Source organism: Lepus europaeus, chromosome 10, assembly GCF_033115175.1.
Source record: "Lepus europaeus isolate LE1 chromosome 10, mLepTim1.pri, whole genome shotgun sequence".
NCBI classification, from domain to species: Eukaryota; Metazoa; Chordata; class Mammalia; order Lagomorpha; family Leporidae; genus Lepus; species Lepus europaeus.
The window spans coordinates 27,236,365-27,296,309 of record NC_084836.1 but is presented as its reverse complement, the minus strand read 5'-3'; the positions used below and the strand labels follow the sequence as shown (position 1 = coordinate 27,296,309).

The window sequence follows — 59,945 nt, the reverse complement described above, 5'->3', positions numbered from 1 at the left end:
GCTTAGCACATTGTGCAACTTGGGCAGGGCTTAGCAGGAAAGGCACGTCTCCGCTGTGAGCTGCGATGGCCCAAGAAGCTTTACTGGGGCCAGAAGATGCACTTCCAAGGTAGCTCACAAGGATGGCAAGTTGGTGCTGGCTGTTGGTTCCTCTCAAAGTGCACCTCTCCCTGAGGCACCTTGGGTTCCCCACTGCTTGGTGGCTGGGTTCCAGGAGGGAGTGTGCTAGTAAGCAGAGGGGAAGCTGAACTGCCTTTTTTGACCTACCTGTAGAAGTCACACAGCATTACAGTCACATGATGTATGGGTCAACCAACCACAAAAGCCAGCCCAGTTTCAAGGGGAGAGAACATAGAATCTGTTCCTTGAAAGGAGAGTCGCAGGATTCAGGAGACTAGCAAACTATGCATGTTGGAAAGTATGCTGTGGCCAACTTTGGAAAACAAACTACCACGGGTATGCAATTCATCAGACATGATTACCAACCACCTGCCTTAGAATCATCTGTGGTGCTGGTAAAAAATAAGCACTCCTGAAGATTGAATTCTCTAGAAAAGTACAGAGAACTGGGACTCTATTTAAATATGGGTAATTTTGATGGCTCTTAACTTTTTTTAAAAAAAAGGTTTTGGGGCCAGCGCTGTGGCAGAGCAGGTAAATCTGCTGACTGCAGTGCCAGTATCCACCTGGGTACTGGTTTGAGACCCAGCTACTCTGCTTCTGATCCAGCTCTCTGCTATGGCCTGGGAAAGCAGAAGAAGATGGCCCAAGTCCTTGGGCAGCTGTACCCACATGGGAGACCTGGAAAAAGCTCCTGGCTCCTGGCTTCAGATTGGTGCAGCTCTGGCCACTGCGGCCAACTGGGGAGTGAACCAGTGAACAGAAGACCTCTCTCTTTCTCTGCCTCTCCTACTCTTTGTGTGTAATTCTAACTTTCAAATAAATCTTAAAAAAAGTTTTAAAGATTTACTGATTTATTTGAGAGTTACAGACACACAGGGAGACACAGAGAGAGAAATCTGGTTCACTACCCAGATGGCCACAACAGCCAGAGCTGAGCCAGGCTAGAGCCAGGAGCTTCATCCAGGTCTCCTATGTAGGTGGCAGGGCCCCAGGTACTCGGGCCATCTTCTGCTGCTCTTCCAGGACATTAGCAGGGAGCTAGATCAGAAGTGAAACCCTGGGACATGAACTGGCACCCATATAGGATGCTAGTGTTGCGGGTGGCAGCTTTACCTGCAATACCAGAATTCCAGTCCTAGATGTTAACATTTGGGGCCAGCGCTGCAGTATAGTAGGTTAGCCTTTCTCCTGTAGCACTGGCATTCCATATGGTGCTGGTTTGTGCCCATATGGGCACCAATTCATGTCCCAGCTGCTCTACTTCCTATCTAGCTTTCTGCTAATGGTCTGGGAAAGCAATAAAGGGCTGCCCAAGTGCTTGGGGCCCAGCACCCACGTGGGAGACCTGAAAGAAGCTCCTGGCTCCTGTCTTTGAATCGGCCTAACTCCAGCCATTGACAGCCATTTGGGGAGTGAACCAGTAGATGGAACCAGTGAACCAGTAGATCTCTCTCTCTCTCTCTCTCTCTCTCTCTCTCTCCCTCCCTCCCTCCCTCCCTCTCTCCCTCCCTCCCTATCTGTAACTCTGCAAAAAGATTCTATCAAAAAACTAATCAAATTGATCCCTTCAAAGGAGGGCTTTCGGGCTGCCAGATAAATGAGGTAAGAGAGAAGCTCCATACTCTTAACTTTTGAACGTTGAACCATGTGAAGGTGTTACTCTTTCAAGATGTAAAATATGGGGCTGGCATTGTGGTACAGTTAAGTCATTGACTGCAATGCCAGCATCCCATGTAGGCCTTGGTTCAAATCCCAGCTGTTCCACTTCCAATCTGGCTCCCTGCACCTGGGATAGCAATAGATGGTAGCTTGGGTCTATACCACCCACATAGGAAACCTGGATGGAGTCCCAGTCTCCTGGCTTCAGCCTGGCACAGTTGTGGCCTTTGAAGCCATCTGGGAAGTAAAACAGTTAATGGAAGATTGTGTGTGTGTGTGTGTTTTGTTTCCTTCTCTAACTCTGCTTTTCAAATAAATGAAAGTAAAGGGGACAGCGCTGTGGCCAGCGAGTTAACGCTCTGGCCTGAAGCGCCGGCATTCCGTATGGGGACAGGTTCAAGACCTGGCTGCTCCTCTTCCAATCCAGCTCTCTGCTATGGCCTGGGAAAGCAGTAGAAGATGGCCCAAGTCCTTGGGCCCCTGCACCCACGTGGGAGACCTGGAAGAAGATCCTGGCTCCTGGCTTTAGATCGGCTCAGCTCCAGCCATGGCAACCAATTGGGGAGTGAACCATCCAATGGAAGACCTCTCTCTCTCTCTCTGCCTCTCCTCTCTCTGTGTAACTCTGACTTTCAAATAAATAAATAAATAAAAGTAAAATATGTGCTGGAGTCTAGCTCCAGCTAGTCCAGGGGTCCCAAAGTGTGAGAGGTGTCAGCACAGGAAGAAATGAAAGACACACTAACAACAAAGCTGATGGCATGGCTCTGGCTCTCAAGCATCAGACTTTATATCATGTTACATAATGATTCTTTCTTACAATAATAAGTTTGTAGTCCATTTTCTTAGAACCATTGACCTTGTATTTTATGTTGCCTCTAGACTCTATGTCTACATCTAGTTACAATTTCTTTGACTTTCAAGGGCATACTCAGAGCATGGGTTAGAATCATAGACAGGCGTGAGATAACAGGCTGCCCACACAAGCCAAGGCCTGGAGTGCTGTCGAGCTATGCGGAAATTGGTTACAGAAGCTAGAATATTACCTTCCTAATTTAATCTTTACTAGATGCCCTAATGTTCAAAGCGGCCATTTTTTAAATGTATCCACTCTTTTCAGTTCTCTTTGTAATTCTTTAATTTCTTTATTGTGTTTATCCAAAGGTTCACTTAGATCTATTCCACAGTTGTTGTGGGTTTTTAAAAAAGATTTATTTATTTATTTGAAAGACAGAGTTACACAGAGAGAGGAGAGGCAGAGAGAGAGAGAGGTCTTCCATCAGATGGTTCACTCCCCAATTGGCTGCAATGGCCAGAGCTGCGCAAACTGAAGCCAGGAGCCAGGATCTTCTTCCAGGTCTCCCACACGGGTTCAGGGGCCCAAGGACTTGGGCCATCTTCTACTGCTTTCCCAGGCCATAGCAGAGAGCTGGATTGGAAGAGAAGCAGCTGGGACTAGAACTGGCGCACATATGGCCAGGGCATTAACTGCTATGCCACAGCACTGGCCCCTATTCCACAGTTTTGACATCCTTACCATTGATGTATTTGTAGCACATATTGAATTAAATCTTTAATAACACTTATCTTTATTCTAGTGGGAAGTATATCCCTGTTGCCTTTTAATTCTTTACCACAAACAGCTCAACCTTGCGTAAGGCATTAACCCCTTCTCCTATACTAACATTCTGCTTGATTAAAATTCTACAAAGCAATGGACATTTTTGGGATTATGAGACTAAGCGTTCTTCCCTAAAATTGGGAATACAGCAATCATTAGTGGGACCACCAGGAAGTTCCGGCAAAGTGTAGTTCCCAACAAACCTAAAACCATCAAGAGCACCTCAGCTGTCGTTCTCATGCCTTGCTGAGACAGACCTTCTGCTGCGATCTTGTCAGCCAGCCAAAGTTGCTTTGGCCTCACCAGATATGCATTTAATGCACTAATTTTGACTGTATAAGCAGTATTCAAAGCTCTTTCAATGCTGTTGAAGAATAAAACATCATACACTCAAAACAGGAAAAAGATACTGGTCCATGGTACTGAATAAGAGACTACAGTGGCCCAATAGTCTCACTGAGCTGAGCAGTGTGAGGCAGAACTCAGCTAATTAATCAGTATGAGCTTTCTGTCTGGCCTCACTTTCTGCTTTGCTTCTTTTCAGTCTCTTTTGGAACTCAAATCACAAGTGTTACAACAAGGAGGAAGAGCAAGCAGGAACTCTGTGTCAGAGGAATTAGAAGAGTCCCGTAAGAGTCTGTCACTGGTGAGAACACTATTTTACTGCCTCTTGTTCCTTCCATGTCCTCTGTGCCGAGATACTAGATTGCTGCTTTGGTCCTGTAACGATAGGTGCATAAGGACTATTTACCCTGCAGGCAATAACTTGGGATATTTATGCCTGAGTTCCTCACAGTTCAGAATCTCTATCTTGGTCACTTATACATACTTGGAGTCTACTATGGGGTCTGCTACACACCTACTGTCAAAAAATATTGTCAAGGGAATGAATCCATGAAGGCAGGTTGAAAACAAGCACTAGTTTTAAGGATGGTTGACATAGATTCATGATCCATAAGTGAGTGGCTTACAGAAAGTATGATATATTTATATTCACCCCTAAACTTTTCTACTTGACTTCCTGGAGGGTAATAGAGCTTGTCCATAAACTGTGTCATGCTTGGCAGAGACAAAATAGAGCAGATCAGTTTGGATATTGCTATATTAGTCATCTTTAATAGATGCTTTGCTTTGATTCATAAGCAAGAGTCATCAGGCAGAAGTATTTGTTTGCAAAACTTCTTATTGTTTCTCCCAGCATAGGGAAACTGTTTCGTGGGCGATCAAGACAGAAGTATGTGTAAGTAGAGGGTTCATGAACACTGACTCAGGCAATTAGTGTGTGGGGGAGGAAGAAAAGGCTGCACAATGATTTGTAAAAGGAGAGAAAAAATGAAAAATGCCTGTTGGCTTATGTACATGCCCTCATTGTAAGTAGCTAGGTGCTTAGAAACTGTTTGCCTTAGGATAAAGGCAGAGAGACATAGATCTTCCATCTACTGTGTCATACCACAGACCAGTGGGGCTGAGCCAGACCAAAGCCTGGAGTCTAGAACCCAATCCAGGTGTTCCATGTGGTGGCAGGGACCCAACTATTTGAGTCATCACCATTGCCTCCCAGGGTAAACATCAGCAGGAGGCTGGAAAGGGGAGTGGAGCTAGGATTCAAACTCAGGCAATCCAGTATGGGGTATGGGCCTCTGAACTGGCATTTTTACCATTGCCCCAAATGCCTACCCTCACTTACGAACTGTTAACCAACACAAGGCCAGCCTGTAAGAAGAATCTGAGTAGAGTTGTCTGGGGTTTTAGATAGCACCTAATGAGCATGGTCTCAAAGTGTAAGCCCCTGGGAAAGTAGAGACCTAGGAGAGTCACAGTAGCAAGGCTTACTTTTGCTCAGTGCTTTGTGCTTCATAAACCATCTTTGAATGTTTTTGCACCCAGGGTGAGCGTGCAGCACTGCTGCGATTCTGCAGAGCCCCTCATTGAGTCCAAGCTGTTCCTATCTCGGAAGACGGAGGAGATTTTCTACACATATTTGTCTCCTTTCTCCATGCCAGACTGGTGGAAGCAGCATTCCAGAGGATGGTGACTCAAGACATTTGTCTGGAAGACCAGTTGGAACAGGAACTCTGCAAAGCAAGGCTCTTTCCTGCCTCTCTGTGCCACCCTATCACGTTCCCAGGACTGTGTGCACTCCATGTTCTTGGACTGCCATGGCTCCTGCTCCTGTCTGTGATTGCATTCTTGATCTGCCAGCCTCACCTGGTCTCCCATTTCCTCCCACCTGGGGTGCCCCGCCCAAGTTTCTTTCCGGTACACTCCCATCACCTGTCTTCTTCCTTCATTATCACCTGTCTATCTGAGGTCCTATTTGTTTCTCATAGGCTTGTCGGTTGTGTTATTTGCTGTCAGTAGCAAACTGCCTACATGCTGCTAGCATGATTCAAAATGATTTTGAAATCTTTGTTTTTCTTCTGAGTATGGTGATTTGGTATCAGAGATATAATGGAGGCATTTTTCAAATTTTGGAGTGCTTTCTTGCCTCAGAGTTTGGTTAAACATAGAGGTGCAAGGCCCCACTCAAAGTATTTGGAGTTCAAGTGGAGGCTCTGTCTGTCTCTCTCTCTCTCTCTCTCTCTCTCTCTCTCTCTCTGTGTGTGTGTGTGTGTGTGTGTGATAAGATTCACTTATTTGTGGTAAGGCAGAGTGACAGAGTGATGGATGAGAGAGATCTTCCATCTGCTGGTTCACTTTCCAACAATGGGCACAACAGCTGGAGTCTGGAACTCCAGTCTGGTCTTCCACATGGCTGGCAGGAGGCCCAAGTATTTGAATCATCTTCTGCTGCCTTCCTAGTGCAATAGCAAGGAGCAGGATCAGAAGCAGAGCCAACTGGGAATCCAACCAACATTCCCATATGGTATGCTGCCATCATAAACCGTAGCTTAGATTGCTGTGCCACAATGCCGGCACTGCATCTGTGGGTGTGTTTTTCCCCCAATTATCTATCTATCTATCTATCTATCTATCTATCTATCTATCTTATTGAAAGGCAGAGTTACAGAGAGAGGGAGAGACAGAGAGATCTTCCTTTCACTAGTTTACTCCCCAAATCCCAACAGCAGCTGGGGCTGTGCCAGGCCAAAGCCAGGAGCCAGGAGCTTCTTCCGGGTCTCCCATATGGGACATGAACTGACACCCATACAGGGTACTGGCATTCCAGGCAGCAGCATAACCCACTATGCCACCGTGCTGGCCTCTGTGTCTGTATTTTTAACAAGCTCTCCAGAGACTACTAAATGGCCCAAATATTAATAGTCAATGTCAAATTGTCTTATCTGTTCAAGAACAAACAGTTCCAATGGCAATATGACTTACATGTCTTTTGTCTTATATGTCTTTTGTCCCTGTTTTCTAAACTCTCCAGAAGTTACATATTTACATTGTTTGGTGGGAGGTGGTAGGGGAGATAAATAATATTCCTTCCCTTCCTGAGATTATAACCAGTTGAAAAATATGTACAGGATTCAGCAGATGAAGATCAAAATATTGCCTTCCATTCCTTCTAAAGCTGGTCAGAAAACACAGCTCTAAATCTCAATCAGTTGGCTCACTCCCATCCACCATCTCCTGGCTGTGGGTGTGCCCACAGCCAGTCACCTGTGGACCCCTTAACCCAAGGACAGTGCAGAGGAGAGTGCATGAGGGCAGAAAGCGGGCCAGGAAGAGCATGGAGGAGAAGAAAAAGGAGGGGAAGGGAAGGGGAAATAAAAAAAGGAGGAAGAAGAAAGGAGTATATAGAGAAGAGGGAACCAGAGAGAAACAAGATGAGAGGGAAAAGCAAGGCTGAACAGACTCTTCACTACTTTTAAGCTCACCAAAGAGAAAAACTGCTGTTTTGGTCACATAATCACTTGACTCAGACTCTGGGTTTCAAAAAGATATGTTTTCTTCACCTACATTTTTCTTTTAAAGAATTATTTATTTGAAAGTCAGAGTTACACACAGAGAGAAGGAGAGGCAGAGAGAGAGACAGAGAGACAGAGAGAGGTCCTCCATCCACTGGTTCACTCCCCAATTGGTCGTAACAGCCGGAGCTGTGCTGACCCGAAGCCAGGAGCCAGGAACTTCCTCCGGGACTCCCACATGGGTGCAGGGGCCCAAGGGCTTGGGCATCTTCTACTGCTTTCCCAGGCCAAAGCAGAGAGTTGGATTGGAAGTGGAGCAGCTAAGACTCAAACCAATGCCCATATGGGATGCAGGCACTGTAGGTGGTGGCTTTACCGGCTATGCCACAGCACTGGCCCCTCTTCACCTACTTTTTAGTGTCTAACACAACTCCCTAAAGGCAAACCCTGACCACAGTCTGGATAATCTCAATGTTGAACAGCCTATGATGGGCCAAACCTTAACTCTGTCTCTAACACTGCAATTTTCACTTTTTGTTGCTTTTTCACTTGTGGTTCCCCACTCCCATCTGCCTGCTGGTTTCTCCTCCTTCCTCATGAAGTCTTTCTCAATCCTCTCCAAAACACCTTGCACATCTTGTTCTGACAGTCGCTTGCAGTAATCTGTTTACCTAGGTCCCTAACCACACAACACACTACTGCAGACAGCAGAGTATTCTTTGCTGTGTGTTCGGCGGTAAAAAAAAAAAAAATGGCTTAAATATATTACCTCCTGTCTTCATCCATACTCTAACTATGATGTATTAGACCTTTTCTAGGAAATTATATATTTAAAGTTTTACTTATTTGTTTATTTGAAAGGCAGGGTGACGGAAAGGGGTGGAGAGCAGAAAGATAGAGCTCCCATTGGCTGGTTCACACCACTAATGCCCACAGTAATCAGGGCTGGGCCAGGACAAAGCCAGGAGCTCCAGCCAGGTCTCTCGTGTGGGTAGCAGAGACTCAAGTACTTGGGCCATCATCTGGTGCCTCCCAGGCACATTAACAGGAAGTTCAATGGGAAGTGAAGACGGACTTGGTCCCAAGGACTCCAGTATGGGATATGAGCTTCCCGGATGGCCATTTAACTGCTGTATCAAATGCTTACCATTGGATGTGATTTCTGAGAAATGAGGGCAAAAACATCCACATGTAGCTCTATTTCAGTGTCTTTGAGATAGCTTTCCTACACAGGTAGATCATTCACAGATTAGTTTTTAATTAACATCAGATTAGATATAGTAAAGCCTAGTGTAATAGTCAACTTCTCATTACTTTAAGACACCCGAGAGTAGCCACTTAGGAAGGAAGCAGGTTTATTTCAGCTCACAGTTTGTAGGCTCACAGTCCTAAACTGGAGGATGGGGGGGAGGGCGCCCATTAGCCTGGTATCTTGCGGAGACTGCCAATGGCAGATGTATGTGGACAAACAATCACATGGTGAGCCAGGAAGAAGAGGGAGGACATGGAGCAAACTCTGCTTATTTAACCAACTGTTTCTCTCTCAAGAGTTACCTTCTGAAGGCATGCCCCCAGTGCCCTAAAGACCTGCCACTAGTCCCACCTCTCAGATACCATAATTAACTCATCTCCACCCTTAATCCATCAACCTTACAGTAATCCATTAACCAGTAGGACTTTGGGGCTTAAAGAGCTGCATGAGTCTGGGAAACCAAATCTTCTTCAAACCATAACATCAGTTTTCTTCAAGCTTTTAGGTTCAACTTATAAACCTTATTCTGCTTTTTAGATTAACAACTATAGTAACAATGGAATAAAGGAAATATATTCAAACATTTTATATTGCATTTATAAATTTAACTCATTCCATCTTCTTTTCTAGCCCTTCAGTCTTCTGATTGATAAATATTCTCAAGTAACTAAATAGTTCTTACAAATTAGAAAAAGATTTAGGGGCCAATGCTGTGGTGTAGCAAGTAAAGTCACTGCCTGCAGTGCCAGCATCCCATATGGGGCCTAGTTCAAGTCCTGGCTGCTCCACTTCCAATCCAGCTGTCTGCTACGGCCTGGGAAAGCAGCAGAAGATAGCCCAAGTCCTTGGGCCTCTGCACCTGTGTGGGAGACCTGGAAGAAACTCCTGGCTCTGGATTGATCCAACTCTGGCTGTTGCAACCATTTGGGGAGTGAATCAGTGAATGGAAGACATCTCTCTCTCTCTCTCTCTCTCTCTCTCTCTCTCTCTCTCTCTTTCTCTCTCTCTCTCTCTGCCTCTGCTTCTCTGTAACTCTGTCTTTCGAATAAATAAATAAATCTTTTTTAAAAAAGAAAAAGTAGATATAAAGATTTATTTATTTATTTGAGAGTCAGAGTCACACAGAGAGAGGAGAGGCAGAGAGAAAGAGAGAGGTCTTCCATCCGTGGGTTCACTTCCCAACTGGTCGCAATGGCCGGAGCTGCGCCCATCCAATGCCAGGAGCTTCTTCCAGGTCTCCTACGTGGGTGCAGGGGCCCAAGGACTTGGGCCGTGTTCTACTGCTATCCCAGGCCATAGCAGAGAGCTGGATTGGAAGTGAAGCAGCCAGGTCTCAAACTGGCACCCATATGGGATGCCGGCGCTTCAGGCCAGGGCATTAACCAGCTGAGCCACAGCGCTGGGTTCCGAAAAAGTAGATTTAGATATGCTGACTATCCTAAAAATATTCTAGTACTATTTCCAATCCTAATACAAATTTTTTAAAAAGAATTTATTTATTTATTTGAAGGGCAGAGTGAAAGAGAGAGGGAGAGAGATCTTCCATCCACTAGTTCACTCTCCCAAAAGATTGCAATAGCTATACCTGGGCCAGGCTGAAACCAGGAACCAGGAACTCCATCCAAGCCTCCCACATAGATGGCAGGGGCCCAACACTTGGAACATCTTTTCCTCTGCTTTCCTAGGTGCATAAGCAGGAAGCAGGTGCAGAAGCAGAATCAGAGCAGCTGGGACTTGAACCAGCGCTCCAAAATGGGATGCCCATGTTGCAAGCGGTAGCTTAACCTCACTGAGCCACAATACCAGCCCCTGATAAAATTCGTTTATATCTTGTAGCATAGAATCACAGGTCTAAATCAGTCACATCATGACAAGTTTAAATTAGAATCATTCTGCTCAAGAAATACAAAGGAACTAGGAACATGTTCAAGACTACCCTAAATGATGCCTTCTGCAAACTGTGGATTAAGGAAATCTCTTCAGGACAAACAACCTGGTTTCTTTAATAATAAATGCAAAGGAAAAAGGAGGGTCATCATTGTAGCACAGTGAATTAAACCACTGTTCACAATGCTGGCATCCCATATTGAAGTGCTATTTTGAGTCCTAGCTGCTCTGCTTCCCATATATGTACCTGCTAACATGCTTGGGAAAACAGTGGAAGATGGCCTAAAGTACTTGTGCCCCTGGCACCTACAGGGGAGACCCAGATGGAGTTGCTGGCTCCTGACTTTCATGGGGCCCACACCAGGCCATTTCAGCCATTTGTGGAGTGAACCAGAAGATAGAAGATCTCTCTCTCTCTCTCACACACACACACACTCTGCCTTTCAAATAAATAAATAAAATTCTTAAAACAATTCTTTTTAAGGTGACTTTTTAAAAAGATTTTTTATTTTATTTTTATTTGACAGGTAGAGTTACAGACAGTGAGAGAGAGAGACAGAGAGAAAGGTCTTCCTTCGGTTGGTTCACTCTCCAAATGGTCACAATGGCCGGAGCTGCACCAATCCAAAGCCAGGAGCTAGGTGCTTCCTCCTGGTCTCCCATGCAGGTGCAGGGGCCCAAGCACTTGCGCCATCCTCCACTGCCTTCCTGGGCCACAGCAGAGAGCTGGACAGGAAGTGGAGCAGCTGGGACTAGAACCATATGGGATGCCGTTGCCGCAGGCAGAGGATTAACCTAGTGCGCCATGGCACCAGCTCCTAAAGAGACTTTTTTAAAAATAAATTTATTTATCAGGCAGAGTTACAGAGAGGGAGAAGCAGAGGCAGAGACAGAGGGAGAGATCTTCCATCTGCTGATTCATTCCCCAAATGGCTGCAACATCCAGGGCTGGAGCAGTCCAAAGCCAGGACTGGGACAGGACGTCTTGAGAAATGGGAGTCTGATTGATGTCAGAGACTTTCTTTCTGGCCTGCTCCAAGACAGAAAAGCAGGAGGAAACTTAGTTTCTTTTCTTTCTTTCTTTTTTTTAAGATTTATTTTATTTATTTGAAAGACAGAGTTACAGAGAGAGGTAGAGACAGAGAGAGAGGTTTTCCATCTGCTGATTCACTCCCCAGATGGCCACAACGGCCAGAGCTGCGACGATCCGAAGCCAGGAGCCAGAAGTTTCTTTCAGGTCTCTTACGTGGGTGCAGGGGCCCAAGGACTTGGGCCATCTTCTACTGCTTTCCCAGGCCGTAGTAGAGAGCTGGATCAGAAGTGGGCGCCCCTATGAGATGTTGGAAATGTAGGCGGTGGCTTTACTCGCTATGCCCACAGCACTGACCCCTCACTTTCAATATTAATCACTTTAGGACTATGGATCCTGCCTCTCTGAGGGATTTATCAGCTCCCTTGAACACATGGTAAATGCAATGGATCCTTTCTCAGAAAAATGGTATAAAAGCACACAATTTTGAAAATCATGGCAGAAGGGAATTCCCAGATTAAACAGCTGCTTTAACAGTAGATCATCTACGATCTTGAACACTTCCTGCACTAATTGTTTCGTTCATTCAATAGATTACTGGAGACCTACAAGGAAGCCGAGCGCAGTTCTAGAGGTTGGGTTTAAACACCACCTAGAACAAGACCGCCTTCAAGGAATTTACATTCCAGCGTGAGACAGGCATTAAACAAGCAAACATAGGATAGAAGGAGACGCAAAGGATAGGATGAGTTACAGTTCAATGATGTGGTCCTCACCGAGGTGATTTTTGTGCGAGATCTGTATACAATGAAGCAAGATGGTTACGAAAAGACATGAGAGAAGATGATTGCCGTCATTGCGAACAGAAAAGTGCAAGGTTGTGTGTGTGTGTTTGTGCGGCAACTTTTTCTCTCTCCTAAGAGAGCAGGCAAGATCTAGTATTCTGCACATTCTCTTCCTCTCATGAAAAACACCATTCTGAGACCCTAGCGCTGGGGGCTGGGCTTGAAGAGCCTCTCCAGGTCCCCGTTTCAAACTTCCAAACCCTAAACCGCCACATTCAGCGCTTCTGTGAAACGCCTCTTTCCCTGGGAAACATTACTTCAACCACCTGGGAGTCACTTAGCATTTCTCTGAATGTTATATACATTTAAAAAACAGATAATACTGTGACTTTTCAGGAATGTGTGCTTGGGGCAGCGGTTTTGTTTTTCCGGGTCATACGGTGACGTCTTGTCCAAGCTAAGGCTACTTAAGAGCGGCAGCCAGCCTGCAGATGCTCCTCCCCCTGCCTTCGGGCCGCTTTCCCGCCGAGACTACATTTCCCAGAGTGCGTCGCTGGCCGGAAGGACGCGCAGGACGGTGTCTCGTAGGACCCGGATTAGGACAAGATGGCGTGCTAGCGGTGAGTAGCTGTCAGTATAGCTGTTCTCTTACAGTGGAGCAGTGAACTGGTTTATGATCAGGGGTCAAGGTCTCCTGCATGTCCTTCCTTGCAGGACAGGCTCTGTCTGTCCTGCGGAAGGGCCGGGGTGTGGCCTCGTGTTTCCCCCTCATCTAGGGCCCGGCTACATCTTGTAGCTGCCGGGACCCCTCCAGGTCAGTCTTCGGAATCTGTTCCTGGGTGCTAATCCCGGTGCTTTTATAGTCAGTTCCTCAGACCTCGGGCCTTCCGGGCCCTCTGCCTTCTCCTTCGAGGTGAATCCCGAGGCAAGGAATTTTCCCGTGGAATTTGTCTTCTTGGAGTGAAGAAGCTTTCCTCTGGGCGCGGGTCGAGGGGACGTGGTATTGGCCAAAACGTTCGTCTCTTGCGCTCCTGGTCATGGGTTTGCGTCTCACTCGTGCCACCTATTAGAGCAGAGGAAGAGTGGCCAAGGAAATCGTTTGACCTCTCCGAGCCTTTGTTCGTAATCTATAAAATGAAGATGCCAATTTCATAGACTAGTGAAAGTCAGAGTACATAATTATATGAAAGGGAGTTGTTAACTGGAAGAAGCGCCCTGTGAACGCAGGGTTGGCGGGGCTAATGCGCTGCCGCTGCAAGGAATCAGGCTGCCCTGTGTAGTCTAAAAGTTAGGAGGACTTGTTTCTTAATTGTTTCATCACTGTGGAGGAAGCGCTCTGATAGCCATGGAGACCAGTTAAAGACAAGGACTCAGCACTTAGGCACAACAGCCCTTGGATATTGTGGTTCTTTCCCCCATTATGCCTTTATGATACTGAGAGTCATTTAGTTAACGATTTGCTCAAAGTTTCCTAGTTTGTGACTGACACCAGAGCCCTTAGAAGCAAGTCATTTACATTTTGTACTTTAATTTGTTAATGAATCAAAGTAGATGCCTCACATGATTCATATGACAGTAAAACTGTGCGGGCTGGGCTGATTTCCTGTACGAGCAGCGCCTCAGCCCCATCAACCCTGCATTCACGATGTGCTTTTTCCAGTTTACAACCCATTTACATCTAATTGTGTACTCTGACTTCTACAAGTCGGTGAAATGGGCATCTCCATTTTATAGATTAGCTTACAGATTTTGCACAAAGGTCCAGAGAGGTCAAACAATGTGCTTTCAGCTTTGGATAGTTAAAAACCTTATACATAAAAGTTCTTGCAAAATGCAATTTTTTTTTTTTTTTGGACAGGCAGAGTGGACAGTGAGAGAGAGAGAGACAGAGAGAAAGGTCTTCCTTTGCCGTTGGTTCACCCTTCAATGGCCAGCACGGCCGGTGCACTGTGCCCAGCGCACCACGCTGATCCGAAGGCTTGTGGCGCCGGCACCCTGAGTTCTAGTCCCAATTGGGGTGCCGGATTCTGTCCCAGTCACTCCTCTTCCTGTCCAGCTCTATGCTGTGGCCTGGGAGTGCAGTGGAGGATGGCCCAAGTCCTTGGGCCCTGAACCCTCATGGGAGACCAGGAGAAGTACCTGGCTCCTGCCTTCGGATCAGCGCGGTGCGCCAGCCGCAGGACACCAGCCGCACATTGAGGGGTGAACCAACGGAAAAAGGAAGACCTTTCTCTCTGTCTCTCTCTCTCACTGTCCACTCTGCCTGTCAAAAAAAAGAAAAGAAAAATACATGGCTTTCCAAACATATTATTCATGAAAATAAACTTGTCATTTGATTCAGTTTTTCCATGAACTTTTTGATGAGCCCTCTTATAAATGGTGAAATTTTATCTGGGACTTTAATGAAGTCTTTAAAAAGTTCATGAAAAATGTGCATCATCATTTAATTGCATTTTCTCACAAGCTTTTTGAAGTCCCTTCCTACATCCTCCTAAATAACTATTTTTTAAAAAGATTTTATTTATTTGAGAGGTAGAATTACGGAGAGAGAATTTTCCATCTGCTGGTTCACTCCCTAAATGGCCACAATGGCCGGTGCTGGGCCTATCTGAAACCATCAGCCAGGAGCTTTGTCTGAGTCTCTGATGTGGGTGCAGGGGCCCAAGGACTTCGGTCATCTTCTACTGCTTTCCCAGGTGCATTAGCAGGGAGCTGGATCAGAAGAGGAGCAACCAAGACTAGAACCTGTGCACATATGGGACGCCAGCGCCACAGGTGGAGACTTAATCTAGTATGCTACAGTGCCAGCCCCCTAAATAAGCATTTAATAGGCTATGGATAGGCCTTTTCTAAGATACTTCATTTAATCAGAAACACAATACTACTATAATTGATGTAATAAGATCTTGTGTATGGCACCTGGGAGGTTGTACATGAGCATTATAAAAGCAGATCCTCTGTGTGTGAGTGACTGTTTCAAAGAGTAATTTCGTGTTCACTGAATATTCATGAAGTGAAAAGAGCTGCATTGGATGGTAAGAAGTTTGCACTTGTGAAAAAGTAGTGGACAAACTTCTGGCAGTTCTCATGATACGTTTTGATACTGTTTTGTTTTTTTTTTCCTGTAGCTAAGCTATGTGGAAATACAGTTGTGTTTTATTTGTTTTAAGATTTATTTATTTGGAAGGCAGAGCTGGGACCAGCGTTGTGACATAGAGTTAAGCTGCTGCCTATGGCACTGGCATACCATAGGGGTGCCAGTTGGAGTCCCAATATGTATACTAACTATAATAAGACTAAATTAGTAGACTGAAAAGAAAAAGACCATAAAAAATACAAGTCCCAATTTTTATTATCCTGTTTAATGCACATAAAATTAATTTTCAATGAATGGAATCAGAACAAGGAATAGAAAAAGATGGGCTGGTGCCACGGCTCAATAGGCTAATCCTCCACCTGTGGCGCCGGCACACCGGGTTCTAGTCCCTGTCAGGGTGCCGGATTCTGTCCCAGTTGCTCCTCTTCTAGTCGAGCTCTCTGCTGTGGCCTGGGAATGCAGTGGAAGATGACCCAAGTGCTTGGGCCCTGCACCCGCATGGGAGACCAGGAGAATCACCTGGCTCCTGGCTTCAGATCAGTGTGGTATGCCAGCCGCAGTGGCTATTGGGAGGTGAACCAATGGCAAAGGAAGACCTTTCTCTCTGTCTCTCTCTCTCACTGTCCACTCTGCCTGTCAAAAAAAAAAAATTAAATAAAAATAAAAAAAATTTAAAAAAAGAATAGAAAAAGATGGTTAAAAAAAAAAATCACTGAAAATGTGAACTTAAGATTAATAGGCTGGCACTGTAGCATAGCGGGTTAAGCTGCCACCTGCAATGCAAGCATCTCAGATCCAGAAGTTTTCCTGGCTCCTGGTTTCAGTCTGGCCAGCCCTAGCTGTTGTGGCCATTTGGGGAATGAATCAGCAGATGGAAGGTCTTTCTCTCTGTCTCTTCCTTTTTCTCTCTCTTTTTAAATCTGCCTTTGAAATAAGTAAATAAATCTTTTTTTTTTTTGCCAGGCAGGGTTAGACAGTAAGAGAGAGACAGAGAGAGAGGTCTTCCTTCCATTGGTTCACTCCCCTAATGGCTGCTACGGCTGGTGCAACGCCAATCCGAAGCCAGGAGCCAGGTACTTCCTCCTGGTCTCCCGTGCGGGTGCAGGGACCCAAGCACTTGGGCCATCCTCTGCTGCCCTCCAGGGCCACAGCAGAGAGCTGGACTGGAAGAGGAGCAACCAGGACTAGTACCCGGCGCCCCAACCGGGACTAGAACCCCGGGGTGCCAGTGCCGCTGGTGGAGGATTAGCCAAGTGAGCCACGGTGCCAGCATAAATAAATCTTTTTTTTTTTTTTTTTTTTTTTTGACAGGCGGAGTGGACAGTGAGAGAGAGAGAGACAGAGAGAAAGGTCTTCCTTTGCCGTTGGTTCACTCTCCAATGGCTGCCGGGCCGGCACACCGCACTGATCCGAAGGCAGGAGCCAGGTGCTTCTCCTGGTCTCCCATGCGAGTGCAGGGCCCAAGCACTTGGGCCATCCTCCACTGCCTTCCCGGGCCACAGCAGAGAGCTGGCCTGGAAGAGAGGCAACCGGGACAGAATCCGGCGCCCTGACCGGGACTAGAACCCGGTGTGCCGGTGCTGCTAGGCGGAGGATTAGCCTGTTGAGCCATGGCACCGGCCATAAATAAATCTTAAAAAAAAAAAAAAAAAAAAGGCAGAGCTTCAGAGTTAGAGGGAGGGACAGAGAGAGAAAGAGAGAGAGATCTTCCCTCTGCTGGTCCATTCCCCAAATGGCCACAGCAGCCAGGACTGGGCCAGGCTGAAGTCAGGAACCAGAAACTCCGCTGTGACTCCCACAGCCTCAGGTACTTGGGCTATCTTCTGCTGCCTTCTGAGATGCACTAGCAGGAAGCTGGATCAACTGCAGTGTTGCAAGCAGCCGCTTAACCTGCTGGGCCACACCATCGGCCCCATGCAGAGTTGCTTAAAAGCTTTGCTTCAAGTGATTTGTAGCTCTAGGTAGTGATTTCTATCTTGTATTGTTTAATACTTGTATGTTGTGTCACTTTAGTGTACCATAGGTAGCGCTGATTTTTCTTTATCTTTTAAACAGGGACAAAACTGATGTGCTTAGAAGCAGATTTTGAAAGCAGTTTTCTTCAAAGAATCTTTTTTCATCGCAGCTGATAAGCAACGTCTTGATACACCATGGCGGCAGCAGTAATGAAATGGGTGATATCAAAGAGAACTATCTTGAAACATTTATCTCCAATCCAAAGTAAATAAGTTTTTTTTTTTAATTATTGCTTAAAAAGTTGTTTTTTAAGATTTATTTATTTGCAAGTCAGAGTAAAGAGAGAGAAGGAGGGACAGAGAGAGAAAGAGGTTTTCTATCCACTAGTTCACTCCCCAGATGGCTGCAGTGGCTGGGACTGGGCCAGGCTGAAGCCAGGAGCCTGGAACTCCATTCTGGTCTCTCACATTAGTGGTAGGGGTCCAGCTACTTAGCTCATGCTGCTGCTTTCCCACACATATTAACAAGGAGCTGGATTGGAAATGGAGCAGCTGGGCAGTGCTCACATGGATGCTCTTGTTGTGTCAGCTTAACCTGCTGTACCACAACTCCAGCCCCTATTTATTTATTTATTTAAATTTATGTATTTACTTTAAAGGCAGTGTTAGAGAGAGAGTGGGAGAGAGAGAAATCTTCCATTCACTGGAAGATCCCCAAATGGCCACAACAACTGTGGGTGCAGCAGGTGAAAGCCGGGAGCCTGGAATTTGGGCTGGGCCTCCTACGTGGGTAGCAGGGCCCCAAGCATTTGGGCTATCTCTGCTCCTTTCCCTGGTGCATTATAGAAAGCTGGATCAGAGGTGGAGCAGCCAGGACTTGAACTGGTGCTCCCATAAAATGCCAGTGTCCCAGTGGATTAATGCACTTCACCATACCACCAGCCCCCATTTGCCAGCAAAGTATAAAGTCATAGTCAATGTTCCAAAGATGACCAGATAATTCAAAGATAATATCTGAGTGTATTCACTTTGTGTCCTTCCCTACACACACAGAAACACAAGAACATAGCCATTTGAAAAAAACAGTAATTTTGGACTGACATTGTGGTACAGTGTGTTAAGCCACAGCCTGCAGCAATGGTATTCCAGGTGGGTGCTGGTTTGAGTCATAGCTGTTCCAGTCCTGATCCAACTGCCTGCTAATGCACCTGGGAAATCCACTGAGAAAGCAATGGAGGATGGCCCAAATGCCTGGGCCCCTGCCATCCATGTGGAAGACCCAGATGAAGCTCCTGGCTGCTGGCTTTAGCCTGGCCCAGCCCCTGCCGTTGTGGTCATTGGGAGAGTGAACCAGCAGATGGATGACCTTTCTCTCTCTCTCCTTTGTCTGCCCCTCTATCCCTGTAACTGTCTTTCAAAATAGATAAATAAATCTTAAAAAAAAAGAGGGAAAGAGTTGAGAGTTGTTTGAAGACTAGGGTTAAAATATAAATTAATACATAATTTGAGAACACTTCAGCAAAGAAAAGATGTTTTACCCACTAAACACCTTTTTTCAATAGAATATTCAGAAGTTTGTTAAATCATACTCTTTTTTTTTTTACAAAAAAAAAAAAGATTTATTTTATTTATTTGAAAGACAGGCCGGCGCCGTGGCTCAACAGGCTAATCCTCCACCTTGCGGCGCCGGCACACCAGGTTCTAGTCCCTGTCAGGGTGCCGGATTCTGTCCCGGTTGCCCCTCTTCCAGGCCAGCTCTCTGCTATGGCCCGGGAAGGCAGTGGAGGATGGCCCAAGTCCTTGGGTCCTGCACCCGCATGGGAGACCAGGAGAAGCACCTGGCTCCTGGCTTTGGATCAGCACGGTATGCTGGCTGCGGCGGCCACTGGAGGGTGAACCAACGGCAAAAAGGAAGACCTTTCTCTCTGTCTCTCTCTCTCTCACTATCCACTCTGCCTAAAAAAAAAAAAAAAAAGAAAGAAAGACAGAGAGATAGTGCCAGAGAGAGAGAGAGAGAGAGATCTTCCATTCCCTTAGTTCACTCCCCAAATGACCACAATGGCCAGAGCTCAGCTGATCCATAGCCAGGAGCTTCTTCCAGGTCTCCCATGCAGGTACAGGGGCCCAGGGACTTGGGCCATCTTCTACTGCTTTCCCAGGCCATAGCACAGAGCTGGATTGGAAAAGGAGCTGCCAGGACTCGAACCAGCGCCTATTTGGGATGCTGGCACTGCAGGCTGGGTCTTTCACCCACTGTGCCACAGCACTGCCCCCTAAATCATACTCTTTAAAAAATAATTTTAAATTTTTTTATTTATTTGATTGAGAGGCAGAGAAAGAGAAAGAGCACTTGCATGGTTCAGTTCCCAAATGCCTCAAACGGTTGGATCTGGGTTACGATGAAGCTGGGAACCAAGAACTCAATCTGGGTCTTTGGTATTGGTGGAACCCAACTGCTTGAGCCATCACCACTGCCTCCCAGGGAGCTGGAGTCAGGAGTTAGGGCTGGATGTTGAACCCAGACACCCTGACATGGAATGCAGGCTTTTTTTTTTTTTTTAAGATCTACTTATTTATTTGAAAGGCAGAGCTACTGAAAGGCAGAAGCACAGAGAGAGAGAGAGAGAGGGGTCTTCCAGCCGCTGGTTCACTCCCAGCTGGGCGCAACGGCCAGAGCTGTGCCGATCCAAAGCCAAGAGCCAGGAGCTTCTTCCAGGTCTCCCACACGGGTTCAGGGGCCCAAGGACTTGGGCCATCTTCTAATGCTTTCCCAGGCCATAGCAGAGAGCAGGATCAGAAGTAGAGCAGCCTGGATTTGAACCAGTGCCCATATGGGATGCCAGCACTGCAGGCGGCAGCTTTACCTGCTATGCCACAGTGGTATCCTCATGATTTTTAAAAAGATTTATTTATTTATTTGGAAAATAGAGTTACAGAGAGCAAGGGAGAGAGAGAGGGGGAGAGAGTGTGATCTTCTATCTACTGTTTTGCTCCAAGATAGCCACAACATCTGGGGCTGGGCCAGGCTGAAGCCAGGAGACAGGCGGTTCTTCCAGGTCTCCCATGTGGGTAGCGGGGGCCCAAGCACTTGGGCCATCTACTGCTTTACCCAGGCAATTAGTAGGGAGCTGGATCAGAAGTGGAGCAGTCTGGACTTGAACTGACACCCATATGACATGCTGACATCACAGCAGCAGCTTTACCCACTATACCACAAAGCTGTTCCCAGGATGGGGGAATCTTAATTGGTGTTTTAAGTGCTAGGCCCAACATCTGTTCTTGCTAAATCCTACTCTTACAGGAAATGTTCCATTCCTGCCCCTTTGCTTACCCCACTGCCCTGTTCATTAGGGCTTTGAGCTTAATATTACATTATATTTTAAGTAAAACCAAGTTAAAATTAATTTAATGCTGATGAGAAGTCAGATCTCAGTAGTTTTTATGTAGTCTATGCCTAAAAACAGCAGTTAATCCTCACACAAGTTAATAATATGAAAACCAGTTAATCTGCCCCTTGAGAATTATTTGTATCTTTTCCCCCACTAGACCTCTCATTAAATTTGTACTATGTGTAATTTATTTTTGTTCCCTCCTGCCTGTCATGTGATGGGTAGTAAATGTTGAACCTGTACGAATGAATTGGAGTTATCTAAGTTACTGTCTACCTAAGAATAAATTTAGATTACTCCAGAGAATTATTCCATTTTCATTCTCCTAAAAGTCAGTTACTGCTTGACTTCTAAGGTCCTAAAGCCCCATGTTCTGTATAGTTCCTCTTATTATTATTGATGGTGAAGCATTATTACTGTATTTATTGATGTTTCATAAGAAAGCGAAGGAGATTAAGATTGGAGGCAAAGCACAACCATGATTAGGAAGAAAATTCAGTGAGCAAAGATAGAGAGACTTCCCTGTATTCTAGAAGGAATATTTAAAACTGTCCCCAAAATATAGTCAAGATAGGAATGTAGAACATTGTACAGTTTTTAAAAACATTAAACCACTTAGTCTTCACAACAGCTTTGAATTTGGCAGCTTGTAGTGTTGCCTTCTTTATGAAAGTAAAGAAACTTGAGTGCACCGGCTCCTATGAAGTTGCCCAAGGCCACATATTTGGTAAATGACAGCTGTGAATAAACCTCCCACCTGCCTCCCTCCCTCCCTCCCTCCTTCCCTTCCTTCCTTGACAGAGTTGCAGAGAGAGGTAGAGACGAGAGAAGTCTTTCATCCACTGGTTCACCCTGCAAATGGCCACAACAGCTGGAGCTGAGCCAATCTGAAGCCAGGAGCTTCTTCCAGGTCTCCCATGTGGGTTCAAAGACCCAAGGATTTGGGCCATTCTCCACTGCTTTCCCAGGTCATAGCAGAGAGCTGGATTGAAGTGGAGCAGCCGGGACCAGAACCAACACCCATATGGGATGCCAGTGCTCCAGGCCAGGGCTTTAACTCACTGCACCACAGCACTGGCCACCCCCACCTTTCTTAATCCAGTACATGTTCTGTTCTATAGTCTTTAATATAATATAGTAACTTAAAATATTCAGCATTTCAGCTTTTGCTGAAACACAGATAATACACACACACACACACACATATAAAAATAGCCTATAAATAACTGAGGGCTTGACTATCATTGAAACTCTAGCACATTGAATTGGTGTAAGTTGATTGATAACTTTGGTTTTGGTCCTGATTATATATTTAGAGCCTCTAATACATCCCAAATCTAAAATGTTTTATTTTGGTAAAACGTCAGATAATGAGTTCTTCAAGTATTAATATTTTTAGATTTATTTATTTATTTGAAAGGCAGAGTTACAGAGAGGCAGAAGGAGAGCGAGAGTGGGGGTTCTGCTGGTTCACTCCCTAAATGGCCTCAATGGCCAGAGCTGGGCCAGCCCAAAGTCAGGAACCTGGAACTTCTTTTGGATCTCCTATGCAGGTGTAGGGGCCCAAGCACTTGGGCCATCTTTTACTGCTTTCCTAGGCCATAGCAGAGAGCTGGATTGGAAGTGGAACACCGGGACTCAAACCAGTGCCCATGTGGGATGCTGGCACTGCAGGCAACAGCTTTACCCACTGTGCCACAGCGGCAGCCCTTCAAGTTTTAATTTTGCAAAAATTAATTATAGGCAGTTTAACAATCTGTTTTTATGATTAGGCAATGTAGGAGGCACAGTCATTAACAAGGTATAGTTACTGGTCTAAAGGAACTTACTTAGACTTGTAGGTGAAACAGACATCTACGGAAACAAAAGAACCTGGAATATGAAGTAGAATGTGATAAATGTGTCATAAGGGCACAAATGACCATGTAAAACACAGAGTAAAAATTTTTTTTTTTCTTTTAACAGGTTTTTTTTTTTTTTTTTTTTTTTTTGGACAGGCAGAGTGGACAGTGAGAGAGAGAGAGAGAGAGAGAAAGGTCTTCCTTTGCCGTTGGTTCACCCTCCAATGGCCGCCGCGGCCGGCGTGCTGCTGCCGGCGCACTGTGCTGATCCGAAGGCAGGAGCCAGGTGCTTCTCCTGGTCTCCCATGGGGTGCAGGGCCCAAGGATTTAGGCCATCCTCCACTGCACTCCCTGGCCACAGCAGAGAGCTGGCCTGGAAGAGGGGCAGCCGGGACAGAATCCAGTGCCCCGACCAGGACTAGAACCTGGTGTGCCGGTGCCACAAGGCGGAGGATTAGCCTATTGAGCCGCGGCACCGGCAGAGTAAAAATTTTATTGAGTTTCTTGTTGAACTAAATACTGAAGTATTCAGTTTTCTTTCTTGCCTGTTTAAGAGCACTTAATTCTGTCCTGCCTCTGCTACCCATTCCTTTCAGTTAACATATTTATCACCTGCTAGTTTATATTTAGAGAACAGAAACTTCTGTTAATATTAATCTAATCAATGGAACTTATTTTACTATTAATCTAATTCATGTATAATTAGGAAGATCCCCAGAAATGTCAAGCAACAAAATAAAATATGTAAAAATGATTTTTTACTTTAATCTAAATGCTTTGTCTTATTGAGCAGTCCTCTGTATTGGCACAGATAATTGAGAATTAGTAAATCTTTTGAGAGGTAAGGGTAAACTTTGAGCTTTTTGTATTATCTTACAGCAGTAGAATTTTGCGGCTAACGTTTTCCTGAACAGTCTTTTGCAAGAAAATAGTGACTTTTTTTATGCTTTGGGTTAAGAATCTGTATTTGGGCCTGTAAGTATATGCAGTTTTGGGGGAGAAAGGAAGTATATTCAAGGATGGAAGCATGGACCCACATAAATAACTGCAGAAAAGCAAAGGACAATAAAGAAGGGATAGAATGTCATGACACTGACTGTGGTCAGGTCACACGGTTCTTTCTCCTGTGATGGAGGTTGCGGGAGAGAGGGTAAAAAAGGTTTCATGGAAGAGTAGCATTTCATTTGACTTTGAAAGATGAGTGGTGTTTGAACACAGTGGGAGACATGGTAAAGGCGAGGAGATGGGAAAGACAGGATATGTTATAGTGGTATGTAGCAGGAGCAAGAGGCTCTATTGAGAGAGGCTGATCCTTGGATTTAGTCCAGGTATATTCATAATTTTCTTTTAACTGTACTGAGTTGCTTTTACTTTTTTTAATACTCTTTCTCTGAACATAGGCGAACCTTTCACAAACTTTTCAGAAAGTAATTATGGCTCTTGAATTTGCAGGTGTTCTGAAGAAGGAAAATATGGTCTGAAATGTGAGCATGATGATTAGGAAAAGTTCATCTTGAATAAATTTCTTGGTATTTCATCACCTAACACCCCCCTTTTATAGACTATGTACCTTGGAATATGCAAATACTTCATGTTCTTTCTTGGAAGGACTGAAATACTCAAATACTTAGTTTCCTTTCTAACTTGTGGTCCTTGGACCTGTTATTCCCTCTGCAAGCAATGTTGTCCTCACTCCTTATCAACTCCTACTTGTCTCCCCATTTGCCAAGTGCTTTAGGCATCACTTCCTCTGGAAGGATTTTCTCAAACCTATACCCTTGTATTTGGTGGCCTATTCATCTCCCCTTTTCTCTCTTCCAGTGGCTATGCAAGCCAAGAACACCTATCCTCTATACTGGAATTGTTCCTTTTTTAAAAATTCATTTTTATTTGAAAGACAAAAAGAGAGATGTAGCACAGGCACAGACAGATTGTCCATTCACTGGTTCACTCCCTAAATACCTGCAACGGCCAGGGCTGGGTCAGGCTGAAACCAGGATCCTGGAATTCAATCCAGATCTCCCATGGAAGACAGGGACCCAAGTACTTGAGCTACCACCTGCTGCCTCCCAGGCTGTGCTTAGTGTGAAGCTGGAGTTGCAAGCAGAACTGGGACTTGAAGCCAGGCATTCTGATGTCAGATGTAGATGTTTGAAGTGAATCTTGACTGCTGTGCCAAACACTGCTCCTCGAGTTGTTTCTTCTGTGCCTCTCTCCTATGTAGGCTGTACTTTTTTGAGGGCAGGGACAGAGACTTACTGGTCCCTAGACCCCATACAGGCCTGTTTCACAGTAAACAGGTAGTGTTAGATGAATGAGTGAAAACACCTTTACATTTATGTGAGAACATGTGCTCAAATTAACTCAGTGTATTTCACTGTTTGGGGTTTTTGCAGATGGAGCTTTATATTGTGTTTGCCATAAATCTACATATTCTCCTCTTCCAGATGACTATAATTGGTATGTATTAAGATTCAATTGAACAAATGACATCTTAGCTGTATTTGAAGTGATTTAATTTTATTTTCTTCCTGCTTTTCTGATTATTCTTTCTGTAATTTTGCTTTGAAAAATTATTTCAATGATCTTATTTATCCAGCATTTGGGCTTACAAATATTTTAAGTAAAAAATCATTATCATTGTGTTTCAGTGAATACTTAGTTTGTTGTAAGACAGACATGCTGTTAGAAATGCTGTCTTTTCTTCCTGAAGAATGTGTTAGCTTTTTGAAAATGTTAATAAGTTTTTATGGTTTTCTCTTTGAGTTCGTGTCTATTAGCTTAAATAGTTATTTATTTTATCTTTTGTTTGATGTTGAATAATCCTAAATTACAAATATTTAATTCAACCATCATTTATTTACTGTTTATTCAATTCTAGTCATTATGCTAAGAACCAGGAATAATTACATAAAACATTGTCTTTTTTTCTCTACTGAAGACTCTGATTTATAGAAATTTCAGGATATTTTCTTAGATTGCCTGGTTTTTATTAAAAATTATAGGAAAAATATATTCTTTTTTGACTCCAACTTTATTGTACATTTAGTGGGTAGTGAGATAAAAAGATAGTGATGAAATTGACTAGGTAACAGTTTCTGAATCTGAAAAGGTTGAATTCTGTGTTTTATATTATCTAAAACTCCATCTTTTACCAAAAATCATTGGAGAGGTTAAATGACCAGTGAAGGCATGTTATGGTATTCAGTCTTAAAATCATGGTGCAACAATCTAATGCCTTATCCTGTGTTAGCCTGAATATACTTTAGAGTTAATTACTAGGAGTTCGACTATACAGTATACTTCGTTGAGGTAGTTATGCTGAGATATTCTGAAGGCTGGTCTTGAGTTGCCTCCTAAGTTATGGGCACCAGATTTGCCAATCTAGTCACGTAGCACTGTTCTTCAGCAATTTGTGATTAATTAACTACAGCTCAACAAATAATCATTCTGCCTTGAATACACTATAATTTTAACACATTCTTTTTTAGCAAAGTGGAGCTTGCTTTGACATCGGATGGCAGGACAATAGTATGCTATCACCCTTCTGTGGACATTCCATACGAACATACAAAAGTATGTATAAAAAAAAATCTCTTACAGTTTTAATTTGCCTTAGAAATATTCATTCTAAATGTTTATACTGAATGTTCATCCATAGAGAAAAATTGTCTGAATTTTAAGGTTTTTTATTTTAAAGATTTATTTATTTATTAGAAAGATAGAGTGAGAGCAATAGAGAAAGAGAGAACTTCCACCTGCTGTTTGATTCCCCAAATGGCTGCAATAGCCAGGTCTGAACCAGGCCAAAGCCAGGAGCCAGGAACTTCATTCTGGTCTCCCACATGGGTGGCAGGGGCCCAAGTACTTGGGCCGTCATCTGCTGCCTTCCCAGGTGCATCAGCAGGAAGCTGCATCAGAAGGAGAGCAGCCAGAACTTTAACGGGCACTCCAATATGGGATGTTAGCATTGAAAGTGGCAGCTTAACCTGTTGTACCACAGTGCTGGCCCCTGTTTTTATATATATATTTAAAGATTTATTTATTTATTTACTTTGAAAGTCAGAGTTACACAGAGAGAGAAGGAGAGGCAGAGAGAGAGAGAGAGAGAGAGAGGTCTTCCATCCATTGGTTCACTCCCCAGTTGGCCACAACTACTGGAGCTTCGCGGATCTGAAGCCAGGAGCCAGGAGCTTCATCAGGGTCTCCCACGCGGGTGCAGGGGCCCAAGGACTTGGGCCATCTTCTATTGCTTTTCCAGGCCATAGCAGAGAGCTGGATCAGAAGTGGAGCAGCGGGGTCTCGAACCGGCACCCATATGGGATGCCAGCACTGCAGGCAGCGGCTTTACCTGCTACACCATAACGCCGGCTCCTAAAGTACTAATATTCTAAAAATGTTATTCTAGATTTTGGAATTTCTAGTTGAGGAAAATAAGGTTATTATACTGGGGATGAAAAAATAATGATATGGGAAAAGAAGGTAAGGATATAAAAATACTTCTTTTTAGTAGTATGTATAGTGGAAAATTTTAAAACTCAAATTTTGAGAATTCTTAGGAAAAATAAGAGAAATGAAGGATGACATTTCTGAATTTTGGCATTCAGTATTTTTTTTTAAATTTTTGCTTAATTTTTCTTGGATGTTTGCCCAAAGAGATCAAACACTACATAAAAATCCATTCTGAGTCTGCCAGAGGCTCTTGGTATAGACTTTGAAAAATCTGTTAATCCTATTGTCTTTTTTTTTTTTTTTTTAAGATTTACTTATTTATTTGAAAGTCAGAGTTACACACAGAGAGAAGGAGAGGCAGAGAGAAAGAGAGAGGTCTTCCATCCACTGGTTCTCTCCCCAGTTGGCTGCAATAAGCAGAGCTGCGCCGATATAGAGCCAGGAGCCAGGAGCTTCCTCCGGGTCTCCCATGGCGGGGTACAGGAGCCCAAGGACTTGGACTATCTTGTACTACTTTCCCAGGCCATGGCAGAGAGCTGGATTGGAAGTGGAGCAGCCAGGACTCGAACTGGCATCCATATGGGATGCCGGCACTGCAGGTGGCGGCCTTACCCACTATGCCACAGTACCGGCCCCAATCCCAGTGTCTTTTTATCTATGTATCTGGAAAAAAAGTTATTTAATCATGCAAAGCAAAGAGAATTTGTGATATAATAGAACTAAACCTGGTCAGGAATAGGAAGAGAGGTAATGAACAATAATTAACAGTTGAAAATAACTTTCTGGGCGCCAGTGCCATGGTACACTAGGTTAATCCTCCGCCTGCGGTGCCGGCATCCCATATGGGCACCAGGTTCTAGTTCCGGTTGCTCCTCTTCCAGTCCAGTTCTTGCTGTGGCCCAGGAGGACAGTGGAGGATGGCCCAAGTGGCCTGTATAGGAGACCAGGAGGAGGCACTTGGCTCCTGGCTTTGAATTGGCATAGCTCTGGCCGTTGTGACCATTTTGGGGGTGAACCATTAGATAGAAGACCTTTCTTTCTGTCTCTTTCTCTCTCACTGTCTGTAACTCTACCTGTCAAATAAATAAAAATAAAAAATATTTAAAAAATAAAATAATTTTCTGATAATTTTATTTATTTATTTTTAAAGATTTATTTATTTATTTGAAAGGCAGAGTTACAAAGAGGCAGAGACAGAGGTCGTCCAAGCCTGGTTCACTCCCCAGATGGCCACGATGGCTGGAGCTGAGCCAATCCGAAGCCAGGAGCCAGGAACTTCTCCCGAGTTTCCCATGCCGGTGCAGGGGCTCAAGGACTTGGGCCATCTTCTACTGCTTTCCCAGGCTATAGGAGAGAGCTGCATTGGAAGTGGAGCAGCCGGCTCTCGAACCAGCACCCATATGTGATGCAGGCACTGCAGGTAGCAGCTTTACCCGCTACACCACAGTGCTGGCCCCATTTGATAATATTGAAAACATTTCATCTTGGGCCACTGCTATGGTATAGTGGATTAAGTTGCTATCTGCAGCACCAGCATCTCATATGGGTGCCAGTTCAAGTCTTGGCTGCTCCACTTCTCACCCAACTCCCTGATAATTTGCCTGGAAAGCTATGGAAGGTGGCCCAAGTCTTTGGGCCTCTGCATCCACGTTGGGGACCCGGATGAAGCTCCTGGCTTCTGGTTTAGGCCTGACCCAGCCCTGACCATTGCAGCCATTTGGGAAGTGAACCAGTGGATGGAAAATCTCTGTTCCTCATTCTCTCTGTAACTCTGACTTTCAGATAAATAAATAAATCTTAAAAAAAAAAAAAAACTGTGAAATATTTTCAAGAAGTTTCTCTTTAGTAACATGTATAATCTGAAAGAGAGAAAAGTGTTGTTTTATAGGGTCTGTCAACCTAAATAGTAACACAGAGAGAGAGACCTCAAAGATAAAAGCTTATCTGAGAATAACAGAGCAGTGCAGTGAGAATGCTTGTGCTATAGTAAACTATAAGTGTATTCAGGGAGGCTGAGGCAAGGAGGAGCGTTTTCGTTGTTGTTGTTTTCTTAAAGGTCGAATTAGAGAGAGGGAGAGACACAGGGATCTTCCATTCCCTGGTTCATTCCCCGAAAGGCTGTAATGGCCAGGGCTGACCCAGGCTGAAGCCAGGAGCCTGGAACTCCATCCAGGTCTCCCACATGGGTACAGGGGTCCAAGAACTCAAGCCATCTAGTGTTGCTTTCCTAGGTGCATTAACCAGCTGCTTGGTTGGAGGTAGGATAGCTGTGCTCATATTGGATGCCAGCATCACAAGTGGTGACTTAACCTGCTATGCCACAATGCCAGTCCCAAAGGGAAGCTTTTAAAGGCAAAATGAGGAAGAAAGTTATGTACATTGTTTTGAAACAATAATCCTTGGCTACAAAGATCAACAATATGAGTGGCATTGGTCTAAGGTTGAATGGGCAGTTGTTGTGCAAATGCCTTTGTGTTGTGTGTAATTCTTTGTGTAAGGGTGCAGTGGCCTTGGGCAAGATTGTGCTTCTAGCATAGTCTCTTGTGATGGTTGTTGCTATAGGCATGTGTGTGTGAGACTCCCTCCTTTCTTTCTTTCTTTTTTAAAGATTTATTTTATTTATTTGAAAGTCAGAGTTACACAGAGAGAGGAGAGGCAGAGAGGGAGGGAGGGAGGGAGAGAGAGAGAGAGAGAGAGAGAGAGAGGTCCTCTGTCCGATGGTTCACTCCCCAATTGGCCGGAGCTGTGCCGATCCGAAGCCAGGAGCTAGAAGCTTCTTCTGGGTCTTTCACGTGGGTGCAGGGGCCCAAGGACTTGGGCCCTCTTCTACTGCTTTCCCAGGCCATAGCAGAGAGCTGGATTGAAATGGAGCAGCCGGGTCTCGAACTGGTGCCCATATGGGATACTGGCGCTTCAGGCCAGGGTGTTAAACTGCTGTGCCACAGCGCCAGCCCCCAAGACTCCCTCCTTTCATAACCTCCCTTTTTATTCATTTGTTAGGGTTTGACAGGTGAGTCCATTTTGATTCTGACAGCTTTCACAGCTCTAATTCTGTTTTTCAGTCCCTCTCATGATATATAACAATTTATAAAGACACATTAATATGTTACTTTATATAAAGAGATGATCTTTTAAAATCATTTAAATGTCTAAGAAGTATTTTCTCTTTAAAATGCATTTATATAATTTTTTTCTTATTTGAGGCCTTAAAAGAAATGATAATTGTTACCTACCATTTATTAAATTTTTAGAGTACTAGGCACAGCTAAATATACTCTATACTATTTCAGTTCATCCTCAGCAAACCTTTCTGAGATTTTACTCTGATTTTTCAGAAAGGACATCTAAGGGTTAAATAACATGCACAAGGTCACAGAGGTAGTAAATGACAGAATAAGAGGCCAGAGCTCAAGCTTTTACCCTCTTCGTTATATTTCTCTCTTATCCTCTCTTATACTAGGAGGGAATAATGTACTACACCACTAATAAGGAAGGGGTTCCTTAATTTTTTTTTAAATTTTTTTATTTTTGACAGGCAGAGTGGATAGTGAGAGAGAGAGACAGAGAGAAAGGTCTTCCTTTTTGCTGTTGGTTCACCCTCCAATGGCCACTGCGGACGGCGCATCTTGCTGATCCAAAGCCAGGAGCCAGGTGCTTCTCCTGGTCTCCCATGCGGGTGCAGGGCCCAAGCACTTGGGCCATCCTCCACTGCCCTCCGGGGCCATAGCAGAGAGCTGGCCTGGAAAAGGGGCAACCGGGATAGAATCCGGTGCCCCGACCGGGACTAGAACCCGGTGTGCCGGCGCCACAAGGCGGAGGATTAGCCAGTTAAGCCACGGCGCTGGCCTAGGGTTCCTTAATTAATTAAACTTAGAAAGCCTTTCATAATCTGTTTGTTTGAAATCCATCTCTTTTTTTTTTTTTTTTTAATTTATTTGGAAGTCACAGTTACAAAGAGAGAGGAGAGGCAGAGAGAGAGAGAGATCTTCCATCCACTGGTTCACTCCCCAATTGTCTGCAATGGCCAGAGCTATGCCTATCTGAAACCAGGAGCCAGGAGCTTCTTCCGGGTCTCCCATGAGGGTGCAGGGGCCCAAGGACTTGGCCATCTTCTGCTGCTTTCCCAGGCCATAGCAGAGAGCTGGATCATAAATGGAGCAGCTGGGACTCAAACCGGCACCCATATGGGATGCCGATGCTGCAGGCAGCGGCCTTACCTGCTATGCCACAACACTGGCCCCAAGATCCATCTTTTTTTTTTTTTTTTTTTTTGACAGGCAGAGTGGACAGTGAGCAAGAGAGACAGAGAGAAAGGTCTTCCTTTTGCCGTTGGTTCACCCTCCAATGGCCGCCGCAGGCGGCGCGCTGTGGGCGGCATACCGCACTGCCAAGATCCATCTTTTAAAATTACCCTTTTACTTAGTGTTCTTACCTATGTTTCTTTACTTACTCATACTATGTGTTGTCCCTTGGAGACTACATTGTACACTCTGTTACAAGTCTGACTCAACTCCCTTTTCTTATTTTTTTTTTTTTTTTTGACAGGTAGAGTTATAGACAGTGAGAGAGAGAGACAGAGAGAAAGGTCTTCCTTCCATTGATCCACTCCCCAAATGGCCACTATGGCCACCACTGCGCCAATCCGAAGCCAGGAGCCAGGTGCTTCCTCCTGATCTCCCATGTGCGTGCAAGGGCCCAAGCATTTGGGCCATCCTCCACTGCCCTCCCGGGCCACAGCAGAGAGCTGGCCTGGAAGAGGGGTAACCGGGACAGAATCCGGCGCCCATATGGGATGCCGGCGCTACAGGTGGAGGATTAACCAAGTGAGCCATGGCGCCATCCCCGACTCCCTTTTCTTTTCTCTGCTTACTGATGTCTTTGTTGCTTTGCATTTCCATACTGCATGTTCAGATGTGCCACCTCCATGTACTTACAAAGGCAGAGGCCATTTTGTTTCCTGCACATTAACTAAATAAACAGATATGTTGTAACACTTAATATCATGGTAGGAATGTAATAGTTGGCACTTATAGTGTATGACTATAAAGAGGGTGTTTGCATGTTTCTTACCTGATTGTAAATGCAGATTTCCTTTATATTGTAATAGCAAACAACTGTAAAATAGAGTTCTTGACCTTCTAAGGCAGTGATTCTTACTGATGGCAATATGTAGTTTGACTTGTATGTTGGAGAGATGAGATTTTTAGTAATTAATGTTTTGGGGAGAGAAACTACTCAAGTTACCATAAAACATTATGTGATGACATTTCTTCACTTCAAATGAAAACGGTGAAAATTTTCCTACTTCTACTGGATATAAGAAGTATCATTTCTAGGGCCGGCGCCGTGGCTTAACAGGCTAATCCTCCGCCTTGCGGCGCCGGCACACCGGGTTCTAGTCCCAGTTGGGGCGCCGGATTCTATCCTGGTTGCCCCTCTTCCAGGCCAGCTCTCTGCTATGGCCCGGGAAGGCAGTGGAGGATGGCCCAAGTGCTTGGGCCCTGCACCCGCATGGGAGACCAGGAGAAGCACCTGGCTCCTGGCTTCGGATCAGCGTGATGCGCTGGCCGCAGTGGCCATTGGAGGGTGAACCAACGGCAAAGGAAGACCTTTCTCTCTGTCTCTCTCTCTCTCTCACTATCCACTCTGCCTGTCAAAAAAAAAAAAAAAAAAGTATCATTTCTAATGAAAGGTTTTTCATTGTATCCTATATTAATGATATACATATATATGGTAGACTGTAAACTTTTAGATTAAAATTATAATAGGCATAATTTATAATTCTGGGAAATGAAAATTTAAATTAATAAATACTTGGGGGCCAGTGTTGTGGCATAGTAGGTTAAACCACCATCTGTGATGCTGGCATCCCATATGGGTGCCAGTTTGTGTCTTGGCTGCTCCACTTTGGATCCAGCTCTCTGCCAGTGCACTTGGGAAAGCAGTGGAAGATGACACAAATGCTTGGGTCATTGCCACCTATATGGGAGATGCAGATGGAGCTTTTGGCTTCAACGTGTTCCAGCGCTCGCCATTGCAGCCATTTGAAGAGTGAACTTGCGGATGGAAGATCTCTTTCTCTGTCTTTCCCTCTCTCTCTGTAACTCTGCCTTTCAAATAAGTAAATGTGTGTTCTTTAAAAATAAGTACTTTATCATTAGAGAAGAAAGTAACTTTAAATAATAATTTCATTATTGGAAAAGAAACCCAAAAATTGGTATATGAAGAAAACTATTTCTGACTCCTTTTATTTTTATTTTATTTATTTTTAAAAAATCATTTTAGTTATTTGAAGGCAGAGTTACAGAGAGAGAAAGGGAGAGACAGAGAAGGGGATCTTCGATTCCCTGGCTTACCTCCCAAATGGCTGCAATGGCCGGGGTTGAGCCAGGCTGAAGCCAAGGAGCCTGGAACTCCATGCAGGTCTCCCATATGGGTGACAGGGGCTCAAGTACTTGAGCCATCTTCCAATGCCTTCCCATGCTGAGTCAGAAGTTGAGCAGCCGGGACTCGAACCAGTGCTCATATTGGGATGCTGGTATCACAGGCAGTGGCTTAATCCTATGCACTACAATCCTAGCCCCTATTTCTGATTCTTCATTGAACAATGTAATCAAATGAAACTGTTTTGATTACTTATTTACCCTCCCTGAGATACTCTAGTGAATAACTGAGTATAACTTTTACTAGAAACTCAGTTAAATGCTCACCTTGCATGTTCCTACATTTTGATTCTGTTTGCTACTGATTATTTTATAGCCTATCCCTCGACCAGATCCTGTGCTTAATAATGAAGAAACACATGATCAAGTGCTGAAAACCAGATTGGAAGAAAAAAGTGAACACCTTGAGCAAGGACCCATGATAGAACAACTTAGCAAAATGTTCTTTACTACTAAGCACCGTTGGTATCCTCGTGGACAGTAAGTTCCATTTTCTTCAACTCCACCTAGACACATTAAAGGAACACATAACTTTTCTTGCATTAATGACTTCTGAAATGTTATTTTCTGTGGGAAAATTAATCCCAAATACAATTACCTGCTATATTTTAGTTTTAAATCTACATATAAGTGTACACTGAACATCATTTTTCCTTTATTTTATTTGAAAGGTTTATTTGAAAGGCAGAACAACTGAGGTAGAGGTTGAGGGGGGCAGAAGTGGAGCGAGAGAGGAGAGAGATTTTGTTTTTAGAAATTTATTTGTTTATTTGAAAGGTGGAGTTACAAAGGCAGATGCAAAGAGAGAGAGAGAGAGAGAGAGAGAGAGAGAGAGAGAGGTCTTCCATTTGCTGGTTCACTCCCCAAATGACTGCAATGGCTGAAGCCAGGAGCCTGGAACTTCTTCCGGGTCTCCCACGCAGGTGCAGGGGCTCAAGGACTTGAGCCTTCTTCTTCTTCTTCTTTTTTTTAAATAATTATTTTATTTATTTGAAAGAGTTACAGAGAGAGAGAGAGCCAGAGAGAGAGAGGTCTTGCATCTGCTGGTTTACTCCCCAAATGACTGCAACAGCCAGAGTTGAGCTGATCCAAAGCCAGGAGTCAGGCGCTTCTTCCAGATCTCCCATGCAGGTGCAGGGACCCAAGGAGTTAGGCCATCTTCTGCTGCTTGCCAGGCCATAGCAGAGAGCTGGATCAGAAGAGTAGTAGCTAGGACTCGAACCAGCACCCATATGGGATGCCAGAACTGCAGGCTGGGACTTTAACATTCTGCGCCACAGTGCTGGCCCCAGGCCATCTTCTACTGCTTTCCTAGGCCTTAGCAGAGAGCTGGGTCAGAAGTGGAGCAGCCAGGACTTGAACTATTGCCCATATGGGATGCTAGCACTGCAGGTGGCAGCTTTACCCGCTATGCCACAGCAGTGGCCCTGAGGTATTTTTCACTTTTGGTTCACTCACCAGATTCCTGCAATAGCTGGGGCTGGGCCAGGCCAAATCCAGGAGCCAAGAACACCATCCAGGTCTCCCATGTGGATGGTAGGAACCCAAGTACTTGGACCATCAACTGCTGCCTCCAGGGGTATGCATTAGCAAGAACCTGGATTCAAAGCAAAGGAGCTGGGGTGTGATCCCAGGGACTCCATCCAACATGGGATGTGGGTATCCCATGCAGTGGCTTAACCCACTGCACTGCAACCACCACCCCTTCCTTTATTTCAGTGAAAGAATTTAACCATTTTTAGGGAATTTTTCAAGAGTTCTTGTATATTTTACTAGTCTTTAACAGTTGTTTAGTGTGTTGCTTTTATTCATCTTCTTGATAAATAGTTGATTTTGTCCTCAGTCCTGTATCCATTTCTTCATCAGATTTTGAGTTGCTGTTAAAAAAAGTTGAGTGCTTACAAGGCCTAAAGCCCAACAGATTATTATCAAGCCCCTTCTATCAGGTTCTATTTGCCTCTCAATCAGAAAAATTACTTGTAGCTTAGACAGCACTTTTCTTAGCTCCTCTAATAATGACTCTATCCTTTGTTCTAGACCCTGTCTAGTCCACTTGGGCCTCATTCCTTTGTAATCATAACCTCTACTCTACCACCAATGGCTCTACTCCCAACCTGTGTGTACTGATGGTCCTCTTCCCCACTTAATGCTGTATAATTGTTCAGACCTGGTTAAGGCCACTCTTAGGATCATTGGTTACTATCCTCAACCTGTCTTTTATGACCTTGTCTAAATATGATCAGAGTCGGGGAACTTGGAAGGCTTCCATAGCCTTGGCAACTCATGACGACAGCCTAGGGTGGTTACTGGCGCCATAAACTAGAGTGTCAATTTGTTGGGTCAACAACAGGAGCCACTGTGCGCTTGCTCCTGATGTGGGATCTCTGTCCTTAATGTACTGTACATTTTGATTTAATGCTATAACTAGTACTCAAACAGTATGTTTCACTTTGTGTTTCTATGTGGGTGCAAACTGTTGAAGTATTTATACTAAATTGATCTTCTGTATATAAATAGAATTGAAAATGAATCTTGATGTGAATTGAAAGGGAGAGGGAGCGGGAGAGGGGAGGGTTGCGGGTGGGAGGGAAATTATGGGAAGGGGAAGCCATTGTAATCCATAAGCTGTATACTGGAAATTTATATTCATTAAATAAAAGTTAAAAAAAAAAAAGTTGAGTGCAGCTAGTGATTGGGCAATATATATTGTCTTCAGTTCTTTAGATACTACAATTGCTCTTCTGTTTGTAGGTGCTCACATTTTTTATTTATTTGAAAGGCAGAGTGACAGGGATATAGGGAGACAGAGAAATCTTCCATTCATTGGGTTACTCCTCAAATAGCTGCCCTGTCTCCCAAATGGGTGACAGGGACCCAAGCACTTGGGCCATCTTTTCCTGGCCTTCCAGGGACATTAGCAGGGAGCTGGGTCAGAAGTAGAGCAGCTGGGACTCGAAGCAGCACTCTGATAGGGGTTTCCAGTATCGCAGGTTGCATCTTAACCCACTGCACCACAATGTGGGCTCGAGTGCTTGTTGATTCTTACCTGCTATCTGATTCTCACTTCAGTGATTTTTTAAAATCTTTTTTTCGTATCTATCTTTCATAACAAACTGTGAGAAGTTCTTTGAGCAAGCTTTGTTCGTATTCACTAGTATAATTCATTGGCAGATATATTTATGAAAGTAATGAATGTAAGTTCATTGAGCTGCTCTATGAAGAGCTGGGTGATCAGATAATATCTAGTTGAAAGTTGTTAACTCTTAAGGAGAGAAGATAGTGGAATAAAGAAACAATTGATACCAAATGTGATTGAACCTTGAGGGATGGTTCAGAGTTACCCATGGGGGTTAGGGGAAGAACTCCACAGCAGAGGGAACAGAAGCATGTGAAATAAAGTTTGCTGGGGAAACAGCAGGGAGTTCAGATTGAATGGAACCCAGCATATGAGGAGGGAAATGTAGGAAGAGGCTTATGAAGGATTTTGTGCTTAGGAGTTTTAAAAAGTGAACTGACATTCCTGATACTTGTGCATCAGAAAATCATTCAAGAGGTTCTGTATATGGGATAAAGTGATAGAGGGGAAGATTACAGTTAGGGAGACCTGTTAGGAAATTCTCATAATAGTTGAGTGGAAAACATTGAAGATCTAGGGGCTGGCATTGTGGTATAGCTGGTAAAGTCTCTGTCTGCAACACTGGCATCCTGCATGGGAGCCAGTTCATGTCCTTGCTGCTCTACTTCCAATCCAGCTCCCTGCTAATGGCCTGGGAAGATGGCGCAAGTGCTTGGATTCCTGCCACCAATGTAGGAGATCCAGAAGAATGCCTGGCTCTGCCCTGGCCATTGTGGCTACTTGGGGAGTGAATCAGCAAATGGAAGATCTTTCTCTCTCTCTTTCCCTCTCTCTTTAACTCTGACTTTCAAATAAATAAATAAATAAATCTTTTTAAAAAGTTGAAGATCCAAATGGGCCACCAGTGAGAATAAGGGGGGGAAATAAAGGAAAAGTTTGATGTTTGAGAGCTTAGCATAAGTAGATATGTGAGTTGGAAGACAGAGGAGGGAGACAGGAGGCCTCTCATTTCTGACTGGGTGTTTGGATGGATGGAGGTGCTATTCACACAAGCGGGGAAGCAGGTTGGGCAGTGAGGAGGATGAACCCAGTGTTAGATTAAATCTGAAGAGTCTGAATCATCTGGTGGGCCACAATTCTGAAAGCAAGTGGATCTATGGATCTGGAGCTCAGTTGACTTTTTGTGTTTCTCCTTAGAAAGTACTAACTCTAAGGTATAACTCTTAGGTTATAGTAGAAATTCCTTAGGGCTCTACCTCATAATCTACTTTTTGATGAAATTCACTTTGAGAGTTTTAATTGCAGTCATTATATAGATAACATGCAACCTATTCTCTTACACATTTTTTAATTTCCTTAGTCTTACTCCCAGTATCATTGTCCTTAGACTATTTCTAAGTTTTTGATTCATTTTAATGAAACATAGCGCTTCTTTTCCTGTCTAAAAATGTTCCCCTCTTCACAATCTCTCTATAAAATTACTTATGTATCAGTTTCCCAAGAAAAAAATTTGTGGATCTTTCAATTCATGTTTCTGTTTTGTATCTCCTTCCTTGATTTTTCTTTCTTATTTAGTACTCACTTTATTTATACATGCTGAGTTTTCCCTGTCTTTGTAATTTTAAGTTAGTGTGTATAAAAACAAATTAGTAAGCTACTTTATAGCCATGTAACTTAAATAATTACCATATTCTAAATTTTCTTTGCATCATTTATAACATCTCTCATGTTTATCTTTATTCCTGTCACATTATCCAGATATTTGGGTTGAAGCCTCACTTTGAACTTCTATAATGGCTTTCAGTATCTCTTTCTTTTCTATGTGTTTCATATTGCTTCAGTCTTTTGTAAACGTTGCTTGTAATCAAATTACTGAAGTTACAGAAATTGTCTGAAGTGTGTAACTTGAAAGGAGCAAGAGTGAAGGCAAAAAGACTATTTGAAGTCTTACAACCAAACATGTTATAGTCAGACATTTGTGTCTAATATCCTAAAGCTGTGTTTAATCTTACTTACTTATTTAATCTTATTACTGCAAGTTAGCTTTTGGCTGCCAATTAAGTTAATCTCCTGGTATGTCTTTTCTCATCAAGATTATTAGGCACTTTCAATTGTAAACAGGCTTTAATTAGATGGAATTGATTGTCCCCATATCTATCCTAATAAAGAGCTCAGCAGTAAACCTCACATACTAGTATATATGTATAAAGAAAAGTGTTACCTGGAATCAATCATCCTTTCAGATCATTCCAAAAATATCTATTTAGAGTTTACTTACATATTTTGGGTTAATGTAATATAAACCATTTGCAAATACTGGTTTCTAGATATCAGTGACTTATTTCTCCTTAAATCTCAGGTGACATATAGAAAGATGCTTTACTAAATGTTTATAATTTTTAAGTAATTGAATCAAAAGCACAGGACCACTATGAATTTAATATCTAGGGATGTAGTAACATCTTTTTAAATGGGTTTTTTATTAACAGATGTAAAATGTGCTCATTGTACAGTGGAGGATGGCCCAGGTGGTTGGGCCCTGCACCCGTATGGGAGACCAGGAGAAGCACCTGGCTCCTGCCTTTGGATCAGTGCAATGCGCCAGCCGCAGCGCGCCGGCCGCAGCGGCCACTGGAGGGTGAACCAACGGCAAAGAAAGCCCTTTCTCTCTGTCTCTCTCTCACTGTCCACTCTGCCTGTCAAAAAAAAATTTTTTTTTAAAATTCTGTTTCAAAAAATAATGAGCACTTTTTTTTTTTTTTTTGGACAGGCAGAGTGGACAGTGAGAGAGAGACAGGGAGAAAGGTCTTCCTTTTGCCATTGGTTCACCCTCCAATGGCCGCCGCGGCCGGCGCATTGCGCTGATCCAAAGGCAGGAGCCAGGTGCTTCTCCTGGTCTCCCATGCGAGTGCAGGGCCCAAGCACCTGGGCCATCCTCCACTGCCTTCCCAGGCCACAGGAGAGAACTGGCCTGGAAGAGGGGCAACTGGGACAGAATCCGGCGCCCTGACCGGGACTAGAACCCGGTGTGCCGGCGCCGCAGGTGGAGGATTAGCCTATTGAACTGCGGTGCTGGCCTTAAAACAGTATTTTTAAACAATACAGAAATGTGGCCTATGCCGTGGCTCATTTGGTTACTCCTCCACCATATGGCATCCCATATGGGCGCCGGTTCTAGTCCTGGTGGCTCCTCTTCCAGTCGAGCTCTCTGCTGTGGCCCAAGAGGGCAGTGTAGGATGGCATGGGAGACCGCATGGGAGACCGGGAAGAAGCATCTGGCTCCTGGCTTCGGATCGGTGTAGTGCCGGCCATAACGGTCATTTTGGGGGTGAACCAACGGAAGGAAGACATTTCTCTCTGTCTCTCTCTCTCACTGTCTATAACTCTACCTGTCAAATAAATTAAAAAAAAAAAAAAATCTTTCCCTGAGGTGGGTGTTATGGCATAGTGGGTTAATGCACTGTTTGGGATGCGTGTTTCCCATGTGAGAGTGTGAGTTCCAGTCCCCATTTCCATTCCAGCTTTTTGTTAATGTGCCTGGGAAGCCGTGGATGATGGCTCAAGTACTTGAGTTTCTTCCACCTATGTGGGAGACTTGGATGGAGTTCCTGGCTCCTGGCTTCAGCCTAGTTCTACCCTGACTGTTAAGATCATTTGGGAAGAGAACCAGAGGATGGAAGAGATTCTCATTCTCTCTCTCTCTCTCTTTCACTCTGCCTTTCAAATAAATAAGGTAAATCTTAGCAAAACAAAAACATTTTTCCTAATACAAGGTCACCAAGATTTTCTCCTATGGTTTTTTTTTTTGGGGGGGGGGCAGGCAGAGTTAGTGAGAGAGACAGAGAGAAAGGTCTTCCTTCCATTGGTTCACCCCCCCAAGTGGCCGCTATGGCCAGTGCTGCGCCGATCCGAAGCCAGGAGCCAGGTGCTTCTCCCCAGTCTCCCATGCAGGTGCAGGGCCCAAGGACCTGGGCCATCCTCCACTGCCTTTCCGGGTCACAGCAGAGAGCTGGACTGGAAGAGGAGCAACCAGGTCTAGAACCTGGGGTGCCGGCGCTGCAGGCGGAGGATTAGCCAAGTGAGCCGCGGCGCCGGCCTCCTATGTTCTTTTTAGTAGTTATATAATTTTAGCTCTAACATTTCGGTCCATAATACAGTTAGTGTTGATTTTTTTCTCAGGTGTAAGGCATAGGTTAATTTTTTGTCTATGCATATGTAGTTGTTGTGTCATCATTGGTTTAAAATATTACCCTTTCCCTATTGAATTGACTTGACACTTTTGTTGAAAATCAGTTGACCACATGTGTGGGTACCTTACTCTATTTTGCTTCATTGTTATATGTATCTTCTTTTACAGTACCTCACTGTTTTGACTGTTACTGCTTTTTTTTTTTTTTTTTTTTTTTTAGTGGAAAGTAAAAGTAGCAAAGTTTATTAGGGTAGGAACACCCATAAGAACAGATGGGCACCTCTCCAGACAGGACCTGGGAGAGAGTGCAGTCGCTTGGATGGGGGGTGGGGGGGTGGGGGGGGCAAGGTTACATGGTTGAGTGGAGAGATTACACCTGGCCAGGCAGGTGGGCGGCTCAGCAGAGAGGCAGAGGGCTGAGCGCCAACTGTTACTGCTTTAACTAAGTCTTGAAATCAGGCAGAATAATTCCTGTAACTTTTTATTTTTTTTTTTCAAAATTGTCTTAGTAATCCTTTGTCCTTCACGTTGTCATGTAAATTTTGTAATCAGAATGTCAGTTTCTATAAAAAGCCTGCTGTGGTTTGAGTTTAAAGGAGATTGCATTCAGTCTGTAGATTAATTTTAGGAGAATTAATCTCCTAAAAATGTTGAATCTTAGTATCCATGAAAATGTTGTATTTCTCCATTTATTTAGGTCTTCTCAAAATTTTCCTAACATAAGGTATTTTGTTGTATGCAGTGTGTAAATATTGTACATTTTTTATTTAATTTATTCCAAGTAAGTTATATTTCTCATTGTATTATAAATAGTATTGGGCTCCCCCTCTTTTTTTTTTTTTTCTAAAAGAGTTATTTTATTTATTTGAAAGGCAGAGTTACAAAGAGAGAGGGAGAGGCATAGTGAGAGATATCTTCCATCCACTGGTTCACTTCTCATATGCCAGCAACGGCTGGAGCTGGACCAGGTCAAAACCAGGAGCTACAGGCTTCTGTAGGGTCTCCCATGTCAGTGCATGAGAGACTTGTTCTGTCCTCTGCTTCTTCCTCAGGCACATTACTAGGGAACTGGATTGGAAGAGGAGCAGCCAGGACTCAAACTGGTTCCTACTTGGGATGCTGGTGCTGCGTGAGATGGTTTAACCCTCTGTGCCACAACACCGGCCCCTAGTTACAATTTTCAGTGTTTTTGTTTTGTTTTTTAAGATTTATTTATTTACTTGAGAGGCAGAATTACAGACAAAGGGCGAGCTCTTCCATCTGCTGATTCTCTCCCCAAATGGCTGCAGCATCTGGAGCTGAGCTGATCCAAGCCAGGAGCCATCTTCTATGGCTTTCCCAGGCTATCAGCAGGGAGCTGGATTGGAATTGGAGCAGCTGAGCCTTGAACCAGCACCCATATGGGATGCCAGCACCACAGGTGGATACATAACCTACTACTCCACAGCATCAGCCCCAGTGGTTTATTGTTTGTATAGAGACACATAGTTGATTTTTGTCTGTTGACTTTGTATCGTGTGACTTTGAGACCATTCTAGTAACTTATGTATTAGGATTTTCTAATTAGATGATCTTGGCATCTGTGAATAAAGACAGTCTTACTTTTTTTTTAATTGATATGCTTTTTGTTCCTTTTTTTTTTTTTTTTTTTTTTTTTTTGCTTACTGCTTAGGGCCTTATGTACAATGTTGAGTAGAAGTATTGAGAACAGAGATTATTGCCTCTGTTTCAGTTTTAGCTAGAGAAAGCAATGTTTCAACATCAATCAACAGTGATTGATGTACACTGTAGGTTTTTCTTGTAGATGCCCTCTCTGAGGAAGTTCTTAATACCCCTGGAGTAGATAGATTGTTTATTTTTATTTTTTACAAAAAGATTTACTTATATATTTGAAAGACAGGGTTACAGAGAGGCAGAGGCAGAGGCAGAGAGAGAGAGAGAGATGTCTGCCATTCGCTGGTTCACTCCCCAGATGGCCACAATGGCTGGAGCTGTGCCAATTGAAGCCAAGAGCCAGGAGCTTCTTCTGGTCTCCCATGAGGGTGCAGGGGCCCAATAACTTGGGCCATCTTCTACTGCTTTCCCAGGCCATAGCAGAGCTGGATTGGAAGTAGAGCAGCCAGGACTCAAACCGGCACTCATATGGGATGCCAGCACTCTAGGAAGCGGCCCCTTGTTTATTTATTTATTTATTTAATTTATTTATTTAGTTTTGACAGGCAGAGTTAGACAGAGAGAGAGAGACAAAGAGAAAGGTCTTCCTTCCGTTGGTTCACCCCCTAAGTGGCTGCTATGGCCGGTGTGTTGCGGCTGGCACGTTGCGCCGATCCAAAGCCAGAAGCCAGGTGCTTCCTCCTAGACAGGCAGAGTGGATAGTGAGAGAGAGAGAGACAGAGAGAAAGGTCTTCCCTTGCCGTTAGTTCACCCTCCAATGGCCGCTGCGGCCGGCGCACCACGCTGATCCGAAGGCAGGAGCCAGGTGCTTCTCCTGGTCTCCCATGCGGGTGCAGGGCCCAAGGACTTGGGCCATCCTTCACTGCACTCCCTGGCCACAGCAGGGAGCTGGCCTGGAAGAGGAGCAACCAGGACAGAATCTGGCGCCCCAACCAGGACTAGAACCCGGAGTGCCGGCACCGCAAGGTGGAGGATTAGTCTAGTGAGCCGTGGCGCCGGCCCCCTTGTTTATTTTTATGTGATGAATGGATGTTGAATTTTGTTGAGTGGTTTTTTGCATTTTTTAATCATAAAATAAGCCATCATGGTTTTTTATAGTCTTTTAATATGGTGAAATATATCAAATAATTTAAAGTATTAAGCCAGTCTTTCATTCCTAGGCTAAACTCTACTTGGTCATGATGTATTATTATTCCTATATAGTGTTAGATTCTTTTTGCTAAAATTTTATATAGAATTTTTACATCTGTGTTTGTTAGGGATATTGGTCTAGTTTTGTTATGTCTATTTTGGATATCAGGGTAATGCTTATAATATAGAATGGATTTGGAAGTATTCCTTTGTTCTGTTTTGTTCCTTCTGCTGACTTTGGGTATAATTTGCTTTTTATAATTTTTTAAGGCTCATAATTTAAAAACCTATTTTCTTTTTTTATTTTTTAATATTTGTTTATTTGAATGGGTTACAGAGAGAGGTGAAAGACAGAGAGACACTTCCATCTACTGGTTCACCCCCCAAGTGGCCATAATGGCCAGGGCTGAGTCAGGCCCAGCCAGGAGCTTCATTTGGGTCTCCCACGTGAATGGCAGTGTCCTAGCTGCTTGGGCCATCTTATGCTACTTTTCCTAGGTCATTAGCAGGGAGCTGGATCAAGTGAAGCAGCTGGGACATGAACTGGTGCCTATATAGAATGCGGGTATTGCAGACGGTGGCTTTACCTTCTTATGCTACAATACCAGCCCTCTATTTTCTTTTAATTTAAGCATATTTAGTGCTATCAATTTTCCTATCATCATTACTTTAGCTATATCTTACAAATTTTGATGTTTTGCTGTTATTATCTACAGTTCAAAATGTGTTCTAGTTTTCCTTTTGAAAATTTCTCCATTTTATTTCACTTGTAGATTATTTCACAGCTGTTAGTTTCTAAGTATTTTGAACTATTTTAAAATTTGCCAGGTAATCTGTTGCTGATTTCTAGTTAGTTCTGACCAGGAAACATATTTTGTATACTTTCAGTTTTTTGAAATTGATGTGTCCTGTGTTGTAGTATAGCGGGTCTTGCAATGCCTGCATCCCATATTAGAGAGCTTTAAGTCCTGGCTGCTCTGCTTCCAGTCCAGCAACTTGCTGATGCACTCGGGAAGGCAATGGATGATGGACCTAGTCCTTGGGCTCCTGCCACTCATGTGGGAGAGAGACCAGAATGGAGTTTCTGGCCCAGCCTCAGCTATTGGGGACATTTGGTTAGTGAACCAGGAGATGGAAGATTTGTCTCTCCTTCTCTGTCTTTCTCTATCATTCTGACTTTTGAATAAATATATAAATCTTTTAAAAAATTGCTTGAGACTTGTTTTACAGCCCATATTATACTCTGTCTTCATAAATAGATGTGTATTCAAAGTGAAAGGCTGTCTCTGCCATTGTTGGCCATGGTGTTGTATAAATACTGATGAGGTGGAATTGGTCAGGAGTATTGTTTGTTTTCTATATCCTTTTACTAAGCTGTTCAGTTGTCAGTTAAGAGAGGAATAGCAAAAGTTACAACTATACATGTGGATTTTTCTGTTTCTCCTTTCAGTTTTATCTGTTTTATCTTCAGATATTTGAGACTTTGTTTTCAGTTGCATATATGTTTATTTGAAAGCTTTTATTTAATAAATATAAATTTCATGGGTACAGCTTTTGGAATATAGCAGTTCTTCCCCCCATACCCACTCTCCCACTCCCACTCCCGTCCCACCTCCTACTCCCTCTCCCATCTCATTCTCCATTAAGATTCACTTTTAATTATCTTCATATACAATAGCCAGCGCTGCGGCTCACTTGGCTAATCCTCCGCCTGCGGCACCAGCACCCCAAGTTCTAGTCCTGGTTGGGGCGCCAGATTCTGTCTCGGTTGCTCCTCTTCTAGTCTAGCTCTCTGCTGTGGCCCGGGAGTGCAGTGGAGGATGGCCCAAGTCCTTGGGCCCTGCACCCGCATGGGAGACCAGGAGAAGCACCTGGCTCCTGGCTTCGGATCAGCGCAGTGCGCTGGCCGCAGCACGCCGGTCGCAGCGGCCATTGGAGTGTGAACCAACGGTAAAAGGAAGACCTTTCTCCCTGTCTCTCTCTTACTGTCCACTCTGCCTGTCAAAAAAAAAAAAAAAATGCCGGGAAGGCCCAGTCCAGGCAAAGCTGGGGACTTTGGGGAACTGAAAGTCACTCAGTATGCAGGAGTGCAGAAAGGGGATGTACTGAGGATGCCACGAGGAAGTAGTGATGAGTTGTGTGGCTGGAGAGCCTTTCCCTCTGGCTCAAAACGCAAGGTTCCTGGAGCTCTGCTGCCTCCTCTTTCATCGGATACACACAGTCTTTTGTCCCCAGTCTGGATTTGTCAAAGCCGGAGGTATTTTTATGATGTTCAATATCAAGGCAGAGATCAACAGGATCAACTTTGTGTCTTTGTTCAGCTTCACAGTCAGATTAGGTCCTGACAAAGTTTGCATTCCGGAGTCAGTAAGCCACCAGGTCATGCAAGGTCCTCATCAGCACATTCACCAGGGCCTCTCACGTGTGGCAGAGGAAGACTGCCTTGAGGAAAAGTCTCCTTTGGCTCCCAAATTGTCCCAGCTCTCAGAAGTCTTTCTCAGGGTAGACAGTGAACTTTTCTCCTGCACATTTTCTTTATTAAGGTATAATTCAAGGGGCCAGCATTGTGGCGCCAGAGGGTAGGGCCTCCACCTACCATGCCAGCACCCCAGCTGCTCCACTGCTGATCCAGCTCTCTGTTACGGCCTGGGAAAGCAGTAGAAGATGACCCAAATCCTTGGGCCCCTGCACCCACATGGAAGATCCAGAGGAAGCTCCTGGCTCCTGGCTTCGGATCAGTGCAGCTCCAGCTGTTGCTGCCAATTGGGGAGTGAACCAGCAGATGGAAGACCTCTCTCTCTCTCTCTCTGCCTCCCCTTCTCTCTGTGCGTAACTCTGACTTTCAAATAAATAAATAAATAAATCTTTTTAAGAAAGAAAAAAAAAATGCCTTTAGGGCTGATTCTGAAGCCCAAGTAGTTGCATATATGTGTTTTATGATTATGTCTTCTAATAAATTGATACCTTTATGTTTGTAAAATATTCATTTTTTAAAAAGACTTATTTATTTATTTCGAAGTCAGAGTTACAAGAGGGAGAGACAGAGACCTTCCATCTGTTAGTTTACTCCCCAGTGTCAATGGCCAAGGCTGGGCCAGGCTGAAGCTAAGAGCCTGGAACTTCTTTCAGGTCTCCCACATAGGTACAGGGGCCCAAGCACTTGGGCCATCTTTTTGCTGCCTTCCCAAAGCATTAGCAGGGAGCTGGATTAGAAGTGGAGCAGTTAGGTCTCCATCCAGTGCCCATATGGGATGCTGGCATCACAGGCAGAGGCCTAACCTGCTACACCACAACACTAGCCCCATTTCTTTTGTTTTGTAGTCTTCTATAAGATTTCTAATAACAATATCCTTAATACAATGCATGGGTGCTAAGTGCTAAGTTACTGTTTGAAGGAACAATATCTCCCTTAATTATCTTCACAGCTTTTTTAATGTGTTCAGTTTCATTTTGAAGTAGCATTTACTTATGGTAGTCTGTGGTGTGTTCCTTTGGTGCATATTGCAATGATTCTTGGGAATTTTATTTCCAAAGTTTAGCTTTCAGTTTATATGGGCTGATCTATTTTTGATTTTATCTAGGCAGATCACAGATGGGTTAAGAATATTACTCATTATCATATCAGATTCTTAATCAAGGTCAACAAATTGTTTATGATCTAATGGTGTTACTCTACTTCATTCTGTCCTGAAGCCATCTGTACCCAATTACTGTCCTCACCCAAGGTGGGTAGACTGGGAATGTGGGCAATATGACTATATAGAATCGCTGCTAAAATCATTCTGTGGCCAATAAGCATTTTTTAAAAAGATTTATTTATTTGTTTCTTTGAGAGGCAGAATCACACACACATACACAGAAAGAGAGAGAAAGATCTTCCATCTGCTGGTTTACTCCCCAAATGGCCACAATGGCCCGAGCTGAGCTTATCCAAAGCCAAGAGCCCAGAGCTTCTTCCGGGTCTCCCACGCAGGTGCAGGGGCCCAAGGACTTGAGCCATCTTCTGTTGCTTTCCCAGGCCATAGTTGAGAGCTGGATTGGAAGTAGAGCAGCCAGGACTCAAACCAGCGCCTATATAGGATGCTGGCACTGCAAGTGGTGGCTTTACCAGCTACACCACAGTGCCAGCCCCAGTAAGCATTGTTGACTTGAATGTTTCAGGTCTGAAGACCCAAAGTTAAAGTTGTTACTTTTAAATTTGTGATTTAAGAGCAGGTGGTTGGGACCAGCGCTGTGGCATAGCAGGTAAAGCCACCACTTGCAGTACTGGCATCCCATATGTGTGCTGGTTCATGTCCTGGCTGCTTCACTTCTGATTTAACTCTCTGCTATGGCCTAGGAAAGCAGTGGAAGATGGCCCAAGTCCTTGGGCCTCTGCACCCGTGTGGGAGACCTGGAAGAAGCTCCTGGCTCCTGGCTTCAGACTGGCGCAGCTCCGGCTGTGGCAGCCAATTGGAGAATGAACCAGCAGATGGAAGACCTCTCTCTCTCTCTCTCTCTCTCTCTCTGTGTGTGTGTGTGTGTGTGTGTGTAACTCTGACTTTCAAATAAATAAATCTTTAAAAAAAATAGACTAGGTGGTTGTGGTGCAGCCAGTGAAACTGTTGCTTGGCATATCCACATCGCACATCAGAGTGCCTAGTTGGAACCCAGCTATTCCACGCCTGCAGTCCAGCTTCCTGCAAATGTGCATGTTAGGTCTAGAATAGCTCAGGCTTCTGGCCTTTCGTACCCCCAGAAAAGAAAGATGGAAAAACGAGATGGAGACAGACCTCAACAGAGATAGTTCACTTTATGGGAAGCAAAGAAGTTGATGACAGTCTGTTCTTGCGAAGAGACTGTGCACTGGGTGCATTTGGAACTCAGAGTTTTATCTGGTTAAGAGGGAATTTGGTGGTGGGGGTGGGGGTGTAGAAGGCAGTGGGTGTCTCTTTGAAACCTCAGGGGACTTCTTCCTTGTCTGTTTCACATGATGCTCTGTGCAGCTTTGATGCTCTGTGCAGCTTATCTGCTTTGCTGTTTGTATTGCAAGGAGACAAGAAGGGTTGGTTTGGCACCTAGGAGCTCAACAAAAGGGAGGTTGTGGGGCAGAGAGGGGAAAGGAGGAAGAACAGGAGGAGGGTCAAGGTACCACAAGGCCTTTAGTGCACCCTGGGAGGCAGTACATGAATGGCCTCAGTACTTGGGTCCCTGTGATTCATGTGGGAGGTCTGGATGGAGTCTCCAGCTCCTGGCTTTAGAATGATCCAGCCCTGGATATTGTTGGCATTTGCAGAGTTAACCAGTGGAATTAAGATTGTCTCTCTCTTTCTCCTTGTCTCTATTTGTGTGTGTCTCTCTCTCTCTCACTCTGCCTTTCAAATAAGTAAATATATAAATCTTTAAGATAAAAAAAATTTTGAATTAGATTTTCCTTTTTCCTAATTCAAGTGATTCTATTTGGATTCAGATGGCAACTCAGAATCTTAGATTTGGCCTTCATGCCATGACTGAGTACTAGAAGTCTGAATTCTTAGCATGGGAGGTAGATGATAATGAAACTGAACCGGCTGGTCTTTGAAGTTAATTTGCCTTTGCCTGAATGACTAATGAAACTGAACTGGCTGGTCTTTGAAGTTAATTTGCCTTTGCCTGAATAACTTTATATTCAGTGATGCAAAGGTTGATTTTTTAAAATAGCATGTATAGGGGGCCAGCGCTGTGGCGCACTAGGTTAACGTCCTGGCCTGAAGCGCCAGCATCCCATATGGGCGCCAGTTCAAGACCTGGCTGCTCCACTTCCTATCCAGCTCTCTGCTATGGCCTGGGAAAGCAGTAGAAGATGACCCAAGTCCTTGGGTCCCTGCACCTGCGTGGGAGACCTGAAAGAAGTTCCTGGCTCCTGGTTTCAGATCAGTGCAGTTCTGGCCATTGCGGCCAATTGGGCACTGAACCATCGATGGAAGACCTCTCTCTCTCTCTCTCTCCCTCTCCCTCTCCCTCTCCCTCTCCCTCTCCCTCTCCCTCCCTCTCCCTCCCTCTCCCCCTCCTCCCTCCCTCTCTCTCTCTCTCTTTCTCTGCCTCTCTTTGTATAACTCTGACTTTCAAATAAATAAATAAATCTTTAAAAAAGTAGCATGTATAGCCATGAGGCTTCTGCCACTTCCTGTGTGATAGTACAGGTGATAAAGACAAACTAGTTTTGCATTGATCTGAAGTCTTGAGATGTCAGATGCATTCTTTGGAAGGAACCCCTTATGCAAATTCATTTGTTTTCTACTCCCTATGAGAATTTGCACTCAGTAGCTGCTCTATGAATGAATGGTTGTTGACAAAATTGTAAATTGCATCACTCCCCATAGCTGCCCAGGAGGCATCTCCTTTTTCGGTATGACCACTGCCCAGGAAGCTACCCTTGTCTGTGCCCTCAGTTCCAGTACTGTGTACAAACTCTTCTTCCCATCTTCAGTCTTCCTCAATTGGCATGAAAAAAATCCAAAGTGATAGAGTGATAGAGCGTTTCTTCCAGTATATTTCTTTTAAAGCATTTTTTTTTTTTTTTACTGTTAATTCACATAGTTCAACACATTAAGGACAGAGATCCTACATGGGGAGCAGGTGCAGTGACTCCCGTTGCTGATTTAACAATTGACACTCTTGTTTATGATGTCAGTAATCACCCGAGGCTTAGAGCATCATTTGTACAGGGACTGGGTCTGTTACCTTAATGACTTTGTTGTTACTCTTTTTACCTATATAAAGTTCATATATTTCTCCTGGTTTCTCTTCTTGGTTCCTTTTCAAATTTCCTGTCTCTAGGTTTTAGAATGCCCCAGGATTAGTCATTGGACCTCTCCCCTTTCTGTCCCATTCTCTGTGATCATGATTTTTTTAAGATTTATTTATTTATTGAAAGGCAGAATTACAGAGAGGCAGAGGCATAGAAAGAGAAATCTTCCATCTGCTGGTTCACTCCCCAGATGGCCACAATGACCAGAGCTAGGCCAATCAGAGGCCAGGAGCTTTCTTCCGGGTCTCCCGCACGAGTGCAGGGCCCAAGGACTTGGGCTATCTTCTACTGCTTTCCCAGGCCATAGCAGAGAGCTGGATCAGAAGTGGAGCAACCATGACTTGAACCAGTGCCCACATGGAATGCCGGCTTCGGAGGCAGTGGCTTTACCCTCTATGCCACAATGCCAGCCCCAGTCTCTGATGGTCTTAATCGTTAATCTGCATCATCTCCAGTTCTAGTTATTTGGGTATAATATATGGTTTAGGGTGGTGAAATGGGTTGAAGAGAATATCTGCTCTTGAAGTAAGAATCAATCGTGATTTCATCCAGTACCAAAACTATTTTTTTAAAAAAGATTTTATTTATTTATTTAAAAGGCAGAGTTACAGAGAAAAAGATCTTCGATTTGCTAGTTCCCTCTCCAAGTGGCCACAACAGCCAGAAATGGACCAGGCCAAACCCAGGAGCCTAGAATTCTACCTGGTTGTCCAACATGGGTGGCAAGGGCCCAAGTTCTTTGGCTCCGCTGCTTTCTTAGTTAGATTAGCAGGGAGCTGGATTGAAAGTGGAGCAATTGGAACTTGACCCAGTGCTAGGAAGTATCTTAACCCAGTGTGCCCCAGTACCATAACTTTAAATACCCACCTGCGTGACAATGACTCCCAAGTGTATCTCTTGACCTCTAGACTTGAATATTGGACTGCCTACTTAACATGTCTAACAGGCATCCCTAACTTGATGTGTCTCTTTTCTTTCTTTTTTTTTTTTTTTTAATTTTTGACAGGCAGAGTGGACAGTGAGAGAGAGACAGAAAGGTCTTCCTTTTGCCGTTGGTTCACCCTCCAATGGCCGCCGCGGTAGCGCGCTGCGGCCGGCGCACTGCGCTGATCCGATGGCAGGAGCCAGGTGCTTCTCCTGGTCTCCCATGGGGTGCAGGGCCCAAGCACTTGGGCCATCCTCCACTGCACTCCCGGGCCACAGCAGAGAGCTGGCCTGGAAGAGGGGCATCCGGGACAGAATCGGTGCCCCGACCGGGACTGAACCCGGTGTGCCGGCACTGCAAGGCGGAGGATTAGCCTAGTGAGCCGCCTCTTTTCTTATCATACCTCTTAAACAAGATCATATGTGGAATAGCTCCACCAATTGTAAAACTGTTGAAAGAGAGAAGGATGGAAGGAACACTGAATGGAAAGTAAGAAGGACCTGGAAAAGAATAATAAATTTCTGAAATACAGAGCAATCCTATAAATGCGTAAATGACAATACACATTAGTATAAAGAACTACTTTAATTTACTCCCATGGAGGCAACAAAAATTAGCTCCTACCATCAGTAAGAAACAAATTTGACCTAACTTACTATAAACCAGGAGGAAAAGTGCTGCTCTGTGTTAAGGACTGGGAACCAGTATTCCAGTCACAGAGTCACTGTGTCATTTAAGAAGGGCAACAGTATGTCTCCATACTGTCTTAGTTTAACTCTTGTGTTAATTATTAATAGTGCCTGCTTCAGTTCCCTAAAGAGTTCCAGTCTGGATGAGAGACTATAGGGTCACCTTAAGTTAAGGTGTTTATTTCTGGCTAGTGATTATAACATATGTGGAAATTCATACTTGATAAGAAATCTGTAAATGCTGTTTGACATTTATTGAGTGTATTTTAGAACTTGACTCTGTTAGGTTTAGGGTTATCAGGGTCTCAAACTTTTTCAGTCAGTCATTAGTCATAAATGCAATTGAGCAACTTATGCTGTATTATATTTTTATAGGATAGTTCTTAGCATTTTTAGAATCCTACACATCATTGATAATTTGATAAAAGTTATGAACTCACTTCCCCAGAAGAGGATAGTGGGTAAAGCTGATGTCTGTGATGCCAGAATCCCATATGGATACTGGAGTCCCAGCTGCTCCACTTCCCATCCAGCTCTCTGCTATAGCCTGGGAAAGCAGTAGAGGATGGCCCAACTACCTGGGCTCCTGGCTCCTGACTTCAGATCGGCTCAGCTCTGGCAGTTGCGGCCATTTGGGGAGTGAACCAGCAGATGGAAGAGTTCTCTTTTCTTTCTCTGCCTCTGCCTCTCTAAGTCTGCCTTTCAAAAATATAAATAAATGAATCTTGTAAAAAAAAAAAAGTTCTGAATATTTTTGAAACATATTCTTACATTAGTTTTCAAAAGTATTGTACCAATTAATACTTTAATCAGTGGGTTATGATACTGCTGATTTCACCACATCATGCTTGGTTTGGGCATTATGATTTTTTTCTTTAAAGATTTATTTAGGGGCTGGTGCTGTGGCGTAACTGGTAAAGCCACACCTGCAGTACCAGCATCCCATATCAGCTCCAGTTCAAGTCCCAGCTGCTCTACTTCCAACCCAGCTCTCTACTATGGCCTAGGAAAGCAGCAGAAGATAGCCCAAGTGTTTGGACCCCTGCACCCATGTGGGAGACCTGGATGAAGCTCCTGCTCCTGGCTTTGACCTGGCCCAGACCCAGCTGTTGTGGCCATTTGAGGAGTGAACCAGCTGATGGAAGATCTCTCTCTGACTCTCCTTCCCTTTCTCTGTGACTCTGCCTTTCAAGTAAATAAAATGCATCTTTTTTTTTTTTAAAGAAGTATTTGAAATGTGTATGTAAAGTTCTCTTGATTTTTAAAATAGTTCTAATAAAGAGCAAAATGTTCATAGGAATTTTAAGATGTCTGTCAAGAGAAATTTATTTTCATTACAATAATCTTATCAATATTTTCTTTTTTCAAGTTATCATATACGTCGTAAGAAACTGGATCCTCCAAGGGACAGATGATACTGAGGTTCTTGGAATCAAAGAGGAATGTTATCCTGTGCCTCATTTTCCATTTGAGAAAATGGAATCTGGTATCTTCCCCTTATATGTTACATAGTAAAATGATCATTAAATATCTTTCATGTAGCAGCATGTGTTTTCTTTGAGTATATTAAGTAATTCCAGATTTTATTCTCATTTAGAAAAAAACTTTTTCATCTTCTTTTTATGGTAAAGTCTATCATGTATGTGTGTAGTATGATTAAGTATTTTTACATTACCCGCCAAACATTGTTAGTCATATAAATATGGTTCTGAGAAATGTCCATGGCTCTCCTTCTGAAGGAATGCTTTAAATTGCGTTTGAGAATAAATTCACTGGGTCCACTGAGAAAATGGAAAATAGATGTTGTAGTATTATTGGTTTCTATGAAATAATTAGACTAATTACATTTTAATCAGTTCCTACTATCTTCCAGGTCTTTTCCATACATTATTAAATTCTCAATAATAATCCTTTGAAGAAATGGCATTATCTCCATTTTACATTTAAAGTTAAATGACTAAACCCATCCTAGCAAGTGGAAGGGGCAGGATCCAAACTGTCAGGCTCCAAGTGTTTTTTTTTAGTCTATTATTAAGAATATGCAATCCTGGAGATTATTCTAGAAAGCATATTATATAATTCAAGGAATTTTTTTTTCTTTTTATGGCTGACTTAAAAAATATGCTAGTTTTAGGATTTTTTTTTTTTTTTTTTTGACAGGCAGAGTGGATAGTGAGAGAGAGACAGAGAGAAAGCTTTTCCTTTTTGCCGTTGGTTCACCCTCCAATGGCCGCTGCGGCCGGCACATTGTGCTGAACCGAAGGCAGGAGCCAGGTGCTTCTCCTGGTCTCCCATGCGGGTGCAGGACCCAAGCACTTGGGCCATCCTCCACTGCCTTCCCGGGCCATAGCAGAGAGCTGGCCTGGAAGAGGGGCAACCAGGATAGAATCCGGCGCCCCAGCCAGGACTAGAACCCGGTGTGCCAGTGCCACAAGGCGGAGGATTAGCCTGTTAAGCCACGGCACCGGCCAAGGTTTCTTTTCCTCCATCCCTCAAGCCTCCTTTGGATTGGCTCTGTTCTCAGACACACAATCCCCTTGTGGTAATAAGATGGTTGCAGCAATGCCAGCCATACAGCGCCTCAGGTGCATGTCCAGCAGAGAGGGAAAGTGTACCTGTTAGTGGCATTCAAGAAAGTCTTGACATGTCCTCTGACTGTGCTGGTTTAAGTCTTGTGCCCACTGCAGAACACACGTGCAGCTTGTTTGGGGCTGGCCCATGACTATACTCTTGATACAGGGGGTTAGAGTGCCACTGAGATTTCCCAGACTAGGAGTGTGGAAAGGGTGTGTTTCTAGAAGAAAAGGAAAGGGCGCACACTCATGTTGGTACTTTTTTTTTTTTTTCTTTAAAGATTTTATTTCTTTGAAAGACAGAGAGAGAGAGGAGAGGTCTTCCATCTGCTGGTTCACTCCCCAGATGGCCGCAACGGCTAGAGCTGCGCCAATCCAAAGCCAGGAGCCAGGAGCTTCCTCCGGGTCTCCCATGTGGGTGCAGGGGCTCAAGAACTTGGGCCATCTTCTACTGCTATCCCAGGCCATAGCAGAGAGCTGGATCGGAAGAGGAGCAGCCGAGACTAGAACCGGCACCTAATATGGGATGCCAGCGCTTCAGGCCAGGGCCTTAACCCATTGAGCCACAGTGCCAGTCCTATCATGTTGGTACTTTGGAGAAATAACTTTAATTTTATTGTACTGGAAGTATAGATAGGTTTGGGTTTTTTTTAAGGTTTATTTATTTATTTAAAAGTTAGAGTTATAGAGAGGCAGAGGCAGAGAGAGAGAGAGAGAGGCCTTCCATCTGCTGGTTCACTCCCCAATTGGCCACCATGGCCGGAGCTGCACCAATCCAAAGCCAGGAGCCAGGAGCTTCTTCCAGGTCTCCCATGCAGATGCAGGGGCCCAAGCACTTGGACCATTTTCTGCTGCTCTGTCATGCCATAGCAGAAAGCTGGATTGGAAGTGGAGCAGCCAGAACTTGAACTGGCGCCCATATGGGATGCTGACACTGCAGGCAGCAGCTTTACCTGCTATGCCATGGCACCAGCCCCTAGATGGGTATTAATTTTGTTAAATAAGCATATTCTATCTCAGCATCTCATGTCATCACAAATGTGTGCAGTGTCAGTGTGGTGCACACAGCAGAGACATCAGCACAGGCATGTGTAGTGTCATTCCAGAGATAGGAACCTATTATCCACCATCACCATTTTATGAAAGATCCACTTATTTAGCAGGTATCTAAAAATTATAAGAAGTCATATGATCCTTTATATTAGCGAACTTAACATTGTGAAAAACCCACTGCCTAATTCTTGTTCTCCTGTTTCTATCAGTGGAATAGATGAACACATCCCAAATTGAGGGAAATAAAAAAGCATTGTTGGTGAAACCACCAGAGGGCACTCTCACATAGGGTTCAATTTGAACATCCCTCACCCAAAGCTAGTGACTTCCTCCTACCCCCACCAATAATGTTATTTGAGAATAGCAGAGCATAACAATGAGAGTATGAGTGCTAGAGTAAACTATCATGTTCGGCCTGCGTTAGGCCGAAGCCAGGAGCCAGGAGCTTCTTCCAGGTCTCCCACTTGAGTGGCAGGGGCCCAAGCACTTGGGTTATCTTCCCCTGCTTTGGTGCATTAGCAGGGAGCTGAATTGGAAGTGGAGCAGCCAGATCTCCAACCTGTGCCCATATGGGATGCCAGTGTTGCAGACAAAGGCTTAACCACAATGCAGGCTCCAAGGGGTGCTCTTAAATTGTTTTGAAACAAAGAGAAGATTGGTTACTGGGCTTATCACAGGAGTTGATGTTAGTTGGTATAGATAGTGTGTCAGTCAAGTGCTCTGGCATTTCCAAGTTAGCTGTCCTTTCAAATAGTAGCAAGTTGCAGTTTGGAAAGTCATTTACAAAAGTTCTTTTTGTGTAAGTGGTGGTAGTCTTGTAATATTGTGATTCTGACAGAGTCTGTTGTGAGTTAACTCTCAAGAAATCATGGATAAGAACCCTTCCTTCACAACTTCTTGGCTCTATTTATGTTAGGTTTGACTCAAGGGACTGCATTTTGATTTTGACAATTTTCACGTTCCTCTCTCAAGGGCAAAGTCTAGTATCAGAGATGAATTCCCTAAACAGTCTTTTTCTTAGCATTTGTAGGTGGATAAACAATGTGTCTTCAAGGGAGTTTGTATCATGATCATAAGGGCTATGAGAATATCTTTGGCTAGGGGACACAACAATTTCTGAATGTTTGCTAATTTTAATGAAGGATGTTATTTCCCTCAGAGGGTAGTGGCTTTTTAAAGTGCTTAATTAGCAAGAATTTGGATGTTCCTAAGTTGAGAATGATTGGTAAACTGCATAACAGTAATGAAGTAATAAGTCTTTGAGTATTGAAAACATTATTCATTCTGTTGGTCCCTTCATCAAATATGTACAAACTTCCTAGTACATGTCAGGAGGTCTGTTTTAGTTGACTGCTAGGAAAAAATGGTCCCTCATTAAGGACCATACTACACACTGAACTGATATCTAGTGAGCTATTTAATGTTTCTGATGACCTTGTTTTCCAACAATGAAAGTAATTGTTATTAATTTTAAAGATTAGAGTCTAGGGGCCAATGTTGTGGCATAGCTGGTGGGACTGCTACCTGCAACGCTGGAATGCTATATGGGTGCCGGTTTATGTCCCAGCTGCTCTACTTCTGATCCAGCTCCCTGCTAATGTCCTGGGAAAGCAGCAGAAGATGGCCTTAGCCTCTGGGCCCCTGCCATCCATATGGGAGACCTGGATGAAACTCCTGGCTCCTGGGTTTGTCCTCACCCAGCCTTGGCCACTGTGGCCATCTGGGGAGTGAACCAGCAGGTAGAAGATCTCTCTCTGCCTCTCCCTTTCTCTCTGTGAACTCTGACTTTCAAAATAAATAAATCTTAAACAATAACAAAAAAATGTACAGTATTAGTTTAGTAGGGTGGAATAGATACTTTCAATTTAGTCAGCTACTCTAAATATTGTATATGTCCCATTTAGAAGAATATAAATTGAAAATGAAAGTCAGGTTCTAGCTTAAATGTCACCTCCAAGAGGCCTGTTATTACAGTTTGTTTCCTTTGCAGCACATTCCCATAATGTTTCCTCTACCTTTTCCCAAAACATTCTTCATGTGTCAGCTAAAATTTCACTCCTTTAGAGGAGCTACTAGATTAGGTTAGTGATTGTATGGTACACTGTCTCTTCACAACACTTAACAGTATGAAATTACTCATTTTTTATGTGACTGATAAATGTCCGTTTCTCCTACTGTACTATAAATGCATGAGTTGCAAAGAACCTGTCTGTGTGTATCACTGTCTTTCTGGTGCCCAACATTGCCTGGCTTATTTGTTGCCCCAAGTCAATCTGAATGATTTTGTAAAAGAAATTGCTTTAGGATTTAACTTAAGGATTCCATGAATGGGATGGGGAGAATGTGAAACTCCTAAAATGGTGTAGAATTTTGAGAATACGTGTGTGCTTTCCGGAGGTAGAGTCTGTAGTTTGTCAGCAAGGCATTAAATTCTGTCATATCACGCCCTGGTTCTATTTGCCTGCAGCCAAGCACATAATAAAATTAGAACTGAATGGTAGTGATATGCGAAATAGCAGCTTCTACTTATTCTGACAGGCATATTTAATTAGATTCGAAGCATTTTTTAAAAATATTTTTTATTTATTTGAGAGGTACAGTTACAGACAATGAGAGGGAAAGACAGAGAGAAAGGTCTTCCATCCACTGGTTCACTTGCCAAATGGCCACAATGACCAGAGCTGAACTGATCTGAATTCAGGAGCCAGGAGCTTCTTCTGGATCTCCCACGTGGGTGCAGGGCCCCAAATGCTTGGGCCATCTTCTACTGCTTTCCCAAGCCATAGCAGAGAGCTGAATCAGAAGAAGAGCAGCTGGGACTAGAACCATTGCCCACATGAGATGGTGGTGCCGCAGGCGGAGGATTAACCTACTGTACCATGGCGCCGACGCCCCCTCCCTTTTTTTTAAAGATTTATTTATTCATTTATTTGAATGACAAAGTTACAGAGAGGCAGAGAGCGAGAGACGTCTTCATGCCCCAGTTGGCTGCAATGGCTGGAGCTGAGTTGATCTAAAGCCAGGAGGCAGGAGCTTCTTCCAGGTCTCCCATGCAGGTGCAGGACCCAAGCACTTGGGCCATCTTCTACTACTTTCCCAGGCCATAACAGAGAGCTGGATCGGAAGTGGAGCAGCTGGGACTCAAACTGGCACCCATATGGGATGCCAGCACTGCAGGTGGCAGCTTTACCTATATGCCACAGCACCAGCCCCAGATTCCAAGCATTTTTAAGGAAAAAAGATAGGACATAACATGCCTTTGTTGTTGTTTTTTTTGTTTGTTTGTTTTGTTTTTTGACAGGCAGAGTGGATAGTGAAAGAGAGAGAGAGACAGAGAGAAAGGTCTTCCCTTGCCGTTGGTTCACCCTCCAATGGCTGCCGCGGCCAGCGCACCACGCTGATCCGATGGCAGGAGTCAGGTGCTTCTCCTGGTCTCCCAAGAGGGTGCAGGACCCAGGAACTTGGGCCATCCTCCTCTGCACTCCCGGGCCACAGCAGAGAGCTGGCCTGAAAGAGGGGCAAGTGGGACAGAATCCGGCACCCCAACCGGGACTAGAACCCTGTGTGCCGGCACCGCAAGGTGGAGGATTAGCCTATTGAGCCGCGGCGCCGGCCATGCCTTTGTTTTGAATGGACCTGGCTGCTTCATGCAACCCTTACTCAAGGAATACTTTCTACTTTCTCGTGTATATTTTTTGATTTATAGACAATAAATCGATAAATATCAACCTACAAAAACTAGTAATGCAAACTTCTATTTGCTGGAAGAATAAATAAATGTTTATTGCTTTTAGGCAAAAAGAATTATTCCTTGTATTTTTCATGAGAAAGTCGACATAACTTGCCAGTATTCTTTTTAAAAATTTTTTGTTTTTCTTTTATTTTATTTGTTTGAAAGAAACAGAGACAGAAAGAGACAGATCTTCCATTTCTAGTTCACTTCTTAAATGCCTGCAGCATCCAGGGCTGGGCCAAGCCAAAGCCAGACGTTCAAAACAATCTGGGTCTCCACTGAGGCTGACAGGGACCCAACTATTTGAGCTTCCACCTGCTGCCCTCCAGGATGTGCATTAACAGGAAGCTGGAACTGGGAATGGAAGGCACTCCGGTATAGGATATGGAAATCCCACATTGCATCTTTAGCACTGCACCAATCACCAGACATACTCATTCTAAAAACATGCTAATGTCAAAGAAAGATTTTCCCAATTGAGCTCAGTCAGCCGTTTGCTACTATTTTCTAATGCGCTGTTCAACCCTCTGAAAGTGAATATTTTAAATGCACTGGGAAGAAATGCACAGGAAGAATATATAATGTGCTTTCTTGTTTTGTACAAAGGCATTTATTTTGATTTAGTAATACCACCTCATGTTTGTATAGCATTCTCCTGCAGGAAGCCTAGAATAGAATGCTTTACAATCATGATTGCCTGACTTCTAGTAATGTTGCTTATATAGGTGAGCTCTTGTTTTTATTT

General features: G+C 44.0%; 1 protein-coding gene across 3 annotated transcripts; it reads left to right on the top strand.

Annotated features, from left to right (window-relative positions):
- The first annotated feature begins 12,752 nt into the window (after window positions 1-12,752).
- Window positions 12,753-53,373, top strand: MRPL42 (mitochondrial ribosomal protein L42). Of its 3 annotated transcripts, none has more exons than XM_062203130.1 (6): window positions 12,753-12,831; window positions 17,364-17,528; window positions 24,890-24,953; window positions 25,985-26,069; window positions 33,705-33,868; window positions 53,211-53,373. In XM_062203130.1, exons 2-6 carry the CDS (start codon window positions 17,459-17,461, stop codon window positions 53,254-53,256), a joined length of 429 nt encoding a protein of 142 aa, XP_062059114.1. In that variant the 5' UTR covers window positions 12,753-12,831; window positions 17,364-17,458; the 3' UTR covers window positions 53,257-53,373. The 3 variants fall into 3 exon arrangements, with proteins under 3 accessions (XP_062059114.1, XP_062059112.1, XP_062059113.1); XM_062203128.1 differs by lacking the exon at window positions 53,211-53,373 and adding an exon at window positions 52,849-53,030; XM_062203129.1 differs by lacking the exons at window positions 12,753-12,831; window positions 53,211-53,373 and adding exons at window positions 14,965-14,986; window positions 52,849-53,030.
- Window positions 53,374-59,945: the final 6,572 nt, after the last annotated feature.

What these genes read in the sequence shown, in the direction of transcription:
- MRPL42 (XM_062203128.1), top strand. Translation starts at nt 17,459, where the DNA reads ATGGCGGCAGCAGTAATGAAATGGGTGATATCAAAGAGAACTATCTTG. An exon ending in ACATTTATCTCCAATCCAAA is followed by an intron (nt 17,529 to 24,889) that starts GTAAATAAGTTT and finishes GGGTTTTTGCAG; the next exon opens with ATGGAGCTTTATATTGTGTT. An exon ending in CTTCCAGATGACTATAATTG is followed by an intron (nt 24,954 to 25,984) that starts GTATGTATTAAG and finishes ATTCTTTTTTAG; the next exon opens with CAAAGTGGAGCTTGCTTTGA.